Source organism: Bidens hawaiensis, unplaced genomic scaffold (assembly GCF_021521415.1).
Source record: "Bidens hawaiensis isolate Kalapana, Puna unplaced genomic scaffold, B.hawaiensis_p1.1 tig00001463_1, whole genome shotgun sequence".
Classification (NCBI taxonomy): domain Eukaryota; kingdom Viridiplantae; phylum Streptophyta; class Magnoliopsida; order Asterales; family Asteraceae; genus Bidens; species Bidens hawaiensis.
Genome location: NW_027491083.1, coordinates 1,672,019 through 1,744,107, shown reverse-complemented (window position 1 = coordinate 1,744,107; position 72,089 = coordinate 1,672,019). Strand labels below are relative to the sequence as shown.

The following is a 72,089-nucleotide window of genomic DNA, read 5'->3' as shown; positions in this document are numbered from 1 at the left end:
TTAGAAGAAACAGTAAAACGATAATATATTAAAACGTACCTGATGTGTGACCGGATCCTCATGTCTGTCACCACCTTCGTCCGAATCCCCGTCGGCCTCCTCCTCCGTGTTGACAGGCTCATTGACGATATGCACCTCCGGTGTCGTGAGCAGGGCGGCTGGACTAAAGGCACCGGGACGTGAGAGGCACATGCCCCCGCCCCGGCCACCAGTCGATCGTACTTGTTGTTGAGCCTGTGGAGCGAAAGCACAATGTGCATGCTGCCGCAACAGCCGCGGTCCAGCGGGCATGGAGGGGTCGAGGGGAAAACCAGGCCGTCCACCAGGGCTACATGGCCCAGAGAGATCGCAAGCTGGGTGACATACCCGCCACCCATCAAGGACCCTCGTGCCTGCCTGTGGTAGTAGGTGGAAAAATAGTTTGCAAACCCCCTAGCGAGGTTGCAGTGCATGCCAGTCAGCAGACTTCTCAAAAAAACAGGTCGCGGAGGCTGCAATGCTACGCGCCCTGATTGCGACCCGCGATGGACGTCGCAATCAGCCTGTGTAGGTACCTGTGTAATATAATATAATATAATATATTATATTATATTATATTATATTATATTATATTATATTATATTATATTATACATTTTAAGAACGTACCTGTGCAGCGGGTCCCTAATAGTAGAGACCTTGGCCTTGGTGTCCATGGCCCTATCCCCGAACGGATGATCGCTGATGGCCCTCCATTATACCCGCAGGTCGTCGTCCGGCATATGCTGGATGTTCTCCGCGTATATCGGGAGGCGTACCTCCTGCACTGTGTATAAGCTCAGAGCCACCGCAAACTCCTTCATGGAGAGGTGGACGTTCTGTCCGAACATGCGGAAGGAAGCCTCCGAACGCTCTGTGTTGGCGTCAGGCTCCCTCATCCGAATCTTTGGCGTTCCCGATGCACGCGGAATTATATAATATAATATAATATAATACAATGTAATACAATATAATATAATATGATATAATATAATATAATAAAAAAAATAATAAAAAAAATATAATAACGTGGAGTAAACATACCTAACGCGTATCGTGGAGTAAACCTCCAGTGCCAGCTCCCGGTGCGCTGGTAGAGCCATACTGAAGTACCGGCTCCAGGGTGTACCGTCTGCGACGTACTCAGCCGTCCGCACATGAGCATCGTAGGACTCCAAAAATGGCCAACAGATGACCGTGTTGTTAAACGAGATCATCTGTCATAGGTGCCTATATCGTATGTCGTAGTCCCTATCCTCCGAGAACTGAAAATGTGGGTAATCGGCCAACACGTCGTCACCCATTACGGCCCCCAGCCCTGTCCCCTCCCCTGCCCCTACTCCTGCTCAAGCTCCATCTCAATCTCATCGGCCCTCAAACCATAACAACAAATAATAACAATAATAATAATAATAACAATAATAATAATAATAATAATTGACAACGACAACATCAATAATAATAACAAATAAATAAACATTAATAATAATAACAACAACAAGAACAATAATAATAATAATAATAATAATAACAATAAATAAACAATAATAATAATAAATAATAATAACAGTAATAATATCACAATAATTAATAATATCAATAACGATGATGATAATAATAATAATAATAAATAATAATAATAACAACAATAATAAATAAACAATAATAATAATAATGATGATGATAAGAGCAGTAGTAACAACGACAACAACAATAATAATAATAGCAGTAGTAGTAATAATAATAATAACAATAATAATAACAAATATAAATTATATATATATTTATATATATCAGAGGTGGCATATAGGGCTATATGTCGCGTCTAACCTTCTCTTTAAATCTGTCGGCCGAACTCAGGCCATATTACGGCCGGACTCCGGCCGATGGTTTTAACAACATCATCATCATCATCATCATCTTAACATAATCATCATCATCAACATAATATTAAAAAATAACCTCCATGTCGTGTCGGTGTCGGGTCAAATCTACGAGGCTTGTATCGTGCGGTGTCGGTTTCAGTTCAATAGAGGCTCGTGTTTGGATGCTCGGATGCTTGGAAGTAGGAGTTTAAAATTTGAAAATAATGGGGCAGATGGATAGACACGATGTTATAAGGGATATAATACGCCGCGTATAGCTCTATACTCGGCGTATTATGCCAATTTTTATTATTTATTATTTACTATTATTATTTTATTATTATTATTATTTATTATTGTTATTATTTAGTATTATTATTATTAGAATTATTATTTATTATTATTTATATTTATTATTATTTATTTATTATTATTTATTTATAATTATTTATTATTTATCATTTATTATTATTTATTATTTATTATTATTATTATTTATTATTTCTTATTATATATTATTAGTATTTATATATTATTATTATTTAGGAAAAATTACAGCATGAGAGGAGAATAGCGTTGTTATTTGTATTATTGTCAAACAAATTCAATGTATGTGTATGTGTGTGTGTGTATATATATATATGATACATTGTCTTGTATAAATATGTGTGTGTGTGTGTGTGTCTATACATATACGTTGATACAAATGATATTACGACGAGCTGTCTAGATGTATGGTAGAGGGTGCCCTTTGCCAACACTGGCGTATCTGTTCGTACTCGTTTAAACGTTGTTCGTACTGTGTTTTCCATTCGAGCGCTACAAGTTCGGCGTTTCTTTCCCAATTACGGTTCGGTGTTGGCATTGGGAAATCCCCTTCCAGTTTGAAATATATCCAGTGATCACCTCCCCAGTTAGCGAAGCCTATAACCACTAGATTCGGAATCGAGTCAGGACCGAGGCTCAACGGGAAGTAACATTCGGTGTCATTGCCGTGTAGGTTGACTAACACACACACGTATGTTTTAGCAACAAGGTGCCCGTGAGCGGGTACGCCGAGCCAATGATTCGGCGGCGCTGGTTTGACCGTGTCGGAGTATGGAAGGCTGGAACGAACCCTATCATACAAACCATCATCCTCTCTCTTGAACATCGCCCTCCACCACCCTTCGTTCGTGGTCAGCTCGTTTAGCATTCCACGCCTAACATCCTGCCAGTGTTTCTCATGCCTCCCCAAACCCACGGCGATTTCTCAGAAACCGTAGTTACCGTCTGGGCGTACGTCTTTGATGTCTGAGACGAACGGCTATGCCTGGCTGGGAATAAGGCTCTTAAACCTTTATATTGTCGGTACTTGCGCTGGCGAAACCATTAAAGGAAACCTGAGGTGAGCTCCCGTAGGTTTCGATGTCCTAGGTCGCATGCCCAGAATTTTAAACCGCGACGATGACTGGGACAACGAGCGTGACAGTGAGGAAGAGGTGTGGGTTTCTTGGCTGGGCCCCTGTGACAAGGAAGGGGTGTAGGAGCTGTGTTTGTGGAGATCTAGAGCGGGGGTGTATGAGCTGTGCCTCGGGGGATCTGGTTTTTTGGGACACCCCCGAGGATCTTCTCTTATTTTGGGCTCCTTCTTTTTGGATCTCCCTGGAAGAGCAGATATGATGTTGGAGAAAAAAAATTCTTTTGTTTAGGGTCCTCTATGGACAAAAGCGTATCTCTGATGTCCCGTAGACCTGCTTCATAGTCTGGCTCTTCATTCTGAGGATAGGCTGGATTAAAATTAAGCCTCCTCCAGAACGGGTCCACATCCTTTATTGGGATACACGTGTTGTTAACTATGTATCCCTCAATCCGACAAGAACACGGCAACCCCGAAGACGAAGACAAATGGTGGTCGCATGAAGCGCCGCCGTCACGCATCTTGTGTATCAACTCATACTCGTTCACATGTAGCTTCGGAGCGTGAATCGACACACTGTTTAGTAGCTTTTTTAACCAGGCATGCTGTCGATGTTCATCCATGACCTTGGAACGGGAGTCTTGAAAAGATCGACTGATTTATTTCATCTGCCCATTAACCATTTTAAGGACATGCCTCGCAATGGTGTCAAGTGATTTGTTTCTTCCATTGAGGTACCTTTTTAGATATGTGTGCTAACTCTCAACTCGGTTCGTCGTGTGCTCGCTGTAGTTTTGTCGTTCGTCAATCCAGCAGGCTACAAACCTGTGTTTGTATGGATCCAGTCAGTTGCTGAGAATGTATTGCCAGACCTCTGAAAAAATAAAAGGAAACGTTAATAATGCGTCTGTCTAGACTATTAAAAACTGTCAACTGATATAAAAGACTCACCTGATCTCTCGTATTGTAGTAAATTGCGTTCCGTATTCATGCAACGGTTGTCAAACAGTTGTATCGTCGGCGATTGATACGGGACCTTCCACCAGTACGCGAAGTCCGCCCCCATATCCGTCCTATAAAGACTCTTAAATTTTTTCTTTATATTCTCGGATATGTGCCACCTGCATAAATTTTTGGTGGCATTAGGGAATACCGCGTTGCATGAGTTCATGAGGGTCTACTCTGCGTCAATCAGAATCACGCGTGGCTCCATGCAATCATCAAAAATTTCTTTAAGTTTCTCGAGAGCCCGGGTGAAGTTCCTCTGCCGTTCCCTGATAAAAAACGCGTATGCGATACAAAACGACTATGATGTTGACGTCACACCGATAAATTGAACCAACGACCAGTCGTGCATGTTGGTGTTGTACGTTGTGTCAATCAGCAACACCTCGGGGAATGCACGCCACATCTTATGCGACTTATTATGACAGAAGAAAATATCCTCCGTCCTGTCGTTGGTAGCATTCTCCTATGTATAGAACTTTAAATCGTTGCCATGGAGAAGTTTTCTAGCGACTACATTGGATGAAATAAAACTTTAATAAATATTACAAGCACGGCAATTACACAGTAAAACTAGGAAGGTTTTGTAACGCCCATAAATTTCGTTAATCGGCTCGATCGTTTATAAGGGTTCGTTTAAAAGTCGGGGCTTCATCTTTCTAATTTAGAGTCTTGTAATACATTTTAAAAATCCTTTTATCCATCCTTTTACTCAAAACATCGCCTCTTATAACTTAATGTGTTAGATTAATATGTAGCACCCGGCATTTTCGTCTATCGGCATGAGACATTTGTAAAGTTTGTATTATATTAGAGAGTTAATCCGACATCCTTCAGGGACTTACTTGTCATTTTCTTAAACCTAACCATTTAACCTTTCATCTAAGTTATCACCATTTCCAAATTCGAGGGGCTAGAGTGTAAATTTGATTTTATAACATGAAAACCCTAACCCCACCGCCTATTGCGATAGGCAGCTGCTAGGTGGGGGTTCTCCTCGTTCTTCATGCAAGTTACAGCCACATTCCAGCCTCCCGAGTCTAATTCAAGGTCGGTTTTATCATAATATAACTCTTTTTTTTATCATTAAACACTTTGTTGAGCATGTTAGGGTTTCAATTTTGATTAAAACAGTTGCTGACAGATACGTAATCGTTTATTTCTCGGTCTGTAACTTGACGAAAAATTTATTGGTTTTAATCGATTCTTGTTTCTATGATGTTCTACTTTGAGTCTAGTTTCCAGAAAGGTATAATATGTAATTTTTGGACGAGATTTGAATGATTTTTATGATTTTATAAGATCGAGTGTCAAAGCTAATGGGGGATGACGGATTCTGGTCTGTCTTCCCGACATCATAACTCTTTTTCGACAAGTACAAATTGATTGGTTCCACTTCTGGAAGTTAATATGTTGAGTTAGGAACCAAGCCCAATTGGAATCGTTTAATTTGGTTAGATAATGATTTTTATAAAAATAAAACTATTTTGTTGCGCACTGAAATAGCTGCACATACCTTTCTGTGTTGGAGGAATTTTTATGATTTTTGTGTCCACTAGAAAAATATAATAAAAATATTTTTATAAACCTAAGACATTTAATAAAGTCTGATAAAAATTTAATAATTTATTTCAAAGGTTATCCTATGTAATTAAATGCATCTTCGCATGCTAAAATCTGCACGTTTTACTTGTTATTGATCGATAAGTTCGTTTTAGGCTTAACCGGTGGATGTTCAATTGTGTTCTTGTCGGGGCTGTTTGAAGTGAGTTTTTGCACCAACATCTTCCTAGGTATGTCTAGTATTACATACTTTAAAATTATGCACATTGGTGTTCGTTTGATTGGTCAACTAGTTGTAGTTTGAAAGATAGTTTTCGGTTGGCTAGAATGGTAGATTGTTGCATTTAACGCGAGGGTTGAGGTAATTAACGACCAATTCAGTTCGGGTGACCTTAGTTTGATGTACGGGCTTTTGGAAAGTTGTTTTTATAAGTAATGGGGCTGAATTGGTTGTCGGTTACTCAAATGGGTCGGTACAACGCGTATTCGCGTTTATTGAATAGTTAGTGCGTTGTACTTGCGAATTACCGACCCATTCGACTCGTGTAGCCTCATGTGGACTCGTTGGCTGTGAAGTTATCATAATGGGTCCACACGGGGCTGAGTTGGATGTTAATCTCCTAAACAACTCTTAAAGGCGCGTGTTAGTATCACCTAGTGCTTTCAGGGGTAATTTGGGAATTCTTTATTCCCGGGAGTATCTAAGGGTCGTGTTGGTAAATGTAAGGCCCCGGGGGCTGTTATGATTTGTTTTGATAAGGTCGAGGCTTTAGGTAACTCGAACCATGTTAGAACGCCTCGTATGACAAACGAGTCCTATCGGTGTCGTTAGTATTGATTGTATGTTAACCGACAGGCGTTTGATTTGTGGGGATACTTAGGGGCCCTCTAGCTTGTGGTGAATTCGTGCATTGTGTTAAGTGAGTTCATGATGCCCCTTTTAATCTTTTTACGTATTGGGCTAGCATACACACCGTATTACAATTTTATCCGATTTTACTCGTTACAACTATTTGGATGGTATTACAAAGCCTTATCCGTATTTGTGCATTTATGAAACTATGTGTGGATTATATTCTATGCCTTAGGATATTTTATACTCGTTTATGGTCTTATATTCCTTAAGGTTATATATATTATTTATGATCTAGGCTCGAGGATACAATTAGGCCTAGTATTAATTCCTAGATTATCCATTATTTATGGATTGAATGTGATGATATGGTTTGGTTGAATGTTTGAATTAGATGTTTATAAGCGTGTATGTGAATGTGTATGTGTTAGTAAACTGTGACCGGGTCAAATATATTACTTGGGGAAGACCCAGGGTGAGGAGGCCCGTGTTGCATGTTTTTGTCCGGCGGGTCATATATATTTCTTGGGGAAGACCCGGGGTGAGGAGGCCCACCGTTCTGTTAAACCGTGGTCGGGTCAAATATATTACTTGGGGAAGACCCAGGGTGAGGAGGCCCGTATCACGTGTTTCGGTATGTTAAACCGCGACCGAGTCAAATATATTACTTGGGGATGACCCGGGGTGAGGAGGCTTGTGTTGCGTGATTTTTATTTTGTTAAACTGTGACCGAGTCAAATATATTACTTGGGGATGACCCGGGGTGAGGAGGCTCGTGTTGCATGATTTTGTTGGTTTTTGTTAAACCGCGGCTAAGTCAAATATATTACTCGGGGAAGACCCGGGGTGAGGAGGCCCGTGTTGCATGTTTGATCAAGAAAATATACTTATTATTTTATTTATTTATGATTTGATTAAGAAGAGTTATTTATGATTTTATTGACTTATGATTTGACCAAGGAAAGTTATATATCTATTTACTTATGATTTTCTCCTACATTTTTATACCTATGGAATTAAATTGTTTAATGAATGTTACTTATTGAAAACTTGAACTCACTCAGCTCAAGCTGACTTGTGTGTATGTTAGATTGACTTTCAGGTTGAGGATTGGAGATTACCGCTTGGACGTGCTAGAGACTACTCAGACGGTTGAAGGCACATCTAGTCGAAGAATTAATAACGCAAACTGTTTCTTTTAATTTATTACTATAAGTATTTAAATTTTGGTTTTGGGCACTTTTCCTGGTTTTTGGGAATTTTGATGTTTATTATTCCGCTGTTTAATTACTCTGAACTGATTTTAATAAGATGAACATGTTTAGTTTTAAATTTTTGAGAATTTTTGGGTATTATTACCAACTGTAGGATTCCCGAGGTTTGGGGTCTTACAGGTTTACAAATACCTTCATAGGGGTATCGCCAATTAACGTCTACCTTCTAATCTTGCTCGTGTGGTTGTATATGTCCTTTAGTGCGGGTTGGTTACCGGGAAACTCTCCGGCCAGGGCTGCTTGGATTTGAAGGGGCTTCACGCCGGTCCGGTGTAAAGTCGCAACCATATCCAGCTGTTTGCTGGTCATTTTTCTAAAATTCGCGCACCCCTCCTTGAATTCAACGGGATCGTGGTTGTGAGTCTCATTTACCACTTCAACCTCCAACAGCAACCCTACGAGTCGTACCTGCCTAGGATCTTAAACGGACAACCTTTTTTAATGCTGCCGGTACGTCTCATCGTGGCCTTTATTTTCGGTTCACCTCCACGATTGCATGCAAGGTCCACACCATTTTTTTTACCGCTGAACCACAACAACAAGCCCATGCTCCCATCCTCTATTTTTGACCAATTTCTCCAGCTCCTCGCGACTCTCAAACATCTGAAACAGTTTTACGCTATTTATTAAATAAAGTACAAATAAATAATATTAACTAAAACAAAACACACGGTGTCTTACAGCATCTGTTTTATACGAAACCATCACCTCGTACTCATCTTCGTCATTTAGGTTTACCCCTACAACCTCATCATCGTCATTTAGGTTTACCCCAGCATGCTTGTTTCGTCTGTGGCACGATGAAGACTGGGTTCCGTAAAACGGATCATTTGCTACTGGCATCTGGTATGATGAGGAAGGCTGACCTCCATAATCAGACCAGGCGATAGGTGACTGATACGACGTTTGATTATCGTAAACACCAGGTAGCTGATCTACATAATCCAACACGAAATACTCCTAACATGTATAAGTTAGAAATCAAACAATAGTATTAGTCATAATAATAATAATAATAATATTTTAATACTAATAATAATATAAAAATTAATATTATAATAATAATCATAATATTAAAATAATAATAACATAATTATATATTTAGAATAATATTATTTTAGTAATAATAATATTTTAATAACAAAAAAATAATATTGTAATAATAATCATAATATTCATAATAATAATAGTATTAATATAATAATAATACAATAATAATATTTTAATAACAATCACATTTTAATAATAATATTAATATTTTAATAATAATACTAGTAATACTGTAATAAAAAAATTAACAATAACGGTAATAGTACAGGAAACCCGGTTCATATTTGGGAAGCCCGAAACCCTTCAGGCTGACTATAATAACTGATTTGATCCTAACAAAATATAATGTAGCGTGCTTTAGTTAAAAAAACAACTAACAACTTCATACTAAGTAAATATAAATAACGAAACCTGGTTCAAATTTGGTAAGCTCAACGAGCTAGCCTGGCGTAAGGTTGTTCGGGCTGAATATCATACCCGACATACTCCTAATAAAACGTAATATAGCAAGTCTTAGTTAAAAAAACAACTACCGACTTCATACTATATAAATATAAAACGAAACCTGGTTCAAGTCGGGTAACCACGACGTGCCAGGCTGATCGTTGGCGGCGTAACCGGCTCCTCCTCCAGAAATAAATGATTAAACCACGACATTGTGGGCATATGTTACAAAAATTGTGTTCTAGTTTTTGGTTGGTTGAATGTCGAGAGATCAAGAGGCGTGCATATATAATATAAAAAAGAAAAGGAGGGAGAGGGAGGGGAGCCGGGCTCCAATAATTCAAAACAATCAATACGCCGCGTATAGCCTTATACGCGGCGTATTAGGGCATGTGGTGGGTGTTTATAGTAGGATCCTTTTAAATAATTAACCTCAAATGTCGTTTAGCCCGCCTGTTTTCAAGAAGTTAAAATCGAAACTAAACATTAAAAACTCAAAACAAATTAACAAGCTTAGGGGCCTACAGAAGGTTTCAAAAAGTATGTCCGTTTATTTATTAAATGAACGAAGAAGGTTTCATAAAGTATGTCCGTTTATCTATTAAATAAGCGAACTTATTGCCAGACGGTTGATTGAACATTTATTGGTTCGTTTAAGTTTAAATTTGTAAAGTTAGGTTGACTGAATAATTAACGGTTGAACATTTGTATATTTTAACATTTAGCCTAATGTTAGCTTGAAACTCATTTGTTTGTTTAAGTTCAAATTTGTAAATTCAGGACATATGAATGTGATGAAACAATTTCTTAAAATAAAAGTTGGAGTTATGCGACACGATCGGACCTGTCCAAACCGAAAATTTGTAATATTTAGTGATAAACAACTGATCCTTAAAAATTTCCGATACCCGTGAAAAAAAGTTTTCAGATCTGGTACTAAATGCTAATATTAGTATTGGGACTTGGTGGCTTGGTGCAACATCGACTTATCGTATAATCTATATTGAGTGTATATTTACCAAAAGCGTTTTTTTATGTTAAAAGTGTTTTTTTTAGACTGTGAAGACTTCAAAGTATTACTTCAACCTAAGTTTTACGTTTAACTTTGAAGTTATTCTTTTGTTGCAACCGAAGTGTACAATTTGTTGTAATTAACATTAGACCTCATGATTCCTTATGGACTTGTCAAGGTTTGCCCCACTAGCATGAATGACTGTATATTAGTGGTAGAGCCCGTGCGTTGCGGCGGAGATGCAATGGGGATTCGGTCGGTACGGGTTTAGTTCGTTATGGCACCACAATTTCTATAACCAAATTTATAATCGGTATAGTTTATGATACAATATACAATAAACTTATACAAAAACATCCTAAAAATTAAACCAAACAGAAATACAGAACTGAGCAGACATCCTTCGGATCCTGCAGCTTCACGTGTTCCTTGTATGACAGAAAATGGAGGTCCAAATAAAGCCTGCAAAAGAAAATAAAACAACCAAATATGTGTTTACTTTTTTGGTCAAACATGTATAAGTACTATGTAATTGTAGAAGACGGTTAAAGAAGTTTTATGGATTTTAAGTTGGTTCCTTTTGAATCCCAAGATGGACTGCTCCCTTCGGCTCGATAAAACTGGCAACCCATACAATGAAGCATTATCAAGAATTCAAGACTGTACATGATTGACCGTGGGGCACATTCAGGGAGAAGTTGCACGAGACCGTGCGATTTTAGAAATTAGAATAATGTAAAAAAAAAAAAAACAACATGAAAATATACATCACTCTTAAGAGTATCCAATTTGTATTAAGAGATACATTTTGATGTTTGAAGTCAAATTTACTAATATTTGAAGTTATAAACGGTCACGCTCTCATAACTTTTATTTATAAAAACAACTAAATTATATTTTGTATATTACAAGCCTCACCAATAGAGTTAAATCTCATATGAAATTGAATTAAAAAGTACAAAGTCTGACATCAAAAGTCAAACCTACCTAATAAGAATTTAATATCAATGCCCATCACATTCTGCGTTGACTTTCTAAAGTCAAAGTTAGTTATAAAACAAGCTGGTTTGGCTTGGCTCAGTTCGGGCTCAAACGAAATAATATGCGAAATATCTGTTTTAAGTTTAAAAAACCGTTCGGTTTGGTTCGGGTTTTTGGTTTTGTTCAGTTTTTGGTTCCGGCTTTTTTTTCAGTTTAATGATTTTTTGTTACAGTTTGATTTTACTTTGTGCGGTTTTTGGTTTTGGTAATTCGGTTTCAGTTTTTTATTTCATTTGGGCTCAAACGAAATAATATGCAAAATATCTGTTTAAGTTTAAAAACCGTTTGGTTTGGTTCCGGTTTTTGGGTTAGTTTGGTTTTGTTCAGGTTTTGGTTCCGGGTTATTTTTTTCAGTTAAAGTTCAATGATTTTTGGTTACAGTTTGGTTTTAGTTTGTCTGGTTTTTGGTTTTGGTAATACGGTTTCAGTTTTTTATTTCATTTTAGTTTATTTTTGCTTCGTTTTTTTAGTTTCGGTTAGTTCGGTTCATACAGACAAAGAGATGAATCATGGATAAATAATATGCGAAATATCTGTTTAAGTTTAAGAAACCGTTTGGTTTGGTTCCGGTTTTTGGGTTCGTTTGGCATTGTTTAGTTTTTGGTTCCGGGTTATTTTTTTCAGTTTAATGATTTTTTGTTATAGTTCGGTTGTAGTTTGTTCGTTTTGGTAATTCGGTTTCAGTTCTTTATTTCCTTTCAGTTTTTTTTTTTGTTTTTGTGTTTATTTTTTTTCAGTTGAGGTTCAGTTCGGTTCGTACAGACAGAGATGAATCATGGATTGTCATAATAATTTATTACCAAATGCCATAGCCATCAGGTTTTACTTTCGAAAGTCAATTATAACCATCAGGTTTTTGGTTTGACTAAAGTTTGGCCCAAACCGAAATAATAAGCAAAATATCTATTTGACTTTATCGACAGCAATGAGAGTATAATTAATTAACACGCATACAAAGCACAGCTGGTAATAAAGAAATACCTGTATTTAACGATACACCCATCCGCGGTGGACTTAGACATTGGTAAATCCCTTTACAAAACGCAACGCCATCGCCAAGCATAACAACTTCACGACTGCAATTTAAAGAGACGGTTAGATTTGAAACAAAACAAAAAGAATAAAATTCAATAAGCAATATCCATCCATCATGCCAAACACAAATTGTTTCAGCTGATGCATCTCTACAGTCCTCTCATCATATTTTGGTTTGGTGTCCATGTTGACTCGCTACGTTCGTTTGGGTGTTCATGCCAAACACAAACTATTTCAACTGATGCACCCTTTAGGATTGAACCAAATCTATTCGAAGGTGCTCCAACTCCAAGAGATACAGGTAGACTGCAAGGATAATCATCAAACATATAATAAACATAAAATTGAAATGCTATATAGTTGTTGAATTAAGTCCATAGTACACAACAATATGACAACACCCTATGGTTACGTGTTTCCAATCATAATAGAATGGTAAAAAAAAGTTGTGTCTGCAAATCTAAAACCAAATTTCAATTAACAAAAATTGTATTACATCATATATATACTATGGGCATTTTTGAAAGTTTTTAGTGCTATGTTATGATATTTTCCCTTTTAGAAAGTTAGTGAGCTAAAAGGGATCATTTTGACTTAGTTTCAAGTTGTAACGAGTTTTGAATTGAATTACAAGCTGTTAATTGAATTTTAATGCAACTTGTAACGAGTTTTAAAGGTCGTCGGAATTTTTTTTGGCTTTGCCAGAGACGACGCTTGAAAAACGAGGGGGAAGGGGGGGAGGGATTGGATTTATTATAATATTAATAATTTAAAATAACTTACACCTTTGGTCCCTTGAGTTTCAAGTTGTTTTAAAATAGAAATTAGAATATAATTACCATTTTAGTCTCTGAACTTTGAAGTGTGTTAATAATGCAATGAAAGTTATAATCCTTGTATATTTTTCTTACTATACCTCTATAGTTTGTAAATTGTTTAAATTTAGAGTTAATGTCCACGTTCGTCCCTATGGTTTGCTACTTTCGCCACTTCAGTCCAAAGTTTGAAATTTTGTCAATTTAGTCCTTATAGTTTCAAACATTAGCCAATTACGTCCTCTTGTCTAACGACATCCAACTATGCCGTTAGTTTAATGGGTATTTTTGTCTTTCCCCTGTTTATTTTTAGTTAATGGTCAGTTTCGTCCCTGTGGTTTGATACTTTTGCTACTTCAGTCCAAAGTTTGAAATCATTTCAATTTTATGTTTAATATGGGAAAATTCCCAAAATAAATATTTATGAAAACAAAATTCTAGTTTTAGGTATCATTTCCAAAAATTCCAAAAATAAGTATTATAAACTACTCGTGACGAGTAGTTTGTAGAAACCAATTCAAACTTGCCACGTGTTCTTAAACTAACCGTAACGAGCATGTTCACTAATCAATTACTCGTCATGACTAAATAAGTTTCATGCCTCGTAATCAATGCCCACGAGTAATTCATAAGTCCTTTAGTCACGACGAGTAAATTATAAGGTTAAACTAGTCGCGACGAGTATATTATAAGGTTAAACTAGTCGGGACGAGTTAACTACTAATAAACTACTCATGTAGGGATGTAAACCAGGTAAACTAGTCGTCGCGACTAAAGGATTTATAAATAACTCGTGGGCTTTGATTACGAGGCATGAAACTTACGGTTAGTTTAAGGACACGTGGAAACTTTTAATTGGTTCTACAAAGTACTCGTCACGACTAGTTTATAATACCTATTTCTAGAATTTTTTACAAATGATACCTAAAATAAGAACTTTGTTTTCATAAATACTTATTTTGGGAATTTCCCCTTAATTTATTCAGTTTTTTTTTTGTCTATAGCCCTTAAGAGCATAATCCAAGCCCAAAACCATCAAGCATTGACCAAAATAGATTTATGTTTACTCTGTCGATAACAATAATCATACCCCCCCCCCCCCCATCGTATTTAGTTTCTAGGCATTTTCTAAACTCTCCTCCATGGTGATTCATTGGTAAAGTGGTCAAGGTAATTCCCTAAAACAGTACTATACCGATAAAACTAAAATCGTTTATTTGGTTAATGTATAATAGCTACGGTTTAGAGATTAGCATATCGTAGCAAACATCTTGGTCGAAATCAAAGTAGGTTGAATGATATAATGCTAAATATATATAAATCCCTTGTATATTTTATATAATATTTTATTAGTTTATGTTCGGTTTTATTAGGATTTTTATACTACTAACAAATTTGAATACTATAGGTCCTGGGACTTGTTCGTGGTTAAAGAGGGCGAAAAACAAGCAAAAATAAGCTAAACCGGCGAACCAGAGCATTAGGAAACGAACCGGACCGAACCAGGAGCGAACCGGACCGGACCGGACCGGTCCCCTCTCCCATTTCTCCAGAGCGTCGCGTGGTGGGGAGGGCAAAGCCCCCCACGCGGCACTTTGGGCTTATTTCTAGAAGCTTCAATCCGTTTTTAGGTTATTTTTCTATTTAAAGCCCCCAAAACTCAACCTTAAACATATCCTAAAAGCCACATCCGATTTTGGGGAGTTCCAAGGCCTAGGAGTGCATCTTTTGGATGTTTTGGAGATTTGGAATCATTCAATGTCGTGCTTATCGGTCAAGAACGAAGACACCGGGTTTATCACCTTTAATCTTTCGTTTCTTTTGATTTCCACCATGATTTCGTTTATCATTGTTTTGTTTTACTTTAATATGCTAGGCTAAACATTATAGACTGCCTAGGCTTATGATGAACCTACTTTGACGTTGTGTTTTGATTTGGGATTTATTTATCGTTATGGTTTTATGATTTAGTAAAAGGTTTGATTATATTAAATTAATGCGTATGAATATTTAGGATTGTCTGATTAATTGCTATTATTCCATAGTTGCCTTGATTATTGTTTGTCATTATGGTAGGTTACTATTAGGTCATCTACTTTGTGTTTTTGACTATTTTATGATTGATTCGCGATTATATCATAGGAATAATAATTATTAATTAAATAAATCTAAGTGTACTGCTAACCTAAATCTGTAAAGTGCTTGGTTATTGATAGATCTTTATTATTTGATCTTGCTAGATTTAGTTCTTTGGAAGGAGTCCGTCTAGGTTTGATTATTTAATTATTGTCTATTGAATCAATCAAATATATTAAACGGCCTTTAATTTCCGCGCTGTAAGGTAGGATCTCGTATAAAGGAATTAAGTCATAAATAATTAGGTGACCGTAAGGAAACTTGATTTTTAATACTAGTGTGCGTTAAAACTTATTAGAAACCCATAGGTGTCTGTTGAGAATGGTCAAAGGTACTGTTCGGGTTTCCTCTTAGGTGTCTATTTTACGATCCCAGTCCATAACTAAATATTTTCCCGGTTAATTAACAACTAAAATTTAGGGGATTCTAGCCTAGGTAGTTATCTCATCATCATCTGAATTAAGTCCAAGTTCTAAGTTTAGTCATCTTTAGTTTTCTTAATTAGTTTAAAATTAGTTTATTAGTAAAACCCCCCTTAAACAAATAATAAATAAATAGTCGTGTCTGTAGTTAAGTCTACTTTAGCTAGTTTACGTAATTAAAAGAGTCTCGTGGGTTCGATATCCGAACTTAATTAGCCGTACTAGAGTCGACCAGTTCACTTGTCGGTTAGTAATTTTACTTAAGTTAAGAGTCAAGAATTATTACTTAGTGTCTAGATTAGCATTTATTTAGTTAATAAATTAATAACTACTTTTAGCACATCAAGTTTTTGGCGCCGTTGCCGGGGACTCTTGGCGATTGCGTTATTAGCTTTGATTAGATTTGCTTGCTAAATACGTGCTACTTGTTTTGTTTTATCTTTGAGTCGTAGGAGTCTAATTAATTTAATCTAATTTTAATATTAGTTTATTTATTCTTAGTTTTATTTTAGTATTTAAATAGAGTCTATTGATTTGGTCTTGTGTGTTTTTCAGGTTTATGCCACATCTTCGTTCACAAGGACCAATTCCGTTGAAGTCTGAAGATAGTTCGTCATCACCGATCACCATAGATTCTCCACCGAAGTCATCACCACACAGTTCACCGCCGTAGAGTCCCAGAACCATTCCCGATATTCAAATGGCAGACTACCGAACCGTTTACCAACAAGCCTTCGAGGGTTTCAACAGAGATCACTCGCCCATCATCACCCCCGTAATCGATAACCCAAATTCATGGCAGATTCCTCTTATGTCATAGCCAATCTCACCCAGAGTAACCTATTCCATGGCGAGGACGATGAAGATACACCAGCGCACATCAACCGTCTCACCTGTGTGCTCAGAACATTCAATTTACAAAGTGCTAATGAAGATGCCATTTTCCTCCATTTGTTCCCGTTTTCACTTACAGGTCGTGCCGCCACTTGGCTCGATTCACAACCTGCTGGAGCATTCACTACTTGGGAGGCGTTGCGTACCGCTTTCTTGAAGAAATACTTCCCGCCTGCCAAAGCATCTCGTCTCCGAGATCAGATTCATTCTTTCAACATGGATCCGGACGAGTCGTACTATCAATCTTGGGAGCTGTAACATCCGTATTATGAGATTACAATAAAAGAGAATTTATTGTTGCGTGTGTGTCGTTAAGTTAGTCGAGTGTTTAGTGTTTGGATAATATTTGGACTTGGAAGTGTGAGTGGGTTGTGGGGCCCATAACCCCCTATATAAACCTAACCCCTCCACCCTTTCACCATTTTCTATCTCTCCACACACTTTCACACACACCATAGAACACACATACTCTCTCAAGACCCGAATCCAAATCCGGGTTAAAGTAAGGAAGATCCTGGTGCTCAAAGTGTCTTCAAATAACAAGAATCACGTCCAGATCCTCGAGTCGTCTCGGATCAGAACCGAACCCAAAGCAAAAGGTAGGTTTCAGTTTAAATGGTCAAGTTTTTAGTCGGTTTCGACATGCAAACTGATAGGATGATAGATCGGGCTGTTAAATGTAAGAAAAACATAAACTTGATGAGTTATAACCTCACGGGTATGTTATAGGACAAAAAGGTGATGTTCGGACCTCATAACACATGGGTATACAAAGTTGATACAACCCAAAACCCATAAAAAAGGTAAAATCGGGTCCTAATAAAGAGTCACAGAGTAAAATAGCTTTAAAATGGCAAGAAAAGAAGAGATGTAAAAAAATGGATTTTTCCCATGAGAAAAGAAATTCTTCCATGAGAAGAGAAATTCCATGAGAAGAGAAATTCTTCCATGAGAAGAAAATTCTTCCATGCGAAATTCCATGACCCCCGTTAGTTGAGGATTTCATTAGCATAGATATAAGAGATACAAGTAACAGATGATTGACACACGTAATGTATTGTGCAGTTAGCCGTTCACAACTAAGGAAGGGCATTACCATTGACGGCGAGAGAAACCAACTCCAGGTGAGTTTCTAGCCCCTTATCTGTTATGTTTTCGGGGCTGTATGCATACCCAATGTGATAGTTGTTAATACACTTAGCTTAAGTGGTGAGTGTATGATACGCGTATGATATGTGTATGACATATGTATGATTAAGTATTGAATGTTATGATAGAATGTTTATACGAATGAATATGTATGTGTATATATATATATTTATATACATGATTAGAAGATATGTATAGTATGAACGTATGAAAATGAATGTATGAAAGAGTGAAGAGACAGGTATGGTTGTATGGTTAGTTGAGACAGAGGGACCAGACCCTAATAATATCTGAGATAGAAGGGACCAGGCCCTAATAATATCTGAGACAGAAGGGACCAGACCCTAATAATATCTGAGACAGAGGGACCAGACCCTAATAATATTTGAGACAGAAGGGACCAGGCCCTAATAATATCTGAAACAGAAGGGACCAGACCCTAATAATATCTGAGACAGAAGGGACCAGACCCTAATAATATCTGAGACAGAAGGGACCGGACCCTAAAAATATCTGTGATGGTAGAGATGGTGTAGCCTATGTTATACCATAGGGGATTAAGAAAGAAAGTATGAGAGCACGAATGTATGTATGTATGTATGTATGTATGTATGTATGTAAAGCAAGTATGAAAGAAGTAATAGTAAGTAAAGTCCGAAATACGTATCTCCGGACACGTATGAGTAAGAACATGAATGTATTTTATGTTAATTGATTAACTAGAACTCACTCAGCGTAGCTGACTTTTAGTATGCACGCAGGTGAATAGGATGCGACGGGTTGCTTGAGGGAAGACACGTGGCAACAAAGTGAAGACTGGCATCGAAGAAAAGAAGATTCACGTGTCGTTTACGTTACCTTTTAAGACTTAATGTATTTTGTTTAAAAACAAGCACTTATGTTATGTAAGAATGTTTAATATTATGTATTCCGTGAAAAGATTTTAATTAACTCTGATTTTAGAATTGTGTTTATGAGAAAATCCAACGCCAAAGTAGGGCTTCCGGGAACGGGGCCTTACAGGAGCGTTTTCAGAGTTTACTAGCTCGTTGTTCACAGCATGGTCTTAATCCTTGGGCCCTTGTTGAGAAGTTTTATAATGGGTTGACATATAAGACTCAGGCTCGATTCGACACTGCTGCTGGAGGTAATTTAATGGATAAGAAAAGTGTAGTTGAATGTAATGAATTGTTTGAAAGTTTTGCCTAGTCTGAGTTTGCTAAAAAGCCACGTCACAGGATTTAAATCCCGTCACTAGTACACCCTCATCCGTCCGAGGTGTGCACCAGGTTAATCTGGATACTAGTGTGGCGACTGCCTTAGAGAGTCTAGCCAGTGAGATTAAAAAACTTAAGGATAAGGTAGATAAGTGCGAGTTGTGTAGAGGGGGGCATGGGACTTTAGATTGTCCGTTAATGGGTCAGGAGCAGGTAGAATTCATAGGAGGGCAAAATAGGGGGTTCCTAATGCGTTTAATGGAAATAATAATTCAAACTGAAACAACTATAAAAATAACTATAATTCGAATTTGCGTTCCCCCGTGCACCCCCGAGTTTGCAATCAAATTCAAATCTTAATCGGGGGCAGGATCAGTCGTTTAGTGGGAATCAAAATAGTCAAGGTGGGATTAATGGGTAGGATTTGAGTTGTGGTATTGGTAGGTTAGAGGAGATGATGAAGCAAATACTAGCTAGAGATCAGGAAACTCAGAAAAAATTTGCCGATCATAATTTGCTTTTAAGGAATCACCAGTCCGCACTCTTAGATCTTCGGAGAACCATAGGTGATATAGCCCGACGTTTAGATGAGAGACCCCCAGGTTAGTTTTCGGGTTCCACTTAGCAAAATCCGGCAGCTCAGTTAAATGCCATTTCTACTCGTAGTGGTAGGGTTTTAGGTCCGGAGAGAGAGATTGAGGTAGAGGAGAGATATGAGTTAGTTGATGAGGAGATAGTGATGGAGACTCCTGGGAGGGTGCAACCTAGGCTAGGCCCAGCAAGTACCGCACCTACCAGTGAGCCCATAGTTAGAGGGAGTGAAGAGAAGAAACCGAGGGATATTAGGCCTTCACCGCTTACAGATCATGCTCGTGTCCCGTATCCAGCCCGTCTTAAGAATCAGAAATTTAGTAGAGAGTACGGGAACTTCTTAGATATGTTTAGGCAGCTTAGGATTAACCTTTCGTTTATCGAGGCCCTCTAACATATGCCGAAATATGCCAAGTTTTTTAAAGATCTTCTTAAACGAAAGGAAAGTATGGAGGAGCTTTCGACCGTTCCACTGAACGGAGAGTGTTCTGCGGTAATTCTCAATAAGGTACCTGAAAAATTACCCGATCCTGGTGTTTTCACTATTCCATGTTTGTTCGGTATGGATACGTCGTGCCAAGTGTTAGCGGACCTAGGAGCTACTATAAACTTAATGCCCTATTCGTTGTTTAAGAAGCTAGGCCTAGGAGAACTTACACCCACCCGTATGTCATTGTCTTTAGCTGACCGTTCGATGAAGTATCCTAGGGGGGATCATAGAAAACTTGCTCGTGAAAGTCGATAATTTGGTTTTCCCCGTAGATTTTGTGGTTTTAAATATGGAGGCCGATGAGAGAGTTCCTATTATTTTAGGTCGTCCATTCTTGCGTATTGCTAGGGCACTTATTGATGTATATGAAGGTAAGATCACTCTTAGAACTGGCGACGATAGTGTCACTTATGTTGCTAAATCCATGAGACACCCGAGTGGTCAAGACGGTCTCATTGATCCGTGTCATCCCGTTTATGCGATTGAGTCTTTTATTCCGGGCATGGATCCACGTTTTGAGCACCCCTGTCCCGTCAGTGTTTGTTTGGAGGAGAGAAAGGTCGTAAGTTCTCAAGAGTCGATGGAGTTTGATAGAGAGAGAGGTGGTGGTCTGCAAAAGTTTGTGGAGTTTGGAAAAGTTGGAGATAAGAGGAATAAGATTGAAGAATGGTCATATCGTGATGAAGTTTCTTGGAGAACCATGGAGTTTGATCGTGGTGGAGGAATCTCCACTTGGACAGTTGAGTAGTTCACATAGAAGAGTGTCTTGAGTGAGAACTCAAGTGTAGAGTTTGTATATTTGTCCTATCGTTATTTTTGAGTCTAGTCACTAACGTAGATTTTTGTAGTTCTTCTTCGTTTTTGTTTTTAAGTTTTGCAGGTTTTGAGCTAGAAAAATGACTCCCATGAAGTATAATGCAAAATTCAAGTGTGGGGATGGAGCAGCCGAACTGTATACTTTTTATTATTTGCTGCTATTTATTCATGTTTTATATATAGGGTGGGTTGGTTGGTCTGTTAAAATACTTAAGTGCTTAACATTTATCAAATTGATAAGATATTTTTAGATATTGTCTGTTGTTTTTGCCGCTTTCGTTCGTGTGTGAAAGGAGGAGATACCGTTTGATGCGTACATTTAGAGTTGGAGGGCAATTATGTAAGAAGACTTTGGCATCAAATTTCATGCGCATATTACCAGCTAAGTCTTTTCCATTATCGATCTTGCTTGTTTATTTTTAGGTTTTTAGTTTTTGTATTCCGACTTTATTTTTAATTTTAGTCTTTATCCTTCCATTGAGGACAATGCTAAATTTAAGTATGGGGATAGGACATTTAAGTCATAGTTAAATTTTAGTTTAATTATATTTAAAAAAATTGAAAAACGTTTTAAAAAATGTCCCTTGATTTTGTTTCTTTTTGCACTTAAATGGGAGATGAGGATATTTATCGGGAATCGGTTTTTCAAACTACTAATAATATGATATAATATAAAAATAAAGCGTACTAAGCTTGGGATGTGTCGGTAGGCCCAACTAGTCTTGAAAGGTTTTCCATTGCATATTCTTAATAAACCTAATTAATCTTAGATTTTGTGGGTTCTTATCCTATGGGGGGGCAGTGAAGCTGAAATTCGATAAGGTTAGGGATGGCAATGAAACTCGAACCCGATGGGTAAACCCGAAACCCGACATAAATGGGGCGGGTAATACCCGACCCATTAGGGTATGGGACGGATTTGGGATTAGTTTTGAAATTTTTCGTGGGTTTAGGACGGGTTTAGGATTTATAATATACCTGATTACCCGACCCGATTACATTAACCTGTTTACTCGATTATATACCTGACATAACTTTTTTATATTTATATATAGTATACTTTAAATATATTATTTGTTGAAACTTGTTATAGCAATTTTTTTGAGAAATTTTATTTTATGTTAATCATTATTTGTAATCGATTAGTTATATTATGTCAAAATTCGATGGAAACCCGATGGGTTTCGGGCCGGGTATACTCAATGGGTATTTTGACAAAACCCAATTAGAAACCCGAAACCCGATGAGAAAACCCGAAACCCGACAGGTAATTACCTGATTAAAACCTGACGGGTTTGGGACAAGCTTTCACAATCGGGTATGGGTTTGGGAATGGCTAAATCCGACCAAACCCGACCCATTGCCATCCCTAGATAAGGTATAAAGACTATTACCATAAGCTGATTACCCTAAGGTGATGAGAATTGAATGCACTTTAAAATTAGCACGCCACTCCGTTTTATGAAAATAAATAAAGAGTGGTGGTACCCCGCAAATGTCCAAATTTATACGAGCTTTAGTATTTAGTTATATATGTTTAGGTAAAAGATGCCTAAGTACACAATAAAAAAAAGAAAAGAAAAAAAAAGAAAAGAAAAAGTGAAAAAAGTTATATAATGAAAAATGCCAAAGAAGAATTCTCAAAAATTGAAAAAGAGGCCAAAGTGCACATACTAGACGAGACTGAAAGTTTACATGTTACCAAGGGGATGGCGACTCTGAGGATACACTATTGGGACTCGAAAGTTTCTATTCAATAAATAATTTCTTAGGGCATATATAGGACGAAATCCAATAATATTTAGGGCATGCTCGTACGACCTCACTTGACCTGTCATCCATTAATTCCATCTAAGTGTATTTTCTTCTTACCATTAAGGGGTTCTTATCTTACGATTATATGTTGAACCAGTTTGCTTCAACTTGATTATTTTTAATTGTCTTTACTATGCTTGAGATGGGGTAGGTTGATCTTAACTCTAAAGGTGTGAGACCCATAGGTTTTTGATATCACATGAACTTAAATGCTTAATGTGCGAGGGGGCTTGATAGGCTGGTAGCTAGGTTTAAGTGGACAACAATATCGGCAATCGCGGTTTTTACGTTTATCTGAGCTTTAAGATAACCTAATATGTTTTTAATACCGCATTTCTCCGATTCTGATCCATTGCAATGAGACTTTTTCAGGGACGAAAAAGAGATAAGTGTGGTGATATTTGATATAATGCTAAATATATATAAATCCCTTGTATATTTTATATAATATTTTATTAGTTTATGTTCGGTTTTTATTAGGATTTGTATACTACTAACACATTTGAATAATGTAGGTCCCGGGAGTTGTTCGTGGTTAAAGAGGGCGAAAAACAAGCAAAAATAAGCTAAACCGTCAAACCAGTGCATCAGGAAACGAACCGGACCGAACCAGGAGCGAACCGGACCGGACCAGACCGGTCCCCTCTCCCATTTCTCCGGAGCGCCGCGCGGTGGGGAGGCCAAAGCCTACCACGCGGCGCTTTGGGCTTGTTTCTAGAAGCTTCCATCCGTTTTTAGGTTATTTTCCTATTTAAAGCCCCCAAAACTCAACCTTAAACAAATCCTGAAAGCCACATCCGATTTTGGGGAGTTCCAAGGCCTAGGAGTTCATATTTTGAAGGTTTTGGAGATTTGGAATCATTCGGTGGCATACATATCGGTCAAGAACGAAGACACCGGGTTTTATCACCTTTAATCATTTGTTTCTTTTTATTTCCACCATGATTTCGTTTATCATTGTTTTGTTTTCCTATTAGATGCTAGGCTAAACATTATAAACTGCCCAGGCTTATTATGAACCTACTTTAACGCTGTGTTTTTATTTGGCATTTGTTTATCGTTATGGTTTTATGATTTAGTGAAAGGTTTAATTATATTAAATTGATGCGTGTGAATATTTAGGATTGTCTGATTAATTGCTATTATTCCATAGTTACCTTGATTATTGTTTGTCATTATGATAGGTTACTATTAGGTCATCTACTTTGTGTTTTTGACTATTTTATGATTGATTCACGATTATATCATAGGAACAATAATTATTAATTAAAGAAACCTAAGTGTACTGCTAACCTAAATCTTTAAAATGCTAGGTTATTGATAGATCTTTACTATTTGATCTTGCTAGATTTAGTTCTTTGTAAGGAGTCCGTCTAGGTTTGATTATTTAATTATTGTCTATTGAATCAATTAAATATATTAAAATGCCTTTGATTTCCGCGCTGTAAGGTAGGATTTCGTATAAAGGAACTAAGTCATAAATAATTAGGTGACCGTAAGGAAACTTGATTTTTAAAACTTATTAGAAACCCATAGGTGTCTTTTGAGAAGGGTCAGGGGTCCTGTTTGGGTTTTCTTTTAGGTGTCCATTTTACGATCCCAGTCCATAACTAAATATTTTCCCGGTTAATTAACAACTGAATTTATGGGATTCTAGCCTAGGTAGTTATCTCATCATCATCTGAATTAAGTCCAAGTTCTAAGTTTAGTCGTCTTTAGTTTTCTTAATTAGTTTAAATTAGTTTATTAGTAAAAACCCCCTTAAACAAATAATAAATAAATAGTTATGTCTGTAGTTGAGTCTAATTTAGCTAGTTTACGTAATTAAAAGAGTCTCGTGGGTTCGATATCCGGACTTACTTAGTTGTACTAGAGTCGACCGGTTCACTTGCTGGTTAGTAGTTTTAGTTAAGTTAAGAGTCTAGAATTATTACTTAGTGTCTAGATTAGCGTTTATTTAGTTAATAAATTAATAACTACTTTTAGCACATCATCGAATATCCCGCATTTCCATGTTTGCTCAAGAAATCGATACACTAGATCGAATGTGTGTTCTTCAAATCGTGGTGTTGTTCTTGAATTCTTCATATCGACTACAATTCTAGGATTGAATTCTACGAATTCAAGAACAATACCATGATTTGAAGAACACACATGCGATCTAGTGCATCGATTTTTTGAGCAAACATGGAAATGCGAGATATTCGACCTCCTGATGTTGATTTTGACCCAGATGTTTACTACGATATGTTAATCTCTAAACCCTAACTATTATGCATTAATCAGAGAAACGATTTTAGTTTTTTCGATATAGTTCGGTTTTAGGGAATTATCCTGACCACTTTACCAATGAATTCCATCATGGACTGAAGTAGCAAAAAAAAAAGAAAAAAAAAACTGAATAAATTAAACAGAAAATTGACAAATTTCAAACTTTGGACTGAAGTATCAAACCACAGGGACGAAACTGACCATTAACTAAAAATAAATAGGAGAAAGACAAAAATACCCCTAAAACTAACGGCTTAGTTGGATGCCGTTAGACGGGGGGGACGTAATTGGCTAATGTTTAAAACTATAAGGACTAAATTGACAAAATTTCAAACTTTGGACTGAAGTAGCGAAAGTAGCAAACCACAGGGACGAAAATGGCTATTAACTCTTAAATTTAATAAAAACTTTTCAAATTATAACTTTAAACCTCGAAGTTTCAATAATTGATCAAAATGAATAGAAAATGAACGATCGATAACCGTAAATCATCGTGAATATTATATTAATGATGAACGATAAACAAGAATACATTGAAACAACAAACCGGTTTAACGAGTACTAATACAGATACAAATACTAATAAATAGTAATAAAAAATGACGAATGTCACAGTATTTGTATGGAATAATAAGTACCAGAGAAGGTTCAAGATAGATCTCGGCTACCTTAGGCTCTTCATACTCTAAAGGAGTTTTGTCGTCTACCTGAAACACACTTTCACTTTCTTTCTTTGGAATATCAACAACCTTATCCTCTTTATCACCATCGGACACAATACCACTGGCCAACTCATCTTGGTCTCGTTTGTTTTCGGCTATATCCTCAGTAATCTGCTTGACCAAGGACTCGAGTCTTTTATCTCTTAACTCAATTTCTTTTCTTATTTAATCACCCATCTATTATGTTCCACTATTATGCTCATGATAGTATTGAGCTTAGAATGCAATGACTCTTGAGGAATGTAGCATTCTGAGTTTGATATTGTGTCTTGGCAACTTGAGAAATATGGCACCTCGGGTTCAAAATTGTTGTAAACCTGCTCTTGCTCATAGTGGTAATCCTTGTCTGAAAGATAATCTTCATCATATTTCGGTGATGTAAAGTGTTCAGAGTGTGGATAATATGACGATTCCTCTTCATATTCATAATATGTCATCATATTCCTCGCCCTAGGTGACGCTCCCGCCATTTTTGTAAAAATATTGGACAATCTAGAAAATGATATGGGCCTTCACAGTAACATGAATTTATATTCCTTCTCATTATGGGAATGATGTGCTCGAGATTCTAACTTGTCTGTAAAAAGATAAATCTACATAAAGAAACTCAAATACCCAACGTAGAAAGGAACAGACAATATAAATACCCAAAAAATAAATATAAAGAAAAATCTTTTTGTATTTTTGTAATTTTTTAATGTTTATTATTATTTTTTTCAAAAAAAAAAAATCAAATAAACGATATAACACTAAGCGCACTAGCTCCCGGCAACGACGCCATTTTGATGACCGTGTCGTACCTATCATGCAAAAACTTAATTTTACTTATAGACAGGGTAAGTCAGGTATCGAATCCAGAAAGCATGTGGTCAACACCATACGTTTGTTTATTAATTATTTGCAAAACAATTATAATGAGACAATTATGAAGTTTTGACTTGAGTGCTAATCACACTAGCAAGTTTGGTTTGAAAGAAATGTATACTTAACGTTTTTACAAAACGAGAACAGAATCACACCCAAGTTTCAAGCATGTAATCAATCAGTAATCTCATGTCATATATTAATTATCAACTGACAAAGCTGGATTAACCGAACATACCCTAATATTAGGCATCAGCAATCGCTAACATACGGCACTGGTAACCAAAGGTTCCTTACCAGCATGACTCAACTAAGGGCAATTGTATGCTTCATTAACTAAGATAATCAGCAAACCTTATGAAATAAGTATCACAACAATTGGTAGACTAATCGTATTGAAATAAACCTAAACCAACTGAATGCTCAGCCATACCGAACATCAAATATCATAGATCATTAATCATAGTTACATGTAAGTTCAAAACATGGGAAAAACTGAAAATATTACAAACTCTACACCCCAGGAATGACTCAAAAGGAGATTAGCCGCTCATGATCTTCGATTAATCTTCGGCTATTGATTCGGGATGATGAACTACGAACCATGATGTGATTGGAGATGATCCGGGGCTCCTAGAATCAACCCCTATCGTCCCAAGACGGCTAGAAGTGAGAATAATAATGGTTTAGTGTTTATAAATCAAGAGATATAGGTCAAAACTCGTTTTTTCACGTTTTTGATGTCCATCGCGTATTGCGATAGGCATACACACATTATGTAGCATAGCGCAACCAAAGAAAACCTCATTTTCAGATTTTTCTCGTCGAGAAACCCAAAATTCATATTCACTCATATTCACTTTCTTGTGCTTCCTATATCTCGGAGCTTGTCCGTCGTCCTAATGGCTCTGGATTAGCTCATTTAAGCATCAAACACCTGCAATTATAAAAGAACTCAAATCGTATTCGATATATATAAATAATTAAAATACATGAAATAACACATATATACGCATGATATATACCCGATCATCGAAATTCACGTCCACTTGCTATCGTAATACTCGAGTTTTAATAGCGCTCGGGTTTTACTAACTGAATAAACATGATTTTAAATCTTTTAATATGTTTATACATTAATCTTTTTTATATGCTACTTCGGAGAATTTATATTTTGTGTTTAATTATATTACCGTTACAAATGTAACCATTACCCAAAGAATACTCGTCAACTCACTGCCGTAACGCGCGGGTTTTACTCACGCCCGGTTTTACTGACCGAATAAAGATTGCTTTAAAATATGTTAATCTTCGTTATAATACGCTATATGAATGTTGCCACTTATTTTATTTTATGTATGTTAATTTGATGAATTTACCTTTTTGATTTAGTTCATGTATCGTAACGAGCGTAGCCAGTCCTACAGCGCTTATATTTAACTACTGAAATTGTTGCCCATCACGCTCTGGTATAGATGTGCACAACCAAACCAGTTAATCGAATCGACCCAAAAATCGAACCTAAACCAAACCAGGTTAAAATTGATTATGTAGAAACGTATTTGGAACCGACTGAAACCGTAGGTTTTTGGGACTGGTTTGTACGTTTCACTACCAAAATTGGTTTCAGGCCTGTTAACCGAAACCGGTCAAAAACGGACAAAAACGATCGTGACCCGAACCAAAACCAATCATAAACCAGTCAAAAAACCGAAATCAATCATCTGGTTTTGACTTTTGTTGAGCAAACCAAACCGATTTCACCACTAAATGATTAAGGGTTTGAAACCGGTTTGTAGTCGGGTAATAGTTAAGATCATTAAATAGGTTTTAACCGACAATAAAATCAATAGGTTTTGAAAAAAAAAATCAGTTATCAATCATTTATTTTATTTAAATGTAAAGCCCCAATTGCACCCCCAAACTCTCTAGGGTTTCAATTTCAATCATCTGACACTTTGAACTTGCTAACGAACAATGGATCGATCAAGATCCTCTAAGAGATACTATTACGACCACCAGGACTATGACTACAACAACATGGACAACAGAACGACAAAACACCGTCATCATTATCACTCCTTTAACAACCACCACCGCCGGAAACCACAGCAGGACCCTCTTATGGTCACCACCAGCTACCGAATCCTATGCCACGACTCCAAAGTCGGAAGTGTCATCGGCAAGTCCGGCAGCATCATCAAAGCCATCCGCCAGCACACCGGCGCCTGGATCAGCGTCCACGACCTGGTCCCTGGGGACGAGGAGAAGATCATCGAGGTGTCCGACACGCGCCGGAGGGACCCCGATGGACGAATGCCGAACTTCTCCCCCGCGCAGGAGGCCTTGGTTTTGATTAATGAGAGGATTATGGAGAGTGATGGGGGTGGGTATAATGGTAATTTAGGACATGATGAGGATGATGATAATGTGTATGGGAGTAATAGGCTGGTGTCGAGATTGGTGGTTTCGAGAATGCATGTTGGTTGTTTACTCGGGAAAGGGGGTAAGATTATCGAGCAAATGCGCAAGGAAACCAAAACTCTTATTAGGATCTTACCAAGAGATCATACCATTCCGCGCTGTGTTGATATGTCTGAGGAAGTTGTTCAGGTTAAAATGAAACTAACTTGAAAACATGTCGGAATGATTGTGCTATATGGCGAGAAATTGTTAATAAAGTAGCCCAAAACTTGAGTTATAAAGCACACTTTTGCTTTCGATCTCACCATATAATCATCTTACATAAATTTAAATATAGTGTGGTAACTGTATACTCTTTTTTCCACAGGTTGTTGGTGACATTAACTCAGTAAAACATGCAGTAGATGTTATTACTTCACGGTTGAGGGAAAGTCAGCATCGGGACCGTAGCCATTTTCAAAATAGGCTCTTTCCTCCTGAAGAGGATTTTATGCATCACTCAAATAATATGATCCATCGATCATCAATGGACGGACCTAACTATGGGTCTCGCTTACCAGCCGGTTGGAACGGTTCTAGAAGCTTTAATCATGGGTCACGTGCGTCTGGTTATGGTAATGATATTGTAGCTAGTCCTGTGCCCGACAATGCTCAATCTTTATATGCAGAAGATCTTGTGTTTAGAATACTTTGCCCAAATAACAAGGTTGATAATGTTATTGGGCAACCAAATGGCTTAATGGATTTGCTTCAGAATGAAATTGGTGTAGAAGTTAGGGTTGCTGATCGTGTGGTTGGGACAGATGAACAAATAATCATTGTTTCTTCAGATGAGGTACTTGTTTTGTCTATCTTTATCTTGACAAGAAGTTACTGGATACATTTTTGGAGGTTTTAATTCTTTTGTTTACTGCTGTAATGTGGCATACAGTAAATAGTATTAATTAGTTATTACTTATGTCATATACAACTTGTTTGGGCTTGTACCGTTTGAGCAGCTTATAATTGTTAAAGGTGCCAACTTTGATCTGTTCACCTTATAAATGTATTGATTTGGGTTCTATTTTATCTTAAACGTGGCAAACGGGTTATTTTAAAGATTCCTATTCTGACTGTAATATTTATAATGTTAGGGCCCTGATGATGATCTCTTTCCTGCTCAAGAGGCTCTTTTGCATATTCAGACTCGAATTCTGGATCTTGTTCCTGATAACGAAAATATTATTACTACTCGGCTTCTGCTGTCTGCTGGTGAAGTTGGGTGTTTGGATGGAAGAGATGGATTCTTAACCGACACCAAGAAAATGACTGGTGCAGATATTCAGATTCTACCCAGAGAAACTCTTCCACAGAATGTATCAGTTAATGAAGAACTTGTACAGGTTTGCTGCTTACCTTTAATCCTTAGTCAAACCCTAAATCCAACAGTGTTTGTGCTTATGGATTTCCATGGTATACTTATTATATACATTATGTGTGTTTTGCTATGTGTTATGGGCTTTATACTTATTGCAATGTACTTTGCAAAATGGTCTTTACTTTCATATGCCCCAATTTGGTAATTGAAGTTATGACAATGAACTAGACTGGTAGTGGTAGTTAAAAGTTTCTTTTTGCTCCCTTCTGGTAATTATAAATGGTTTTGTCCCATCTGATACTTATTTTCTTAAACTAAAACTTTGTAATGTAGAAGTATAATTATTAAAGTGACTCTTTAAAGAAAGTTGGTTGTTATTGTAAAGAATTTGCACAAAATAGATTGGCATATTTAAACTTTATAGTTTAATAATACCAAGAAGTTAATGTCTCTCGTGGCTTGACGTCTTTCTTTCTCAAGCGGTTTGCTAGAGCGAGAGAGAAAGATGTTGAGCCGCAAGAGACATTACCCGCTTGATATTATTGTATTATAAGGTTAAAATATGATAATTGATCTTGTGTAAATTCTATAAAATAGCAGCATGCTTTGTATAATGGGTTACTTTGGTTCTTATACTTGTATACTACAACCTAGTAATTTTGAAGTCTTTTGAGTGAAATATGGAAGCTATAGTTTTAAAAAAAATAAGTTCTGGAAAGATGGCAAATTAGTGGAGTGGTGGTGGTGTACTAGTTTCTATCTTCCAACAACAAAGGATGTGCTCCATGTTTTTATAACTACAGAGGGTTAAGCTCTATGTCATACTATGAAACCATGTGAAAGATTAATTGAGACAAGAGTTAGAAGGGAAACTCAGGGTACGGTGAGCTGGTTTGGATTTATGTCAGGACGATCTACTACTGAGGTGATACTCATTGTAAGGAGGTTAATGGAAAAGTATATAGTTAAGAAGCGAGGTTTGCATATGATGTTTATTGATCTGGAAAAGGCTTATGACAGCGTGCCCTGCTGAGTGATTTGAGATAGGCTTGAGCGAAGAGGAGTTCCTGGGAGATATATAGAAGTAACTAGGGACATGTATGACAGGATCTAAGACAGGCGTTTGAGCGCTAGTGGGGGGTACCGACTTTTTTGCTGTGGAGGTGGGCCTTCACCAAGGATATGCGTTGAGCCCCTTTAAGAGGAATTTTTCACTGTGGCATACCCAGAAATGGCATGGGATTAGCTGATTAGGCAGTGTTTGTTAGATTTGCACCTCTCATAGGACATGTTCAGGGATAGCAGTTATTGGAGAGTCGTAGTAGGGTTATGGACTTTCTGGTAGTGGATAGATCTGTCTAAGATTTGTCTTAGCTATTTTGTTTATTCATTTGTTAGGCCTTAGCCTTGCTTTAGTGTTGTTTGGATGTATAGACCTTTTTAGGAAATCATATATGTAGGTATCATCATTTTAGGCCAGAGGTAGTTTACAACTGCAAAATATCAGCACTTTGGTATGGTTGTTTGTGTTGATTCTCTCTTAGTAAATTTTCTGTTATGTGAATTACATTATTTTATATTGCACATAAAACATAAATATAATAATAAGGTTTCTGGAGCCGTGGGTTTCAAGGGGAGCAGTCTCTCTATCTCTGAGATAAAGGCACAGTTTGCCTTCATCACACCCTCCTCAGACCCTACTAATAGCTATGCTATGAACGGGAGTTATTGTACTTCAATAATATTAAAGAATATCTTTTGGTCAATTTATCTATTATAACTTTTCAGAATTTGCTAAATACTCTGAACATCAATTGATTATAACAAGTTAAAATGCAAAGTCTATGAGTATCACATAATCAGAGTGACACTAATGTCTTCTTTTGTTAAGATTGTTGGGGAGATTAAGGCTGCTAGAGAAGCGCTTATAGAGGTGACATTGAGATTACGGAGTTATTTATTTCAAAAGGATGGTCAACCCAGTGCCTTACTTGCACCGAGCCCTGTGAGGAGTGCTTCAAATATCGAAACAGCTTCCAATAATAACACAACTCCCCGTGAAACTTATACTGGAAATGATAAAGCCATTGCACCCAACCAGACCACTGCAGCATCAGTTCCAGCTAAGGTAACCAGACTTAACCCAGCCCGTTTATCTGTACGCTTTTGCTTCAGTTTGTTTGTTTGGACAGAGATTTTCACATTTCTAAGTGGGTCGATTCGGGTTATGTGTTTCTCGAATGGGTCAAACATGTAAAGCTATTAGCTAAAAAGGAAACAGGTCAAATGTGCCAAACATGTTAATGATCGCCCAAAGTGTAATTTTAATGCATAAAACTTCCTAAATCGTTTTATGAAAAAAAGAATAGATTTTTGTTGAAATAATAATTGTTTACATATATTTTAAAGTAGTAATTATTATGGACAAAAAGTGTTTCGGATGAACCGTCTGGTTTGCCACCTTTAACTTATTCGTATATATGTGTTCTTGCTTCTGTTATATGTTTTAATTGTATGCTATATTCTTGTGTAGAATAACGCAGGATCTAACAGTGAAGCTGTAAAGTTAACTGAAAGGGGGACTCGTGAAGATGCGCCAAGTTCATTAAGCAGGTGGTGGTCCTATCTTACTTTATTAATTGGCTAGTGTTGTACGTTATACACCAATTATTATATTATATATTTATATACTTATTGTTTTCTTTTTTCAGGATTACCATGCCAATGATTACTAGGAGTACACTTGAAGTTGTCATACCAGAATATGCAGTCCCCAAACTCATAACAAAATCTAGAAATAAGCTTGCTCAGATCAGTGAAGTAAGCCCATCTCCAAATTTCAGTTTTTTAAGAAATGGGTTGATTTGGGTTATGTTTTATCTCTAACATGTCAAATGGGTCAAACAAAAAGATTTTACTAAACATGAAACGAGTTGAATGTAAAATGTATAAAACCTTCTTACTTGCTTTATAGAACATTGATAGTATGGACGTATAGTCGTGTAATTTATATTCAACCCATTATCTGTTTTCAACGTTAAAAAGGAAAAACAAATGCTTGTAAATCGATCCAAATTTGCCACATTTAAATTATGCATTTATTATCTTTTGACTTTTGTGTTATTGTTATTTAAATTGTAAACAAGCTTTCGGGAGCAGATGTTAAACTGGTTGGTACAAGCCCTGAGGCAACAGAGAATATTATCAGAATATCTGGTACCCGTGAGCAAGCTGAAAGAGCCCAAAGCTTGCTTCAAGGATTTATTTTGAGCAGTAAGTACTCTTCTTCATATCTCCTTATGCAAAACGAGTCAGTCGAATGTGCTATTCTTGTCAAAAAGAGTAATTCTTTTAATTCTGGTCAAAACGAGTCGGCTTGGGTTGACTTGCATAGGCTGGCAAAAAGAGTAACTTTTTTTGTTCTGGTAAAACGGGTCATTTTGGCTTGACTTGCATGGCTGATTTCCAACGGGTCAAAGAATAATTCTTTATTTCTGTCAAAAGCAATAATTCTTTTAATTCTGGGTAAAACGGGTCAGTTCAGGTTGACTTGCAAAGTCTGGTTCTCAATAGGTCAAATGAGTAATCGTTTTTAGTTTTGGTCAAAAGGGGTCAGTTTGGGTTGACCTGAAACACTTTTATCCAAATTGTTTCAATATATTTCTGTAAACAATGTGTAAAATACAAGCAGCACGTTTATTTAAATAATAATCTGAGTATTTTGTACAAAACGGTGTGCATTAAGAAAACACTTTAGATGACTTTTGACATGGTCAACCCATTTGATTCGTTTCCTTTATAACCACGCCTTTTGATTTTACCGATTGACCTGCTGGAAATGAAAATATAACCCCGAATCGACTTGTTTGACTCATAATTTTGACCATTATTTACTTGTTTGATCACGCAGCGCAAGATGACGGCCCTTAAATGTTTTACCAAATTAGACGCATCAGATAGAGTGAGCAGCATTACCATTACCATAGTTGTAATCTTCAAGTGATTCTAATATTTTTGGATGATTATGGTATGGGATGGTATTATTATTAGGTATAATATTTATTTTTGTGTTTATGCTTGAAAAGAAATATTCTTTTGACACCGTCATACATAATAATAAACCTATAAAGGTGTATAGCATGGAGGCACAAGTAATAAGTGTGGTAAATATATAAAAAAACAAATTATTATTATTATTATCTAAAGTTAATAGCATAAATAGGCAAATAGCTTGTTTAGTGATAGGATGTTGGTGAATGCACCCTAGCAAAAGTATCATAATTTGGGTTAGAGTAAAGTGTCAAAATCGTCATCGAGGTTTGGTCCAAAAAGTTTTTTTTTGCAACTGGGCCATCGAGGTTTCTCACGTTCTGCCAATCATGTCCAAATCACTAACGTCGTTAAATTTTTATAGTTAAGTCAAGGGTAAAATGGTCTTTTCAGCTTATTTATTATTTTATTAGTTTTTAACCACTACACACCCTGTTCACCATCTTCATTAACTCCGGCCACATCCATACTGATACCACAATCCGGCCACCATCAACTCCGGTTACCACTGTGCATCATTAACAATGTTAACAACTAGGAGTCATGTACAACATGCTTTATATGAAGGTGGAGAAAGAGGAACAGTGGAATAGGATATAAAAACTGAAATGGGGGCGATTTTCCGGCAGCCACCTCGTATTCCATCACCGGCTCATTCTTTCCGTCTCTCTCGATCTGTCTCTAACATTGCCTATTTTTTCTTCATCTTCAATAGGTTTAGGTTTCAACGTTTTTTGGAAACGACTCAGATCTGGCAACCAAAGTGGCGTTTCTTCACCACCAGCCTGCAACTTTCGGTGAACCCAAACTAGCCCATAGCTGTCTTCCATCTGCAATTAAAACCGCCACACACTGATTTTATTGGGAGTTAACTGGTGGGGGTACGCTGACAGATTAGAGACGGTGGTTGTATGCCTGGAAAGAAGGCTTATGGGTTGGGGGTGGGGTGGGGTGGGTAATATGATTTAATTAGTTTTTTGTTAAAAGATTTAAATAAGTAATAAAATTAAATAATAAATAAATTGAGAAGACAATATTACCCCTGACTTAACGTGAAAAGTTTAACGAAGTTAGCAATTTGGATGTAATTAGCAAGAAGTGGGAAGCCTCGATGGTCCAGTTGTAAAAACAAAACTTTTTGGACTAAAGTCGCATAATTGATCAAACCTTAAGGACGATATTGACACATTACTCTTTGAGTTAACTTTAAATATTTGCATATTTGAGATCTTTGGTTTTTAATTGCAACTTGTGTTTTAACACTAACTTTTGTTAAGTATGTTTAAAATGATGTATTTTTTTTAGTGGAAGTTGGTGTTGGACACCAAACATGTCACGAGTTGAAAAATGCAATTCTGATTTCTTTGTAACTGATTAACATGTCTCAGCTGAAGTTTAGTTGTAGGCAAAGAGAGGACGTGACGTGTGACGATAACGTTGAGAGTTTTTGGCAAGGGTTTTGGGAGGGAGGGAGGAAATTGGCGGCAAGAGAAGTAGAACGACGAAAATTAGAGGGGTGCTATACATGTGTGTGGGATTTTCTTTCGAACCCACCCTCCCATATGCATGTGCGGCAGTGTGTGTTTTTAATGGTAGCGGTAGACAGTAATCTCTCAAAAGCTTAACGTGTAATTTTACTTGTTTAGTGAAAAGCTCTAAAAGTGATACGACTAAATTAGGTGAGCATTTGAGACTAAAAGTGTAATTATTTTTATAAACTTTAAACCAAAACTATAATATGACTTTTATCACATGGACGAGGTAAATAATTAATTCAAGCAATCACATACAACTATGTAGAAATAGATAGGGTACCGGGGTAAAATGAATTTGTCATCGAAATGGAGAACTTTGAAATTCATTGCATGTGGAACAATAAAACACAAATGAGATTATTGATGAAGAAAGGGAGATTGAACAACAAGGGGTAATTTTTGTGTCTTTGGTTTAAATGAACAGTATAATAGTAATTTAAAAAAAAATAATAATAACATAGAAATTAACAAATCAAATAAATAAAATTAAATGAAAACCTTTCATTTATCAAAGTCCAAACTACAAGAGCGGCTTAGTGGTAAGCGGCTTGAATTTTAGTGGAGAACAAAGTTCGATCCTCACTTTTGGTAGATATTGATAATGAAGGATTTGAGTTAGGACTTGCGAGGTTGTAAGTTCGAATCTCTAGCCCACCCGGCTTTTCATCCCACTGCTAGTTACTAGAGGTGCACAAATCGGATATTATAAAAACCCGGGTTTGGGAGTAATACCCGGATCAAGTTCAAGTCTGGGTATTGGCTTGAAAACCATACCCTATGTACGGGGTCCAGGTCAGGTATTGAACCGGGTCTTCAATAACCGGGTATTTGAAAACCCAATTTTCGGGTATTGAAAAAACCCGTTTTCCGGGTATTTGAATACCCTATTTCCGGGTATTAGAAAAACATTTTTCTGCAACGTTTTTCTGTTAACGGGCATGCTTCGTTTTTTTATTCTAACTCCATTTTTTTGTATACAAACTTCAAAGTTCATTCAAATATACGTAAACAACTAAACAATGATATAAAAACATATATTTTTTGTGTTTTAAACTGTTTTTGGTATATCAGAAGACGCTGCTCTAAATAAGCATTTATATCAAATATGTGTTTCAAAAAAGATCCGTTGGAGAACGGCTATAGATCTGTGAGTAGCCACACAACCACTGCCAAGTGTCACACAGACACATGTGCACGAACACTAATGTCTGGGTATGCAAAAAACCCAGGTTTCGGGTATAACTAGAACCGGGTTTCGGGTATTATCGGGTTTATATTCGGTTCGGGTTCGGGTTTCAACATTGAAAGTCATATCCTATCCGTACTCTACGGGTGGGATCGGGTTTGGATTCGGGTATTAAACACCCGGGTTTAAAGAAAACTGGTTCCGGGTTTTTTTTCAGATCTGGTTCCGAATTCGGCTTTTTTTGTGCGCCTCTACTCTACTTACGCCAAAGACATTGTAATAAATAATAATAATAATAATAATAACACATCCTATGCCTGATGAGTCCATTGGACCAGTTCACTCACTCACGAACCAGCCAGCCAGCCAGCCCATGTATAAGCCAGCCTCAGTCAGTGAGTTCTTCTTCTTCTTCTTCTTCTTCTCCGGTATCGCCGCCGAAGATAGATAGATAAGCGTGCGTACTGTACGTTTCTTCTCTTCTCTTTATTTATCAACTTAACTCATACATACATACGATGCGACTAGAATTATTAATAATAATTTCAAGTAATTTTGACATCTATTATTGTTCATCCAACACTAGTATACCAATATGCATCTTCAATTTCAGAATTACAACACCTGTTGTCCTTATGCCATTTTCAATCAACTTCAAACTTATCTAGGAGCTGTAGGTCTAACCTAAGAAAGATATATGTATATCTGGTTGTCAATTAATCATCCAGATTTTATTGGAGAAAACTGTTACTTCATTTAGTTTCTTACTTCTAATTCTCACCAGGAGGATTATGTTGCCTTTTTCAATATTTATTCTATGCACTCACTTCACTTGTATATATCAATATCAATCCCAATCCACTCCTGTAGTGTACTCACTTTCCACTTGATGTTCTTTCAGGATGAGTGCTTTCTGTCCAACCATTATTCACTCTAACTTGTTACACATTCAATATTTTATCCACCCTTCAAAAGGAACATGTAACACCAGGTACTTGTATGGGATATCTACTCCGTGTTTGGGCTTTAGATGTTATGCTACTACTGCCAAATCATTGCATCTTGCTGCTCCCGTTGTTGGTGCCTCAGATAAATCTCAAAGGTGCACACTTATAACACTATTATTACCTATCCTAATTAGATATGTGATTTCTTGTAACTCTATTGACACACAGAGGATATATGTTGATGCTCTTTTCATCTCATATATGGTTTCAACCCATTTGTGTTTCGCTTAAAGGGACAAGCCAAACTGGCTAAAAGTCAAAAAGTGTTTTTTTTTAGCATACAACATGTTAACTTGCTTTATCCCAGAATCAAGATATTAGGCTTCTTTCTTTTATTTTTTTATTTTTATTTTTTTTATTATCATATTATTTGATAAGTAACTTAATAAAAGGCATAATACGCATGCAGTTACCCAATCTGTTTTGACTCATAATAAGTTTGGTGGTTCATGTTACCGAGGAGTAAAAACGTGTATACTTTTTGTACAAAATTATATTAGATTTAATGCTACTATTCATACATGCTGGCAACTCTAACAAGTTCTTTGATGGCTGAAGAAAAAACTTGGGAGACAATCTTGAAATGAAGTTAGAAGAACTGTTTTCGGAAGTTAAAAGCCTAATAAAAATGGGGAATAAAGATGATGCTCTTGATCTACTTGAAGCAAATTATGAAGCTGTGAAAGAACAAATGAATGCGGGAGATAAAACCATACAAGTAGCTGCTGTTTTGGATGTTATGTCGTTGGGTTACGCTGCTGTCGGAGATGGTTAAATCTGTTTTAAACATGGTAATGCTTTTTCACATTAACTTTTTTTTTATTAAATAGCAGTTAATGTAATTCTGATTGTATATGATCCAGTTGAATGAGATTGTACATGATTTGGTAGATGATGAGCCTTTTCTTGATTCAGTACTGACACACATGGGGAGTATGCATACAACTTTAGGGAGGTTTGAGAAATCCATACTTTTGTACAAGAGAGCCCTTGAAATTTTCGAGAGGAATCATGGTAAGACTACATTTATTCTTTTAAGTGTTACGAAATTATTGATTTTGATATACTGTTTTCTCGGTTCTGCTTAAGTTAAGACTTTGGTGCATTGGTACATTAATCTGCTTTCGAACATGTTTGATCCTTTTCCTTTTAAGCTACCTTTTTTGTACATATATTGAAACTATTTCGTAGGCACTTAAAAGTTTCTATATGGTTTTGTTTATACCATATCCACTTGACAACAAACCTAATGACGAAAATGCCTTTAACACATGCAACAAACTAACAATCTATCAAAAAGCAATGATTTGATGTAAAAAAATACTAGCCTATGTTTGTAATTATTCAATATGTTATCATGTTTTTTTTTTTTTTTTTTTGCCAAATTTGGTATAAACGAAACCAGATGCACACCTGGGTGTCCTGTAAAGTAGTTTCAAGATATGGGCCGGACTTTATTAAAACAACTAAATAACTTTTGTAATCAAGTTTAGCATATTATTATATATGCATCATTGATTGTTTTTGTTTTACTGGATCAAAATGATGATTGGGGTTTTTTTTTTAAATTCTTTAGGGGATAATAGTACTTCACTTGTAATGCCATTATTGGGAATGGGCAAGGCTCTTGGTTCTGCTGGTAGAGCAAGAAAGGCAGTTGATATTTATAACCGAATTATTACCATATTGGAGTTGAATTTGGGAGCAGAAAGTAAGGAACTAGTGGTACCTTTGAATGCTCTTGGCAATCTTTTAATAGAACAAGGAAAAGCTGAAGATGCTGAAAATGCTTTTATGAGGTTTGCTTCATTTCTTTGCTTTTATTTATAAATATTTTTTAATTATAATTATTCATTTTGTCTCTTTGTTAAGCTTAGAATTATAGGCATATATACAAAGATATATGGAAAGAATGATCAAAGAGTTGGATTGGCGATGTGCTCTCTAGCTAATGCAAAGTGTGCAAAAGGTAAGCTTCTGGAGATGCAGATTCAGCCATCAAATTAATGATTTTAAAATTTTATTTGTGATTTCAATAACAGGAGACGCAGATTCAGCCATCAAATTGTACAAAAATGCCCTTCAGGTGCTGGAGAATTCAAAAGGTATGAAGTTAGATGACAGCATATTGGAGAAGACACGGATAGACCTTGCAGAGTTGCTTCATGTTGTAGGAAGGTATGATCTGTTTGTCTAGATTTTCATACTTACAGGTCAATTCTCGGGTTGTAGTTTATTGTTTAAGGGTGAAACAGATTAAGTATAGAAAAAATAGATAAGAATTAAATGGATCAAATGGTTCAGATAACAATTAAAATGGGCTGAATATGATTACTATCTTCTAAGTTGCTTTATCTAAAATGAATTACCTTATTATTATAATCATATTTGATACATTAAATTTTTACAAAACACAAAGTCACCAAATCTTGTATTCATATATTTATAGTTTCTGTAATCATATATAATCCTTAATTATATACAAATACGAAAATATAAAAGTTTATGAGCGAAGCAGACCCGACACACTTTGACCAGCGCATAAAAATGGCCAGTTCTGACCCGAATAAATTTTGAGTCGTTATCTAACCTTATTAGTAAAACTTTTTTATTGTCAGAGAAGAAGGGCGGGAACTTTTGGGAAAATGCTTGTCAATAACCAAGAAGTACAAAGGAGAAGATGATCCGAGTTTTGTAACCCACATTACAAATCTCGCAACCTCATATTCACGTTCCAAGAATTATGTAGAAGCTGAGCGGCTTTTAACATCAAGTTTAGAAATTATGAAAAAGACTGTGGGCCCTGATGATCCTTCAATTACATTTGTGATGTTACAACTTGCAGTAACTCTTTACAACATGAATCATGATGAAGAAGCTGAACACCTGGCTCTTGAGGTCTTGCGCGTTCGTGAGAAAGCGTTTGGAAATGCCTCTTTACCTGTTGGTAAGCCAACAACCAACCAGCCTTTCTACTTCGTTTCACTCTGTAATGTGCAAAACTGAAAATAAAAAAAGTCAAAGTACTCAAAGTCAACTATTGGTTAAATTGTCACATGTCAATATAGTTTCAAGTTTGTATTCATTTGTAACTACCCTGAACCAAGTTTGACTTTGACTATCTTAACATATATGAACATTAAATGATCAAAATGTGTTTGGCTCGACCCCACGCATTCTGATTTATACGAATGAACTGTTTGGATAAGACGCGCTGATTACAATCCCTTAAAAACATGAATCCTTAGATGTTATTTGTTTCGATGCGTTTTGATGTTTATGTAATTATAGGGGAGGCATTGGACTGTTTAGTATGCATTCAGAAAAGAATGGGAAGAGATGATGGTGAGATATTGGATCTGCTGAAGAGGAATCTAAGCATACAAGAGAAAGCATTCGGCGATGAAAGCGAACAAGTCGTTGAAACACTAAAGAAGATTGTTTTTTTCATGGACAGACTTGGGATTAAAGATCAGAAAGCCCCTTTCAAAGGAGATCGTCTTTACTTAGAAGTAAATTTAAACAACAGATTCAATATTAGTGGATTTTCATTCGTTTAGATTAGTAGTTGTACGTATAAAGTTATTACTAGTTAAATTATTATATAGCATATCGTGTAGAAAAGATGTTTGGTGTTGTATTTCTTTTACTCTTCTAAATTAACTAAGATAATAACATTTAGTTTTTTATGTAATATTTAAATGTCTTTTAAAATAACCATGATGGTGAAGAGATATCGGGGAAGAAACTGAAATAGGAACGCGCCAAGAAGGGAAACGCACCCATAGGCGGAAACCCTTGGAGCAGATAGTCTAAAAATGCCACATAGATGGAGGTCCCCGTACAACCGGGATCACAAGTAGTACCACTTGTATAGCAAGTATGTGCAAACGGACGTGACAGCCACACAAAGGAGACTGTAGTGGGGCTGTGCAATACTACTTTTATAATCTCCACTATAATGGCTACAGAAGGAGCAAACCGAATATTCCTAAGAGACACGGCCCAATAAGCATTCCGTACCTGAATTCAAGTTGTTGGTTCATTACACCTTGTGAAAATACCCGTTCAAACATGGTTGAACTTGTATTTATGTTTTGGGTTTTAAACTGTGTCAAGTCAATGAATTAGATTATTATTAGTATATTCTAAACATGTTTTTGACCATGAAATGAAATGAGCATGTTTGGGATCGAGTTTGAAAAATATTTATTGGCTTATTGGTGTTTTCAAAAAGCCAGTTTGAAAAGTCATAATTTGAAACTTTTGGAAAACTTTTTTTTGACCGTTTCAAAAGTTAACATAAGAAAGATTTTTGTGGTTGCCAAATACATTTTAATTTATTAACGTTTTAAAAACACCATTAAGCCAATAAACATTTTTCAAACTTAATCCTAAACATACCGGAATTAGGATATATGAGAAAGAGAGACGGAACCGCGGCCAACAAACTTACCGATGAGTGTGACCAAACGTTAGGCACAAATGGTCTGGCCGACCGACCAAATTCCTATATTTTATTTTTTTGTTTATATATAATTTTCCTTAATAATAATAATAATTCTGCACAGCGCAGCTGAAGACCTCACACATTATCTCTCTCTCTCAAACGCACACCAAAATATCAATTCCGTCAACGAACGATGACGTTATGCAACATCGGAGACTACCAGACCGGAGCCGATGCAATTAGCAACAAGGGCATAAAGATATATTACACAACCTACGGCGCCGGTCCAATCAAAGTTCTCATGATCATAGGTACCTCCGGTTATTATTATTATTATTATTATTATTATTAGTATTAGTATTAATATCAGAACTAATCTTAATTGAATTATGGGTTCAGGTTTGGCAGCGACCCATGATTCATGGAACCCACAAATCCAAGGCCTTGTTGGGTCGGTGACACCTGACAATGACAAAGGTATAGAGGTGTGTGCCATTGATAACCGAGGAGTCGGTCGTAGCTCTGTACCAATCAAAACATCAGAATATACGTAAGGATCACATTTCTTCATTCAACTTCCTTTTTAATATTATTATGCAGAAAGAAAAGAATTTGTATCTATAGCAATTTAAGATTAACAATTTAGTCCTACCATTAACAAACAAATTATTAACCTTTTGCAACTGTCAAAACACTAAGTAGGAACTCATTAAGACTTAAAACACTAACAATTGACTCACAATTATTAAGATTAATAGCAGCAATACGAAAAAAGACGAATGGAATGGAACAACTAAGATACTGATATCGGGAAAATTGGTCATGTATTATCGGTACTGATATTTCACATGGGGACCGATAACCGATATCCCATCGATATTGACTGCATAGGTTTTGTTTTACTTGTAGTTTTGTGGGTTTTAGATTTCTATAGAAGAAAACCTATATATCATGGTTGTACGTGTGCAGAACAAAAATCATGGCTAAAGACGCGATTGCAGTAATGGACCACTTGGGTTGGAAGAAAGCTCATGTGTTTGGCCACTCAATGGGTTAGTCATAAGATAGACAAATAAGATTTTTTTATTTTTTAGGTTGTTTTATATATGTTGCACAGGTGGTATGATAGCTTCCAAACTGGCGGCCCTTTTTCCAGAAAGACTTGCGTCTTTGGCTTTACTTAATGTAACAGGTGGAGGCTACGAATGCCTTCCTAAGGTATTAGTGGCACATTGTCTAATGAATCTTTTATTTCAAACAAATTCTTGTTTAATCTTCTATTTTCATTTTTATTTCTTCAGCTTGACCGTCAAACCTTGTCCATTGCGGTTCGTTTTCTAAGGGCTAAAACTCCAAAGCAAAGAGCAGCAGTTGACCTAGACACTCATTACACCCAGGTTTGTGATGCTCTTTTGGTTGTATTATATGAAGTTATAAAAACTATTCAAAGGGTGTTTAAAAGTGTATGCTAACAACTGTTTTGCATAGTGCATCAGTAGAGGTTTTTGGTTTGAATCCAACACACACTCGTTTTTGTTGTTAACCCCTTAAAGGTCTCCTATTGGTATTTAATATTTCAATGGGTCACACACTAGCCAAATTTTGTTAAGTACACGTTTAAATACAAGTTAAACGTAACATGTCCATATTATACGTATTACTATTTGAAGAAACAATGAATGCAATCAATTTAAAATCCTAAGTATTTCTTTAATTTCTTCATATGATATAATATTACTTGATGTAAAGTAAACCAGATGTAAATAAATCTTAGTTACGATGCTAACAAATTGTATTTTCTTCTCTGCAGGAATACCTTGAAGGCTATGTTGGAGTTGAAACAAGAAGAACAGTACTATATAAAGTAAGAACCATATGGCAACCTAAGTACAAATTTTGGTATCTAAAACATGGATTTTATTTTACCATGTTTTTTTTTATTGAAGAAATTAGAATCTTAAGGTTTCCAAAACATTCATTTCAAACCATTACTTCTTGATTATCATTTATCGTCAAATGTTCCTGATTTTACATTTTTCAGGAATATGTTAAAGCGATTTCATCAAGTGGGATGCAATCCAATCATGGGTTAAATGGTCAGTTTAGTGCATGCTGGACACACACACTTTCTAGAACCGATATAGAAATGATCCGGAATGAAGGCTTTCTAATATCAGTCATTCATGGCAGGTATAAGAATTTTACCCTTTTTTTTCACATTTACTATGCATCAATTTAGAAAATAATGATGTGTTAATGTCTAGATATGACGTTATTGCTCAAGTATCCCATGCAAGGAGGCTTGCAAAGAAACTATATCCACTTGCAAAGATGGTGGAACTTCATGGAGGTCATCTTGTGAGTCATGAGAGGACCAAAGAGGTATATAAAGTGTATTATACTATTATTAATTTTTGTCTTTTCGTAAATCATTCAGAACTTGATAAATTTTGTGTCTTAAAAGTATATTTTGTGTATGTGGTAAACTTACAATTTAGCATGCTTATCACCAATAAAAAATAGCTTCAAGAGGGGGTCGAAAGCCCGCCCAAAGTTTTGTTATCTTATAGAGTACATGGAATGAGGTAATATTTGTAGGCATAGTTGACGGTAATGACTCATAAAAATTCTTAAAGTTGTGGACAAAAAGTGTTTTACACCAGACTCGGCTCGGGCTCATTTCAACAGTACCTATGTTACCTGTTTGACCCATTGACCAACCCGCCCAAGCTACTAAATTGAACACTAAAGTCACACACTTTTTTACAACTACAGAAACCACCCAAGTTTAAATATTGTTCCATTGTTGTGAATTTTTTATAAATGTTAATTTTTTAAAAATTAAGTGACCTAAATGGAACATATATGAATCTTGGTTACTATTTTGTGATTATTTTATACAAGCGTAACCTGATGCAGAAGGTAATTTTGAAGTAAAATAGTCAATAAATTACCATTTTACAGTTAGAAAAAGTATGAGTAACTTTATTGAAACATATTCAATTTCATGATTTTATCCCTAAATAAGACAAAAAGGAAAAGAGTAGACCTTACAAAGCTTACATAGTCTAAGAAGCTTAAGCAAAATCACATAGCCAAATATGAAGTCAATCTGGTGTTGTTTCACCGATACCTATAAAAAACATTACAAATTCAGGTCAATGAAGCTTTGCTTGAACTGATAAAGGCAGCAGAAAGCAAGACAAGCCCACATGACTGGACCAATTTGACAGACAAGAGCACTAGTAAGTTAAACCAGTCTTAAGTTAAAACCTTGCTATCAATTAGGCAAAGAAAATACGCCAATAATATACTAGTCTACATTTTATATTCTCAGGTTTCTGGTCAAAGAGCTGGAATTTGTCTAGCGGCTACAAGTCTGAAGGAAGCGGCGGCAATGAGTCTACCATGACCGGCATTGCTGAAACAATTAGGTGCTTGATGCTATACATGTTTAGCATTTTGGTATTAGCATTTGAATACATACGAAGGGTTCCAAGACGTATAAAACCAGTCGCTGGCTTCACATGATGATGGTTATTATTATTATTATTATTATTATTATCTGGCTTGTATATCTTTTCTCATACAAGTATGAAGAATAAAGTAGCAAAAGTGAATTCAGCAGCTGGACATGCTATAACTTTGATGTTGTAAACCATAAGAAATCAACAACAGGTTCGTATAGAAACAAAAGAGAGTGATGTGTATGTATACCTTCAGTTTCAAGCTGTATTGCGAGATCTCAAAAGAAATTTTACGATGATTTTTAACTCTAATTGTAGTGCTTTCAACTGTTGATATGGTTTCAAGTTTCAACTTAAGGATATGAATAAATCGATGCATGTATATGACGCTTACAGTTGTTCGTGTAGAATTGAATTCAATCTGACGATCACCGAATGATTTGAGTTCTATAATCAAGTGACTAATACACATAGATACAAATGACTATGCATGTGTGTGTGTGATCTCTGATGCTGATGATTGAGGAAGAAGGTGGTTGGCAAATGGCAAGAGATAGATATATAATTGTTACTATTAAATAAAAAGTGTGAACTGGTTGGGTAATATACCCTTAAGAAACGGAATATTCTACTTCTTTGTGCATGTATTAAAGGCTGCTGTATTTACATAAATACCAATACCACGCGTATTATGAAATTGAAAATAAAGGGAAAATTCTATAATTTTAAGCGACTATACGTTTGTGTATAGAATTCTAGGCATGCGCTTGATTATTTTTGTTTTCTTATTTGTATATTGATAGTTTTGTAATTGTATTATTGCTTGGAGCATTCACAGTGGAGTCTAGAGGTGCACAAAACAACCGGTTCCGCCAATACCCGGTCAAAACTCGGCCGTACCCTACCCGAAACCCGAAAAAAACCCGATGGAACCGGTCAATTACCCGGACTGGTTTTGACTTTTGTTGACTATACCCGGTTTTGGTTCCTGAGAATACCCGGTTTGTACACCTCTAGTGGAGTCTCCATCTCCATCTCCATCTCTCTAGATTGTGCAACATAGGCAAAGAGATTTGGTGCGTCAAACTATGTTGTTGAAAATAAGTTATTGGGAATTGTTTTGGATTCATGGCGTGCAATATGCAATTTCCTAAATATACATTTAGCTTGAAAATCACCAAAACGTGAGTTATATGGCATGTGGTATTACTATCCAAGCATTCACACAAAACCAAAGGCACACATCCAACTCGCATTCCTCCTTCCCCGAGTGCATCCACTGCACACAACTGACATTAACCCTGACGTGGAAAACAAGTAATCAATGAAAGCACTTGTGTATCAAGCTTTGCCAATTGCGTGATTCCGTACAAAGCCACCGAGAAAAATACTAGCATCTCCATGGAGTTACGACCAAGAGAAAGAGAGAGGAAATACATATAGGAATTGAGATTGTTATATGAAAGAAATCTAGCAGGACATGTGCGAATTTACTGGGACGTCCTTCTAAAACTTGGATGAAAATCAAACTCGATATATGGATTTTAAGTCTATTAGAGTTTATAAAATATAAGAATATATATATATATATATATATATATATATATATATATATATAAAATTTTAAAAAATTACGTGTATTCAAAAATTTTCAAAATTAGTATCCTAATACAAAACTCTGGATATCCTAAATTACTAAATATAAATATAATAATAAAATTAGTAATTAGCAATAGTTGTCTCTTAAAAAAAACCCAAAACCCTAGGTCGTTTCAACAACAGAACCAAGGCACTCTGTCGTCTGAAACAAAAGGCTGCTCTGCTCGTTATTGATTATCGCTGGCTGGTAAGATATATAATTTACTAATTCTCTGTGCTGTGCTAGCTAGGATAGGATTTAGGGCACGCACACAGTCCTCAACGGTAGTTTAAAAAACAATTTTTTTTTGTCGGTTTTCGTGTTTCGTTATCCCTGAACAAAAAATAATGTTACCCCTGAACAAAAATAAGCCCAATCAATTTAATAATTAAACCCAACAAATTGACAAATACAACAAGCCTCAAAACAAAAAACCCAAATAATACAATAATAATAATAATAAAACAACAGGCCACGCACTGTAGGTCTGTAGCAGCCAAAGCAGTTCAGTCACCCAGTGTAGCCAGACCCAGACCAGCTGACCAGGCGACCAGCCACCACCGCCACCAGTCCGCCTCCGTCGCCGCCCGCCAGTCCACCGCCACCGCCCATTAGTCCGCGGTCCGCCACTACGCCACCTCTCCATCTTCGATTCTTCCCGGTAAGAACTAAGATTTATTGTATATTTGTATTTAGGGATTTAGCCATTTAGGATTATGTTTAAATTGGAATTAATTTGGGATTTAGGGTTTATGTTTAAATTGGAATTGATTAGATATTTAGGGTTATGTTTAAATTTGAACTAATTAGGGATTTAGCTTTTAGTTTTATTTGTAATTTGGAATTGATATTAGGCTTTTGGTTCAAATTTTGTTTAGGGAACTTTGAAGATGAGTATACAACATCTTATTAGCAACCTTTTAAACGTTAAAATAAAGAAAACGATGACATTGGTTCATCACCAAGTTTATTTGTTGAGTAAACTTTAAAACTACTCATTAATAATATATGTTTGATCTGATCGAAAGATATCAATAAAATCATTGTATTATTAAGTTAATAAGTTTAAATAATTCTACAATATCGTTAAGCAAACAAGTTTAGGTTATTTTGATGCACCCATTATAAACCAACTTGTTTTGATCCTCTATTTTGAATGGGTTAACCGGGCACCGGTACGCTTGTAACACGAAGCCGAGCCCGGGACGCGCCAAACGCGTAACCATACACATGCATGAGCAAAATGCGTAATCAGGCCCTGTAAATGCGAAACCGTAAAATTTTTTTTTTCTTAATGCACGGTTAAAAAAAAATTTTACGCTACCCCTGCAATTAGCTTCTAGATCCGCCACTGCACGCACATAAACATAAATTGTTCGATCAAATGCCACGCTTGTGAACTTCCAATAAAGTACTCAAAGTATAAACAACAACAACAACAACAACAACAACAGGATGTTTTTGCACGAGTTGCAGCGTTATATTCCTTCACTGATATTTGTAATGTTGTTTATTTTCTGATTTTAATTAGTCTTATTTCCTTTATAAAAAACTCTTTCTTTCTTTCTTTCTTTCTTTCTTTCTTTGTGATACATTTCAATAAGCATAAACAACTCAACTGTATCTCTTGGTTAACGAGTTTAGTGACTCGTTTCTCCCAATGTTTGCAAACGCTCAAACTCGTATGTACTATACTTTTTAGAACACCTGTTGTTACTCGTATCTGACTTGATTTTAGAACACGTGTGCACATATGACCTATTTATTTGCTTTTGTATATAGGAGAGTTTGTGATTTTACTTTGATAACTCAAATCTTTTTCTTGTTTCTGTTAATGAAAGTGTGTGTTAAGGATGGATGTTGTGACTTCTGCCGTTGAAACAAATGCCCCTGAAAAGAATCTTTCTCCGTGGGAGTTCAGCTGGTCAGTTTTTCTTTGATGATTTACTTGTGAATTTGGTTATTTGTGTTGTTTTATATTAAACTAAAACGAGTCAAATAAAAATAGTTTGGTCAAACTTAAAACTTGTCAAACGTGGTTGAAAGGCGCCTGGAATCTACTTTTAGTGGACACAACCTTCTAATTGTTTTATTCAAAGTTTCAAACATTTGATTAAAGGGAGTTGGGAGGTGATTTGTGCAGCACCAGTTACTTTAGACTTTATAACTTTTCACCAGTTAAACTCTTTGATTTTTTGGAGGGGAAATGGTCATCAAATTTAGCGGTGTATGGCAAAATAGGTGGTTTACAAATCACCTCTCTTAATTTATTATGATTATAGTCTTGTTTCTGTAATGATAAATTCGTAATTAATGCATTGATCGCGTATAAGTTTCTTACGAAAATAGCAAATTACTGTTGTGTATTGGCCTGTTTTAACCATACTAATAATGGCCTGCCACCCAAGTCTCCCTTCTTGCCACCTCTAAAAATTAGACTGTGGGTCTAATTTTAGGATATGTATTTTGGTACCACAATATTTGGTTTAAGACAAGCATGGGACACATGTGCTTCTTTATTCATTCCTGTTATATGGTTTTTGGTCTGCAGTGATTTGGAAGTAGATTACAAATCTGATGAAATTGCTTCCATCGTATATTCTACAATGGCGGTTGACAAGGAGGTACCGCTTTATGATTATGATTATCATTTTCTTTTGTTATTTCTAGTTCCAGGTTTAAAGTCATCTAAAGTGTATTTTTTTAATGCATGAAACCTCCTAAGTAATTAAATTTTATGTTTTATCTCAAAAACAGAAAACAGTTCAAAACAAAGTAATTAGTTGAATAGGAAGTGGGTTAAAAGTCGCCCAAAGTGTGTTTTTAAGGCATGAAACCTTCAAAATTATTTAGTTAAAAAAACTGGATCATTATCAACATAATATAGTTTTTTTCTAATCACACTGGCGATCAATTAAAAATATGTTGGCAAAAAACCTACCGGTCACAAGTTGACCTGAAACATACAAATATTGCCAGATTTTGACCTGTTACCTGTCCTGTTCGTTGTACCATGTTTACCCTTCTCGTGTTTTTACTATTTTGGTTTTCTGAATTGCAGCTGCAGCCAGATAAAGTCAGGCGGTCCATGTCTGTCTCAAACGGGAAACTTTCTGTGTGAGTTTATTATTGGTTGTGAGAGAGAACTTGAGGTGGCAAGTTCTACTTTTTTACTTATTAATGGGTCGAAACGGGTCACATTGTAAAAGTTAGTCAAATTGATGATTATTGAATAACATCACTCTCCCAAAGTGTATTTTTTATAAATACAATTTGTATCATTTTAGTCAAATAGTTAGATAAATATTGAATAACATAGGTTTTGTAATCATATTTGACACAATATTCTTGAAAATTGTAAATTACGGACTACAAGTTACCTATTTTGACCATTATTGCCATCTCTAGATAGAGTTATGAGATTATTTTTTCTGAGTTTCAAGAAAATGCATTTACAACTTGGGTGTAGTTTTTAACTTGACAACAATGTTATTGCAGGCGGTTCCAAGCAACTGAAGCTAGATTTCTCCGTGCATCTTACAGCGCGTTTGTGGATGTTCTAACACTAGCTACTAAAACAATTGAGCAATTTGGTACAAGCATGTGACAGCATGATGGCAAGTGTGATCTTCAAAGTCAAAACCATTTGATGTATGTGGAATTTTATGTTAATTTTACGGGCTTAAGATATTGATTTGTGGACACGTGTTCTGTAGATGCATATTTGTTTCTTTACTAGCAGTTACATGTTCTCTTAAAGCATTTAAAGTATGTGGATCTTTGTACTTGTATTAGCTGGTTACATGTTATCATTTCCTCTCAACATTTAGCAGATGCTAGGAATGTAACTGAGCTGAGTACGAGTCTACATAAACATGGTGTTCTGTTTGTCCAAATTATTTTGAAACGCTTATGAGACTTGGTTATGACTCTTTTTTACTTATTTCAAACTAAACTTGAAAACCAGGTGTTGGTTAATAGAAACAAAGAAGATATAAAACGGCTTTTTCATTTTCAGTATTCCTTTTTTGAACTCTTGAGTTATAGTAATAAAATTTGTCCGTTCAGAAAAGAAAAACTAAACTTAAAAAGAATAATTATCAAATAGTAACCATGTTTCATATTTCTTCAATTACATTAGTTAATTTTAACATGCATATATTTTTTTTAAAAGAATATACAATTATGATGTTGATATATATATGCATATATAAACAATCAAGCACTGTATACGCAATCTGGAAACACGCTCTTAAGCTCAAGCTTGTTTAAGATGGAGTCGTTTTAATTCAAGCATTTAGCAAGCCAATCTTGGTTAAAGCTCAACTTGGCTTGTTACACCTGAACTAAAATCATCAAACTATCAAGTTAAAACAAACATTATGAGATTTTCTTCAAGAAGCAAAAGCATGTCATGATAAAATGGTTGAAATTTTCATAATATAATTAAGATAAAAATCATGGAATACACCAACTACATTGATCCATCACTAAATCTACAATTATTCCTTCTAAAATAATCACATCTGCACATACTAATGCAGGTGTTAATAATCATACAACATTTGCAGACCTCAATATTCATCCAAATAAGTGTAAAGCATTTCATCCTTCTTCGTCTTCCGTCTGCTTAGCAACGCTTTCAGAAGCCGTTTAGTTTTGCCTGGAATCTGATCGCCTTCTCTATACATGTCGGGTTTATCATTTCTATTCATCGATACTGATTTCCGAGGCTCTATATGCTGCATATAAATCATCATATATTAGCAAAAGAACATTAAAATGTGCAGTTTGTAGTTTGATTATTGCAGCAATTGCAATTTACCCGTTGTGCAATTGGGGTTGGAGTTGTTGATCGACTGCGATTTGGAGTCGAAGATCTTGAATTTGGTCTCGAGTTTGTAGTTGACCTCGAAAATGATCCACCGTTTAATAGAGGAAATCGACGTGGTGAAACGGGTCTCTTCTCTAAATTGTCAAAATTAAATAAAAATTAGAAATAAACAAAAAAGAAATAAGTTTACACACAAAAAAAAAACAGTTAAGAACTAACATAGTAATATACTAACCAATATCTTTTCTTGTATTTGTGGCAGCAAAGGAAAATGATTCGGGTTGTCGGGAAGTCCGTGAAGGAGATGGAGATCGTGATCTTCTGCAATTTTAAATAATTTATTATTTATCACATTATGATTCTCGTAAGAGTGTGTGATCTGATGATTAAAATTTTACCTGACTAAATTTGTGGGCTTTTCACTTGTGATAGCTTGATTAATTCCTGAATATGCACAAAAAGTTACAAAAAAAAATAAAATTGTAAGACACTGTTACTATAGATGTTGCAGATTCGGCCGGTTTAGTTAAGAAAGGGTCACTTTGGGTTGCCTTTTTCTCAAAGGGGTCAGTAAAAAAAAGTCAACCAAAAGGGGAATGGGTCAAACCGGTTGGGTGTCTTCCAAAGTCAAAATTTCAATGCATGCAAGATACAACCTCCTAAATACTTGAATAGTTCTATTCAAAGGCTTATACTTTATATCATTTATTGTAGTAATAATATTTCTTTGGTAATCATAGATTCATAGTTAACAAATTCTTAACTAATTGAAAAAAAAAATGAACGAAAATTGTTAGTGTGTCAAAAATAAATAATAAATATAATTATAACAATGATAATAATAATAATAATAATAAGAGTGAATTAAACGGATGGTCCCTATGGTTTGGCATAAATTATGGATTCCGTCCCTATGGCTTAAAAATTACAGATATTTGCTTTCATGAGAAATCCCTAGGTCAAATAAAACTACTATTTTACCCTTTTTAAAATTTACGCTTTTAAATCATTTACTATTTTACTCTTTTAAAAAATGCAATCTCTTTTTTTATTAACGGAGAATTTCTTTTAATCCTTGTCGTTTGTGGAACTTGAACCCAAGACCTCCCCCCTCCCAAACCCATGTGTTTAAAACCATGTTTATCACTTTTATTATTATTATTAATAATTTTTTTTATCTTAACATGCTCATTTATCATTAAAATCAAAACGATTAATTTATAATTATTGTTAGTATTATTCTAAATAGTAATAAAATAATAATAATAACAATGTGAATTCTTACCATTCGTACGTCCATGCGAATCATGTTCATCATCCACGATGCATTCTCGATGCATTAATTTAGTATCGGTCCGGCCTTGCACCATCTCCTCAACTGAATATTAATCAGAAAATATCGATCTCTATGAAATATTAATAAAAAAATTAAATATTTCAACTTCATGAAAGTTCTTAACTTAAAATTATATATCTGGATCCCTAACATTCTTTGGCACACTGTTTCTTGATGGGTACTTTAGACGTTAACAAATAGTCAAGTCAAAGCAAATGAATATTTACCTGGCAAGACGTATCGCTTATGGTATTTTGGCGTATTTATCAGCAATGACTGCTGAGAGACGCCTTCATGATCAAAATACCCATGACATGTTCTTAGTCTCTGAAAAGTCAAAATTGACACAAAAATATTGTTTATTTTGACCAAGAAAATGATCTTTTATGTTTGTAATTTCATAATTTGTCAATCTGGGTTATGTTTATCTCAAACGGATCAAATAAAAATATCTAAAAAGGAAACAGTAACGGGTCAAACAGGACTACCTGTTCAATGCATGATACCCGGAGCTCTGTGCCAGAAACTTCTTCAACCTTTTCATCTATTAAACTGTTAACTTTGTAAGAAACAGCACCTAAATGGTCAACCGTGTTGACTAGAGCTTTGATGGCATAATCTTTTAACGTGTCAACCACCCTATCATTCATAAGTAAACTGTATAAATAAGAAGCTTCAATGTTGAACGTGAAGCTTACGCTTTTATACACGTTGACTTTCAAGGTCAAACCAATTACTTTTTACTTTAGAAATTTTTAAAAGACAAACTTTTTTATTCAATAAAATTAGATTAGTATAGAAGTAATAAAATGTTTAGTCGAACTTGACGATTTAAAAATTTTAAACCTTGACAGAAAATTGTTTTGGGCCAATCCGGGCCCATTTTGAACTGTATCAAAACATGCCTGTTATTTTTTCCCCTCTACATATCATATTCAAAATAACATGGATTTCGTTACAAATAGTTTTAACTAGTTTAACAAATTACTCACAATTGCTTTTGGTCATCGTTGGTGTATGATAATTCAAAGTATTCAGCAGCAGAGTACAATTGCTTTCTTAGATTCTTTAAATCCTGAAAACAAACGCACAGAATATAGTTAAACCGGGATTATTAATTTTCAAACAAGAAAAAAAAAGGGCAGAAAAATGCCTTAAGACTGTCGGAAAATAACAAGCTTTGGTGCATAGCTGTCTCATCATAATTGGCTGGTTCTCTTGGAAAAGGCATTGAAGCAGAAGAAGACAATGTCTCCATTATTGGAGTTCTTCAACAAAAACCTAAAATCATCATCATCATCATCATCGTACTCAGTATATCCCACCAATAGCAATGCTATGGTAGGGTCTGAGGAGGGTAAGATGTAGACAGCCTTACCTCTATCCCATAGGGATAGAGAGGCTGCTTTCGGTGAGACCCCCGGCTCGATAGTAGTTTTGAATCAAGCCTTGGACATAAGACACATAACACTCAATCATCGGGACACCGGCTGATTGGTGCATGTGCCCTTGTCTTTCGGCTATCAACGCCACCACATGATGCCTGATTAACCTTCCGCCACTTTTAACGTTATTTTCACGTGATTAGTAAAATAACGTCAAAATTAGTGCAATTTTACTTTTGCCCACCCAAGGGTTCACACATATATACATTATATGTGCGCACCGCAAGCAGGGCGTAACAAAAACCTAAAATAATAATAGATATTAGCATAAATTAGCATTAGTCAAAAAATAAATAAATAAAATAATAATAACAAAAACAAACTTTTAAGTCATATGATGGTGTTTTATAGCTCCTTATGCTAATTTGTGTTATCAACACTTGTAATTCTGGCTTTGTAAAGAATGGATTATGATTGTTATTTTATATATATATTATAAACTACTTATTTTCCTTGTTAGATTATGACTTATGAATGAGACAATTAGGTTCAGTTTTCTTACTAATGAGTAAAAAACTAGGTTAAAAAGAAATTGTGTCAAACAAGTGTAAACTTGCTAAAAAACGTACTATTAATATGTATTGACACCTCCTAAATCATTTATTCAAAAATGAGGTTTTTAATGAAACAACATAATCTTTTTAAATTTTTTTTCGGAGAAAATGAATTTCTGGACAAAAGCCAACATAGTTCGATCGCTACCATAATATTATCATAAGATTCTTGAGTTGGAGACAGAAAGATTAGAATCAAGAGTTGTTGAGTAGAACAAGGAGACAATGAGAATCACTTGATGCCAATATTTGTACTGAATTAATTAATTAAAAGAGAAAATGAAAGAGCAGCTTAGAATATATCTTTTTGATGACTTGAGCTACAGCTTGAGATAAAGAATTCAAGAAAGGTTGTAAAAACTTGACAATGACACTCTAATTCTGGCCATAAAAGCAGATTCCTACACTTTTTCAGGTGTTGGCAAACAATCCTTAAACCAAAAAAGCAACAAAAATGTAAATAAACTCTAACTTGGCTCCTGGAAAAAGGAACAATCAAAAGAACATTTGGCTACACAGACACTACTGACTACACATTCAATCATGAATAACTTTAAAAGAAGCATAAAAAACGTCTTGCGAATACTCAAAAAAAAAAAATGAATATCATTTGGCCCTGCAACTCTGCAAGAACAAATCAACCACATTCTTTTAGGGGTGACCATGATACGAAAATAAGAATCAGGTTTGGATTGGCATATCAAACCCGATTGAAAAGTGTTTGGGCAGACATGTTTAGTTAAACTCACCAACCATCCGATTAACAAGTTTACAACTTGATTATTGCCCGCCAACCTGAATAACGGGTTAGGGTTGGAAACAAAATCTGGGTGGTGTTCGAATCCAATGATTCAACCCACCCCTGGCCTAAATAATCTTTCATATCCCAAATAAATAAAAATTCCACAATTACCCAACTGAAAAAAGCATCATATTTAACACAAAAGCATTTAGTGGTACACCCATAAAGAAACCCAGTTGCAAACAGCAGTAGAATTAGGGCATTGAGCTAACCTGATGGTAAAAATTGAAGCAGCCGCCCGCAACCTCTTCAAGTTCAAGTTGAGTGAGTTATTGAAGACAAATGAAGAAGATTTAGATAATGGGTTATAAAAAGACTTGACTTTGGGGACAAGAATCCATGAAAATAGATAGTAGTGGGTAGAGAGAGAGAATGCAAAGAAATAAAGGGTGAAGAAGATGAAGCAGAAAATGGGGAGTGATGAGGAAGAGGAAGATAGCAGCAATTAGCATAGCACATCTTTTTATTTTTTATATATATATATTTTATGTAATGTAATGTAATAATAATAAAAAGGTGAATTTGGGGATAATAATAATAATGTTATAATATTAGCCCTAACTATAACAAGACTTGGAGTTAACAAGAAACAATGGAATAAGGAAAATATAAGAATATGAACTTTTACTGATGCCTTAAATCTATCAAGATACATGGTATTTATAATATCAAAAGAACTGTTCCATATACTATTGGGAGGAGGGGACAAGAGTTAATAATTGGTGACAATAATGAAAATGTGTCATACACACAAAAGTGTCGGTGTTCATAACACTCCCCCTTGGATGACACCTTTTCAAAACTTCGGGGTCTTGAAATACCGCCTCATTAAAAACCTTGCTAAAGAAAAACCCAATGGGAAAAAGCTTTAGCTAAGGGAAAAAGAGTGCAGTATATAGCTCCCCTCAAATTGCAGGTCGTTACATTGTTCGTACATGGCGCATGCCAATATCATGAACATGTTTCCTGAATGTTGCTGTGGGAAGTGCTTTTGTGAAAAGATCAGCTGAGTTGTTGCTGGACTGGACATATCTCATTTCAACTTGATTGTCTTTAATAAGGTCTCGAGTATACTCAAAGTATCTTGGTGGTATATGCTTTGTTCTGTCACTTTTGATATATCATTCCTTCATTTGCGAGACACAAGCTGCATTATCTTCATAGATAGGAGTTGGAATTCGATCTTTCTCTAGTCCACAAGAAATCAATATGTGTCGTGACATAGATCTTAACCATACACATTCTCTTGAAGCTTCATGCAATGCAATGACTTCAGCATGATTTGAAGATGTTGCAATGAGTGTTTGTTTCTGAGAACGCCATGAAATCGCAGTTCCTCCATTCTTAAATACATATCCAGTTTAAGATTTTGCTTTATGGGGATCATATAAATAACTTGCATCTGCATAACCAACTAACCCTTCTTTTGAATCGTTAGGATAAAATAAACCTAAATCAACAGTTCCTTTTAAATACCGAAAAATATGTTTAATGTCATTCCAATGTCTTTTAGTAAGGGATGAACTGAATCTTGTCAATAAATTAACTGCAAAAGAAATGTCAGGTCTTGTACAGTTAGTAAGATACATAAGTGCTCCAATTGCACTGAGGTATGGTACTTCGGGACCAAGAATCTCTTCATTATCTTCGCAAGGACGAAATGGATCATTGTCAACATTGAGTGATCTAACAACCATCGGTGTGCTTAAAGGATTTGCTTTGTCCATATTGAAACGTTTTAAGAGTTTCTCAGTATAAGTTGACTGATGCACAAGTATCCCATTATGCATATGCTCAATTTATAAACCAAGACAATATTTGGTTTTTCCAAGATCTTTCATTTCGAATTCTTTCTTTAAAAGAGCAATTGCTTCATTAATTTCTTTTTGTGTCCCAATTAAATTTAGATCGTCAACATACACAGCTATGATCACATATCCTGATGTTGTCTTCTTGATGAAGACACATGGACAAATAAGATTATTTGTGTATCATTTGCTTATCAAATAATCACTCAAACGATTGTACCACATCCTTCCAGATTGTTTCAGTCCATACAAGGATCTTTGTAATTTGATGGAATATATTTCCTTAGGCTTTGAGCTTATTGCATCGGGGAGTTTAAATCCTTCGGGAATTTTCATATAGATGTCACTATCTAGTGATCCATACAAGTAAGCTGTGACAACATCCATAAGGCGCATCTCTAAATTTTTAGAGACTGCTAAGCTGATTAAATATCTAAACGTAATAGCATCCATGACAGGAGAATACGTTTCTTCATTGTCAATTCCTGGCCTCTGAGAAAAACCTTGAGCTACAAGTCTTGCTTTATATCTTGTAACTTCATTTTTCTCTTTTCGTTTTCTCACAAAAACCCATTTATATCCTACAGGTTTCATTGACTTTGATGTAATGACAATAGGTCCAAAAACCTTTCGATTGTTTAGTGAGTTTAATTCAGCTTGCATAGCATCTTTTCATTTGTTCCAATCTTGTCGATTTTTACAATCATCTACAGATTTGGTTCAGGGTCATCATTTTCTTCCATGATATCGCTTGCCACAGAATAAGAAAATATATCATCAATATTTTCCATTTCATTTCGATCCCACATTATATGTGATTTACCATAGTTTATTGACAATTCTTTATTGGAATCATTTATTTCTTCCCGAGGAAATGTTATATCATTTATTTTTTCCTGAGGGAAGGTTTTGTCAATCATTCCTTCCTTAGGGTCAGTATCCTTCTCAGAACCCTTTCTTTTTCGAGGATTTTTATCATTTGAACCGATTGGCCTTCCACGTTTTAAATGTTTTTGAGATTCATAAGGTGCATTATTATGGTTTTGCTTGCTTGGAATCTCAACTCGAGCTGGAGCATTAGCAGCTGGTATATGAGCTTTAGTGACCCTGTTTATATCAGTAAATGCATCAGGTAACTGATTTGCAATTTCTTTTAGATGTATTATTTTTTGAACCTCTGTCTCACTTTGTTTTGATCTTGGGTCTAGGTGTAACAATGATGGCACACACCATGATATATCTCTTTCTTGCTTTTTCATTTCTCCCCCTAATATCGGGAACATTGTCTCGTTAAAATGACAATCAGCAAAACGTGCTGTAAATACATCACCTGTTAAAGGTTCAAGGTATCTTATGATGGAAGATGTTTCATATCCAACATATATTCCCAACCTTCTTTGGGGACCCATTTTTGTGCGTTGTGGTGGTGCAATAGGAACATACACAGCACAACCAAAAATTCTAAGATGAGAGATATTTGGCTCATTTCCAGAAACAAGTTGTGTGGGAGAGTATTTATGATTTGCACTTGGTCTCACGCGGATTAATGATCCAGCATGCATAATTGCATGACCCCAAATAGAAACAGGGAGTTTTGTCCTCATTATTAATGGTCTAGCTATTAGCTGTAGGCGTTTGATCAACGACCCAGCTAAGCCATTTTGTGTGTGTACATGAGCAACAGGGTGTTCTACAACAATCCCCACAGACATGCAATAATCATCAAAAGCATGTGATGTAAATTCTCCCGCATTATCAAGCCTTACTCTTTTAATGGTATAATCCGGAAAATGTGCACGTAATTTGATAATTTGAGCAAGAAATTTTGCAAAAGCAACATTACGAGTCGATAATAAAGAGATATTAGACCATCTGCTGGATGTGTCTATTAAGACCATGAAGTATCTAAATGGTCCACATGGTGGATGAATTGGTCCACATATGTCACCTTGAATTCTTTCAAGAAACATTGGTGTTTCTTTATCGACTTTTAATGGCGAAGGCCTTGTAATTAATTTTCCAAGAGAACAAGATGTACATTGAGGCATTTTATCTATTTTGTGGATCTTTTGACCTTTCAGTGGATGCCCATGTGTATTTTCAATGATCCTTTTCATCATTGTGGATCCTGGATGGCCTAATCTGTCATGCCATAAGTTTATGATACCAGAATCGCAACAATTTTCTTTGACTGCCATATGTGCTTGAGGCACATTTATATATGTATAATGCAAACCAGAATGGAGCATTGACAATTTTTCCAATATTTGATCTTTGCTTATGATATGCAAATATTTTTCATTACTAACAGTCCTTGACTGAGTATCATATTCATTATGATATATGTTTCTGAAACTCAACAAATTTCTTGTTGATTTTGGGGAAAATAAAGCATTTTCTATTTTGAGCTTTGTACCATTTGGTAATGCTAAATTAGCTTTTCCCACTCCTTCTATCAAGTTTGTAGGACCTGATATTGTATTGATGATCCCTTTTGTTGGTTTCAGTTTATAAAAATATTTTTTAGATCTAAGTATAGTATGCGTGGCTCCACTATCCGCTATATATATATCTTCTTCATTTGTTTGATCTTGTGCTCCGGTGATTTTCATTTTAAATCTTGAAAAATATTAAGAAAAAAAATAAGTGTATAACGAAGACATATGATATTTTAATAAGAACTTTATTTAATTGAAACACAAGTAGTACATGAAAAGAGGAACTACATAATTAAAGATAATGAGAACACACTTAATAACTGCATCTAATTATAGTAGTCAAACAACTTTGTTTCAAAGTTCTACCCCAAAGTCTTCAACGCTCAGCTCAGCATTGATATTATTAAAGTTATCAACATGGTTCACTTCTTTCTCTTTTCCTTTTAGAGAGGCTTGGTACAGTTCACACAGATGTGGAGCTGTGCGACAAGCCTTTGCCCAGTGGTTTATACTTCCACATCTAAAACATGAAGTGCCATTGTTTTCGGACCTACCAGCTTCATTCCATTTATTTTGGTGGTTGGAATTGGTATTGTGTGGGACATGATAATTATTGGCTCTCTGGTTACGACCACGACCACGAACACGACCGTAAGAGTTATTGTTCCATTTGAATGGATGCTTGCAATCATTAAAATGCCTTTTGTCAAAATGACCACGTCCACGTCCACGACCTCGTCTTTGACTTTGTTCCCATTTATGATCAGAATTTTTATGAGAACTTTTGTGAGCAACATGTGCTTCTGGTATTGCTAATGAACCCGTGGGACGAGATTGAGGATTTTTCATCAATAATTCATTATTTTTCTCTGCTACAAGGAGTAATGCATTTAGATCAGAGTATCTCTTAAAATTCTGCAAACGATAATGTGTTTGCAAGTTTATATTTGATGCATGAAACGTGGAGAAAGTTTTCTCTAACTTTTCTTCCTCTGTTACGGGATACCCACAAAATTCTAGCTTTGAACAAATTCGGTATAAAGCAGAGGTGTAATCATTTACCCTCTTAAAATCTTGGAACCTAAGACTGTTCCATTCATCTCTAGAAGTAGGAAGTAAAACTTCCTTTAGATGACCGAATCTGCTTTTCAAATCTTCCCATATCATATATGGGTTATCATAATTAAAATACTCATGCTGTAGTAATTCATCAATATGTTTATGGATGAAAACATCAGCTCTTGCTTTATCCTGGTCAGAGCAATCATTGTATTCTTGGATTGCGTCTAACACATCCATAGATTTTAAATGTCTTTTGACATTTGCTGTCCAAGACATATAATTTTCTCCAGAAATGTTGAGTGCAGGGAATTCGAGTTTTGCTATATTTGACATTTTGTTGCTAAACATAATAAGATAAATATTAGAATCCATATATATCAATCAACAATGAGATACAATACATTGGTAGAGCTATAAACATATAAAAGAAAAAGAAAATACCGAAATTTTCAGATGGGAGATTAAAAATTAGAATAAGAAGTAGTATAAGCATTATAGTGACCAACAGTAAAACCGGGTGAATCATTTTGAGAACTTTATCTTGGATAAATTTAATAAGAAGAATGTTTGTTGTAAATGAAATGGGGTTAATGATTGGTTATTTATAGTGAAAATTTATAACCCTTTTATAACGGTTACATTACCGTTTATAACGGTAACATTACCGTTTGTATGTGTGTGTGTGTATATTAATTATTTTAAAGTAAGATAATAAATAAGATATTAAATACAGTTTATTTTATAAAATATATAATTAGTATGCACAATAATAAGAATAGAATTGTTAGTGTAAATAAATCTAACTTCTAAATGAGATATTAGTGTGCATATATAAATAAAAGTTAGAATAGTTATCAAATTTTAATAACAATGTTTATACACATTATTGCTATTACTTAGTATATTAGTTAGTATACGTATATGCATAGATATATATCTAATGTAAATAATTAAAGAAGTGTTTATGATGCTTATGTAGATACCTTTGTGTCTATTACCTTTCTTGGTTAGGATATAAGCGGCTCGTGCTGATAACGTGTTATAATATTAGCCCTAACTATAACAAGCTTAATATGAGACTTGGAGTTAACAAGAAACAATGGAATAAGGAAAATATAAGAATATGAACTTTTACTGATGCCTTAAATCTATCAAGATACATGGTATTTATAATATTAAAAGAACTGTTCCATACACTATTGAGAGGAAGGGGACAAGAGTTAATAATTGGTGACAATAATGAAAATGTGTCATACACACAAAAGTGTCGGTGTTCATAACAAATAATAATAATAATAATAATAGGACAAAGACGAGCAAACAAACCCCACCCCATCAAGTTTATACAATTTTGAGAGAACATAGAGACGAACAAAAATCGGTATGGTATCGAATTGGTACTAAGGTTTTAAGTTTTCGGGACCATACCGGTATTTTTCGAATTTTACCTTAAATACCGGTACTGAACCGAACATATCGGTACCGGTACCAAAAATTTGTGATTTTCGAGATCGGGATTTTCGGTACTGGTACGGGACCGAGCTCATCCCTACGAATATATGGTTTTAATTCAATTGTTTCAAACTGACAACTTTCGTCTAATAGTTTTGTTTTCATTTACAATTAAACCTGGCACCATTAGCCCTGTTAACTCTGATTGTTAAACCCGTTAGTACACCCCTCCCTAAATGAGGTTTATTTGGAGAGATCAAGGACAAAGTTGCCTCTCACGGGTTGGGGTAAATTGCAAGTGAAAACAAAACTGTTTGACGAAAACCGTAAATTCAAAACTATTGGACTAAAACCACAAGGATGAAAACCGCAGTTCTCCCTAAAGTTCTGATACAAAATCTTTATGCACAAATGTTGCTAATTATGTCATCAGGTAGGGATGAGCAAATGACATTGAGTACAGGTAGTGAACCGGTACAGTATCATACCGGGTATTTTCGGTACCCACTTTTAAAGGTTTTGGGATCGGTACGATATAAGTTTGATTCGCTACATCATTACCCTTTTCTGTGTTCGTATATCGTACCATACTGGTACGTATCGTACAAAGCATTTTCAGCACGGTACCCATTTTTGACAAGCTTTGGGATCGGTGCTTTTGGTTAGACTTGTTTTAGCTATATTGAATTTGGATTGAAACTAAAACGTATAGTAACATGTCATAAGTTGACAGGCGCAAGTAATAAACACCATTTGATGATTAAATTAGTCGGCTAATTTACTTTTTTGGTTCTTAATTATTTCCTTTAACATAGCTTCAGCGCCGCCTTAGAGCATGTACGGATTAGGCAATCGTGCAAGGCCCATCGAGGTTTGAGACCCATAAGTTTTTAATTTCTTTGAATATATTTCATATATTATATGAGTTTTTAATTTCTTTTAATATATTTGGAGGTCCATTTTTATAGCTCGTGCAAGGCCAACGACAACCATCGTGCTCTTAGAGACGGCCCTGCATAGCTTTATTTTCATGTGGGGTGGCGTATTTGTGTTACTTTGAGCAAACTATTTGTCTCAATCCACAAATATAAAAAACGTGCCAAATTACGTTTTCCTTTTTAGTACGAATAGACTTACAACACACAATTATCTCCATTGTGTTGATATTCCTTGCAACCTCACGTGCCAAATTCTAGTTCCAACAATTGTTTTTTACTGCTTCCACCATTCACGCAACGCATAAGATACCATCGTCTCATTTGTTTTGTATATTCAGACATTTCCGACTGATTTGCCCTGTTGGCATATACATGCGATACTTTCTAGTAACCAGTGGCGGATTTATAATTTCTTTTCCAAAATTCACATTTTTCAAGTGGTTGGATTTATAAAAAAAAGTTACTTTTTTCAGTCGGGTCGTTAGTATATTCACCTATGAAGCATGGTCCAAAGAAGGTGTGGTTTGCAATTTTGCATTGCAAATGAATGTAATATCTCATGGTAATATTCTCGTTATATTATATTAAAGCCATCCTATGAGTATGTTTCACTAGTTAGATACTTCATTTTATTTCATCTCTTGTGATACATCAGCAAATGAACACATGACCTTGTTAGGGTTTTAAAATAACAAAAGAAATTCATGACATGCACAGTGGAGCAGGCTCAAACTTGGGTTGCTTCATTCATAAAGCAAAGCCCTAACCACCGAAACACTTGTTTATTTTGTTTATAGGTTCACTTCAATTTTTTTTATATAGACGTTTAATTTAATATTCAAGAGTTGATCAATGGGTTCCCGACTTCCCGTGAACCTTGTACTATAGTAGGTTCGCGCCTGCTAGTAATCTTTTAGTTACAATATAAGAAACCACTAAAGTTAACCCGGGCCATTTCTTGCTATTAATTTAGTTGACTAAATCATCCTTAGTTATTTTCTTAAACATTAGTAACGTAAGATTTGATTTATCAATTCTTCTGTTACATATTATTTGTAAAATACTAATGACAGTTTTATTTCAATCCACATTTGCAATGAATTCTTGTTATTTAAGTGAATTTTAATTTGCGATTTTAATTATTTCATTTTATTACATAAAAATAAAATAGTTATTTATTTGGATTCAAGCTCACGTCAAAGATTCCATGTAACTTGTCGCTGTAGTTTTAACAGACCTAAATCCGACCCGTGACTTTCGCTTGAATTGAAATGTACATTCCAAAATAAATAATTTACTTCTTGTGAAAAACTAATACTTTTATTTATACTTTTATAATTATATTTTAGGGTTATTTTATTAAAAAACATTTTATTAAAGTCATATTTTATTATTTATAATATTCACATAATACCACAATTATGATTTTGTTTCACTCTTTCTTTATTAAATATAAGACGAAATTTACATCACTAAATTTATTCTTATACCATAATCGACAAATTTTAATGCTAGCTAAATCCATGAGGGAGCGAGTGATTGTCATTGTAAGGTGGAAAATGAGGTGTCTTCGTTAGCTAAGAAGAAATCACAATTCGACATGATCGAGTGAAGTAAAATGACGAATAGGAAAACTGATTCCGGTCAAAGATGGATATTAATTTGATATATAGTGAGCAAATCCATATTCGAGAATCTGAATGAGATACATATATTCCATAATAAACTCATGCAAATTATTCAACAAAAAGACTATAAGGAACAATCCAAGAGACATTTAGGCAAAGACTTAAAAAATCCTTAAAAATGGAAACACGTCATGTAGAAGTTCTAAACAGATTTCAAATATAGTATGGTTGCTGGATTAGGGTGAAAACACCATTATAATTTGTAAGGGGTTCAACGTAGAATTGGAACACATGTGTTGTATAAATAAAAAAGAAACAAGGATGATATTAATTAAGGGAAAATCTCATAGTATAATGATCATCACTTGAATCAAACTAAAGACCACCTTTTATAAATCTCACAATGTTAATAGAGGCGACCATTCATAAGTTGCAATTAGGGTTAAAAAGATATACCACATGAAGAGCGTTCAACAATTACTCTCTTTCTAATCTTTAAGCTCTCTTATATAATGAAGAGTGTTTAAAGAGTTTGAGTATCACGCAATTATGATTTAGAAGTCTCTATTTTTAATGCACAAGAGGGCATGTCAAACTTGAAAAGCTAAAAATTTTTAAATGGTTAACTCATATAATCTGGCCTTACTCTTAAATATACACCTTTCGTCCATCACAAAGCTTGAACACTCACCATTTAACAAGAGGTAATTTCCAACACAGTGTTCCAAAGATCTTTGGTAAAAGTTTTCCTAAATAGAATGAAACATCAGCTTTAAAAAGTTTTCCACATCATTCTTACGGCCCACTTGAGAATCAACAAATTTTTGTGCTCTTTCTTTTGTTTTTGAATCTTTTGGAGGTTTATTTCAACCATTTTCCACAATCATTTGACTAGATGTTGCCATCTTATATGGGTGAACAGGACATTTTAACTTTTCTTTGATTTCAACAGCTTTTACTCACTTCTTGGAAATAATATACGATTTATAAGACATTCATAATCCATTCACTATTTTATTTGAGTGAGGTTTTATAATATAGGGAGGTGTTTAGGGTGTTGTGAGTGAAAAAAAGAGAAAACATTGTAATTTTTTTGTATATTTGAAAAATTCATTTAGCATCCTATAAATATTTTAATACTTTTCATAAGTGGTTGTGAGCAATGTTTTTAGATCCGCCCGGATACCGACCCGGACGCCTTACCGGGTTAAAGTTTGGCTCGGCCCGAGAGGTCAGGCCGAACATTGACCCGAATGACGTCATATATATATATATATATATATATATATATATATATATATATATATATATATATATATATAGGGGAAAGTTAACATACAATAATCGGTTATCGTATATTAGGTACGCGAGCTTTTTGAACGTCGATTTTAATTTCAAGCGGTGGCATAATTGTAAATAACTTAAATTTAATTCTATGATCTAATTCATCAATTGATTCATCGAGCGTCCATCCATATCAATATAATTCAACCGTCGCTCAATATTAAACTAATTTGCAGATCGATATCAAACTAATTGAGTTAATTATCTAACCCTAAAAATGTTCGTTACCTGCAAATAAAACAGAACGTTTTAGAACAAAATGTATTAAAATAATTGATGAGAAAATAAATATGATATAATACGATTGACTCAATTAGTACAAAACGTATTAACTCAATTAGTTTAATACGTTTTAATAAAACGTATTTGCTAGTTTGAAACGTTTTGAAACGTATTAACTCAATTTATTTATTTCAAACAAATAAATACGTTTTAGAACAAAACGTATTAACTCAATTAGTTTAATACGTTTTAATATGTTTTGTTTTAATACGTTTTTGTTTTTTTTATCAAACGTTTTGTTTTATATCGTTACCTGCAAATAAAACATAACGTATTAAAACAAAACGTATTAATCACTTTTGATATAATTAATTTTGATAAAACTTTTAATAAAACGTTTTGATATAGACGTATTAATCAATTGTGATATAATCAATTGTAGGGTCAATTGTAATATAATCAATTGATAAAACGTATTAATCAATTGTGATATCAAAACGTTTTGATATCACATTTTGATAAAACGTATTAATCAAGACTACAAGTTTTGGGTTTTGCAGAGATCCCATTGATCCACCTATAGTTTATTATTATTAATCACTAATTCACTATAATACAACGTTTTGATATAATCAATTTTGATAAAACGTTTTGCTATAATCAATTTTGATAAAACGTTTTGATATAATCAATTTTGAACATTGTCGACGGCGATGATGGTGACGAAGAGTGTTGATGTCGCCAGCAAGCGAAGGTGAAGGAGGTGTGCTGGTGTCGATGAGGGGTGGTGGAGACAGATTGAGGGAGAGGGACGAACAGATGAGTGTAAATTTAAGTTATTTACAATTATGCCACTGCGTGAAATTGAAATCGACGTTCAAAAAGCTCGCGTACGTAATTTACGATAAAGGATTATTGTATTCTATCCTTTATATATATATATATATATATATATATATATATAGGGTAGGGATATTTTGAGAACCATGTTGAGTTTTAAGAACTCAATTCTAGGCCACACATTTAATTAAATGGATTGAAATATGTGGTTGAGATTAAATCTGGCAAAAAAGTCAAAGTAGGAGAGAGAATAAATATGTAAGTGGTTACGCTAACTTTTACGTCCGTTACACATGTGTAAAAAGTCGACTCGGTGCGTAAAAAATTCAGTAATTTTTTTACGTGTATGTAACTTACATATATTACGCATGTGTAAAAAATATTTGAAAAAAAAATCGTTACACTGAGTTCTTTCGAGTTCTTAAAACTCAAAGGGTTCTTAATTGAAATCTCCCCCTATATATATATATATATATATATATATATATATATAATAACCATCTTTCATATCCATTTACAATGCTTTTTTTCCAATATACAGGATGTATGTTACATCAAAATAAACATAAATATAGTTTGGTTGGGTGGCTAGTGAAAAATTGAATAGGCTATCAACTCGGCTGTTTACCAGGGTTTGATTCCTAGCACAATTTTCAATTGAGAGCTTGTCTTCACTAAAGTCATGTCACACCCTGACTTAAGGTCTAAAAGTGTGACCAATAGTTGGTATGTGCTTAGTTAACATATCGGAATTGCAGGTTATTTTGGCAGAATACTTTGTTTATAATAAAATATTTATTTGTTTCAAAAATTTCTCGGATAATTAATACCCAAGTGTTTGATTTACAAGTCCTGTTTAATCTGTTTTTAATATTTTAATAATTAAGAACTGAGCAATCTTCATATAATGTGTAACATTCGTTAAATTTCGGACCTTTAAACCCGACATATTTTTTTTAATTTTATTTGTTTATTTATTTGATAACAGCTATATAGAATATACTAAAGCCCCCCCCCCCCCCACCCAACTAACATCCTACCATTCTAGCACCCACAATCAAAGACCAAGGACCATATTGCAATTAAAGTAAAATCTTTTCCCTCCTTTCCTCTTTAATCCGTCGCCGACACCCCCCCCCCCCCACCTTTCTTGATCCTTAATTCACGGGTTAATCATAAAATTTATCTTGCCAAATCATTCCTTGATAAAAAAATGAATCAACTGACACTCTAATCTTGGTAAACAATGAAGAATTGACAGCTAATTCGTTGAATTAAACCGCGGCTACCTATGACCTCATTACACTATATAAACTAGATTAAAAATCAATTAAATGATACCACACATTCATCTTAGCCTCACGACACAAAACCGTAACATAATCGCAATTAGCAAAGCCATAGAGACCCATTTCGAATTCATTCTTGAAGCCGCAAGCCGTGGATCGCCGATCACCCTTAATCCGTCATCATAATCGGTAATTGAAACATGTATTTAGTTCGTCTTTAACCAAAGATCAATAACCCCAAATCAAATTAACATTACAACCAACGATTAATCCGAATTCAAAACCTAGGGTTTGTAATTGAAAGTGGGTTCTGGTTGTGTCTGTTTAAATATTTTTCAGAGCAATAATAAACACAAGCTGGAGCACCAGCCTGATGGCTGGTGCGTTTCGTTTAAAAGCATTGAACCGGCCCAAGGTGCGGGTTCGAACCCCTGGACGCGGTTTTGTTATTTTTTTATTTTCTTTTATTCTAACCTTTTTAATTTGTAATCATCGACTAAAGAACATCATTTTAACAAAACCGAACCCCGAGATGATTATTTCCCCTCATTTTGACCCTACTTTCACAACTTATTATATATATATATATATATATATATACTTTTATATATTAAATCACTATCACTAATATTTTTATATATAATAAATATAGTTTAAATGTTTTACCACTCGTTTAAATACACCGACCTAGTGACTTATTAACTTTCTAATAGTAAAGTTCTTATAATAATGAACACACATATTACATAACATGTCATCAAAACTAGTATTTACTTTTTTTCTCTCTCGAAAATATATATATATTGATTAATTATTCATAATGAGTATTATTTATAAATATCATATATTGGCTACATATTTTAATTACCAATAATGATTACCAAATAACAATAATAAGAATTATTAACATTATAATGATATTAAATAATAAATAACGATTATAATAATGAAATTAAACCCTAAACGACTTTAAATCTTTCAAACCAATTATAACCGCAATAACGATAATCAAACAAATAATAACATATCAAATCTCAAATCTTTATGTCTTATTAATTTTCTTCATTTATTAATATTATTTTTAACAAATAGGACCTTTGTTGACGTATCTCGAGAAGCGCAATCATAGTCATCTTAACTTGTATTATCATCTCATTACTCTTTTCCACTCGTAAGGTAAGTAATTCACATCCCCATTTTTACCGTTTACATGTTGGGGGCGTTATGCGTTCACAACTCAAGTATTTTATTTCACACTACAATTCCATTATTTGCGTTTATATGATATTGCTCAATTAGTTATACGTGTGAATGTGACTATATGTTTATTTTTGAGTTATGGTTTTTGGTATCTCATCCTCATCCTCATCCTCATTAGTATGATCATACGCTGTCGGAGTAGCTCGTTATCTATGTGATTCGAGTGAAAAGACAATTTTTATATTATTGTTATGCTAGTTGTAGTCGTTCATATATATCGCAAGGAATTTTCTTTTCAATATTATATGTATTCAAAAACCGTGATTACTTGCTCAACTTTATGTTGACAAACCATATATTTTCACGTATGGTGCAGGTAGCATTGGATGAAGCAAGAGATTAAAGAATAGATGGACTTTAGGATGCATGACAAATAAAGATGAATTTTAATTATTTTTCATTTGTAATGCTATTTACTTCGAGACAATGTTTGTGTTTTTGCGTACTTGAAATTTATGAAATGAATAATTTAAATATTGACACGTGTATTATACTTTAGTGTCTTTTAAGCTATGATACAAATATGTTGCGCCCCGGCATATTCCGTCGTAGGTTGGGGTGTGACATAACTAGCATCTAACTCCATGAGTGACTCTAATTCATTGCTATATGTGCTAAGCTTGATTCCCTGAAATACGGGGGAAAATACGTAACGATATGCTGGGGAATCGTCGACTCTAAAAACACTTAATAAATCTTTAAATGACAAGATGGTTTTCTTGAACAAATTCAGCAGAAACGTCTCTTATTCCTGGGATTGTACCACTTGCCATACACACACAATTCAAGTGTTCTCCGAGAACTAATGCCCATTGAAAAACTGGTTATGACAGCTTGTTTAGTTATGTTTGAATCCAGACACAAGTGTACTTGATGGTTAATTAATTAGTGATAATATTGTCACATGTGTTTTGAGCAATCTGTATGTCACACTCAGGCGTTTCCGCTTTAAGCCGGGGTGT

At 35.1% G+C, this 72,089-nt stretch overlaps 4 protein-coding genes and 1 pseudogene across 5 annotated transcripts; 4 read left to right on the top strand and 1 right to left on the bottom strand.

Annotated features, from left to right (window-relative positions):
• The first annotated feature begins 28,737 nt into the window (after window positions 1–28,737).
• LOC143579691 (RNA-binding KH domain-containing protein RCF3-like) lies at window positions 28,738–34,471 on the top strand. Its single transcript, XM_077062928.1, has 8 exons — window positions 28,738–29,373; window positions 29,552–30,019; window positions 30,318–30,566; window positions 32,433–32,669; window positions 33,075–33,154; window positions 33,253–33,361; window positions 33,688–33,814; window positions 34,452–34,471. Exons 1-8 carry the CDS (start codon window positions 28,738–28,740, stop codon window positions 34,469–34,471), a joined length of 1,926 nt encoding a protein of 641 aa, XP_076919043.1.
• Window positions 34,472–38,377: 3,906 nt separating this feature from the next.
• On the top strand, window positions 38,378–41,919 carry LOC143579680 (uncharacterized; annotated as a pseudogene). Its single transcript, XR_013143506.1, has 8 exons — window positions 38,378–38,414; window positions 38,878–39,110; window positions 39,183–39,333; window positions 39,896–40,118; window positions 40,197–40,288; window positions 40,362–40,506; window positions 40,938–41,266; window positions 41,611–41,919. The product of XR_013143506.1 is annotated as an uncharacterized LOC143579680 (transcript).
• Window positions 41,920–42,959: 1,040 nt separating this feature from the next.
• LOC143580222 (uncharacterized) lies at window positions 42,960–46,300 on the top strand. The gene is made up of 10 exons (XM_077063321.1): window positions 42,960–43,080; window positions 43,169–43,319; window positions 43,739–43,821; window positions 43,887–43,987; window positions 44,071–44,166; window positions 44,580–44,633; window positions 44,811–44,959; window positions 45,034–45,151; window positions 45,927–46,014; window positions 46,107–46,300. Exons 1-10 carry the CDS (start codon window positions 42,963–42,965, stop codon window positions 46,298–46,300), a joined length of 1,152 nt encoding a protein of 383 aa, XP_076919436.1. The 5' UTR covers window positions 42,960–42,962.
• A 3,392-nt stretch (window positions 46,301–49,692) lies between these two features.
• LOC143579670 (uncharacterized) lies at window positions 49,693–51,530 on the top strand. Its single transcript, XM_077062913.1, has 4 exons — window positions 49,693–49,799; window positions 50,427–50,499; window positions 50,937–50,992; window positions 51,374–51,530. The coding sequence occupies exons 1-4, from the start codon at window positions 49,729–49,731 to the stop codon at window positions 51,480–51,482; spliced, it is 309 nt and encodes a 102-aa protein (XP_076919028.1). The 5' UTR covers window positions 49,693–49,728; the 3' UTR covers window positions 51,483–51,530.
• Window positions 51,531–52,296: 766 nt separating this feature from the next.
• Window positions 52,297–55,325, bottom strand: LOC143579662 (protein ABIL3-like). Its single transcript, XM_077062907.1, has 9 exons — window positions 55,199–55,325; window positions 55,038–55,120; window positions 54,534–54,684; window positions 54,273–54,372; window positions 53,995–54,087; window positions 53,108–53,153; window positions 52,945–53,030; window positions 52,701–52,843; window positions 52,297–52,617 (listed from the first exon to the last, which is right to left on the bottom strand). The coding sequence occupies exons 1-9, from the start codon at window positions 55,301–55,303 to the stop codon at window positions 52,450–52,452; spliced, it is 975 nt and encodes a 324-aa protein (XP_076919022.1). The 5' UTR covers window positions 55,304–55,325; the 3' UTR covers window positions 52,297–52,449.
• Window positions 55,326–72,089: the final 16,764 nt, after the last annotated feature.

Coding starts and splice junctions, on each gene's coding strand:
- LOC143579691 (XM_077062928.1), top strand. CDS start 28,738: ATGGATCGATCAAGATCCTCTAAGAGATACTATTACGACCACCAGGAC. Junction 30,020..30,317: donor TCATTGTTTCTTCAGATGAG/GTACTTGTTTTG, acceptor TTATAATGTTAG/GGCCCTGATGATGATCTCTT. Junction 33,815..34,451: donor TCAAGGATTTATTTTGAGCA/GTAAGTACTCTT, acceptor TTGATCACGCAG/CGCAAGATGACGGCCCTTAA.
- LOC143580222 (XM_077063321.1), top strand. CDS start 42,963: ATGACGTTATGCAACATCGGAGACTACCAGACCGGAGCCGATGCAATT. Junction 43,320..43,738: donor ATCAAAACATCAGAATATAC/GTAAGGATCACA, acceptor GTACGTGTGCAG/AACAAAAATCATGGCTAAAG. Junction 44,960..45,033: donor ATATCAGTCATTCATGGCAG/GTATAAGAATTT, acceptor GTTAATGTCTAG/ATATGACGTTATTGCTCAAG.
- LOC143579670 (XM_077062913.1), top strand. CDS start 49,729: ATGGATGTTGTGACTTCTGCCGTTGAAACAAATGCCCCTGAAAAGAAT. Junction 49,800..50,426: donor TCTCCGTGGGAGTTCAGCTG/GTCAGTTTTTCT, acceptor TTTGGTCTGCAG/TGATTTGGAAGTAGATTACA. Junction 50,500..50,936: donor CAATGGCGGTTGACAAGGAG/GTACCGCTTTAT, acceptor TCTGAATTGCAG/CTGCAGCCAGATAAAGTCAG.
- LOC143579662 (XM_077062907.1), bottom strand. CDS start 55,303: ATGGAGACATTGTCTTCTTCTGCTTCAATGCCTTTTCCAAGAGAACCA. Junction 54,685..55,037: donor AACGATGACCAAAAGCAATT/GTGAGTAATTTG, acceptor TATGAATGATAG/GGTGGTTGACACGTTAAAAG. Junction 52,844..52,944: donor AAATACAAGAAAAGATATTG/GTTAGTATATTA, acceptor TTGACAATTTAG/AGAAGAGACCCGTTTCACCA.